We start from the raw sequence: 71107 nt of genomic DNA on the forward strand, positions 1-71107 counted from the left end.
AACCCTACCTTAAAACTCGACCCCCAAATCCTGAACATACAGTCAAACTCATATAAGCTTTGGGTGGGAGGGATAGCTCAGTGGTTTGAGCATTGGTCTGCTAAACCCAGGATTGTGAGTTCAATCCTCAAGGGTGCCATTTACAGATCTGGGGCAAAAATCTGTCTGGGAATTGGCCCTCCTTTGAGCAGGGGGGTGGACTAGATGACCTCATGAGGTCCCTTCCAACCCTCATATACTATGAAATTGCTAACCCAGAAAATCCAAACACAATCCTAAATCCCAACTTCAACACATCCAACCTCCTAATTTTCTACAGCAAGCTTCGCTGAGCTGCAGCACAAGTCTGGCAACCAGCCACAGCATGGGTGGCTCATTGGCTCAAAATGATAGACTTGTTTGTTTGCATTCCTTTTGTCTTGTAAAAGCAAAGTGTGGGAGACAGGCTCATTAATTGCTTTGTCAGTCTTCAACTTTCAGTGAGAATTTAATAAAGGGCAAAGGAATGACCTTCCTGCTTGGATAAGCAGGCCCTACTTCATAACAATGTAGGACTGAAAGAGATCTCAAGAGGTCATCTAATCCAGCCCCCAGCACTGAGGCAGGACCAAGTATCCCTAGACCATCCCTGACAGCTGTCCATCCAACCTGTTCTTAGAAACCTCCAATGGCGGGGATTCTACAACCTAACTTGGGAACTTGTTCCAGAGCTCAACTAGCCTTATAGTTGGAAAGTTTTTCCTAATGTCTAACCTGTATGTCCCATGCTACAGATTAAGCTGGTTCCTTCTTGTCCTACCTTTGGTGGCCATGGAGAACAATTGATCCCAGTCTCTTTATGGCAACCTTTTACATTTTTAAAGACTCTTGTCAGGTTGCACCCTCAGCCATCTCTTCTCAAGGCTAAACATGTCCAATTTTTAACCTTTCCTCGTAGATCAGGTTTTCTAAACCTCTTGTTGCTCTTCTCTGGACTGTCTCCAAATTGGCCACATTTTTCTTAAAGATCTGGACCCAGTACTCCAGCTGAGGCCTCATTAGTGCTGAGCAGAGTGGGACAATTATCTCCCTGGTGTTACATAAGAACATAACAATGGCCATACTGGGTGTTATCTGGACCGGTGATCTGCTAGATCACATCCTCGACTCTGCTAGCCAGCCTTACCCTGCTCTGCTGTGAGAACCCCCACTCCTTGGCTGTTCACGCACAGCCTCTGGCATGTAAGCTGCCCCTTGGATTGTGCAACCGAATGACACTAGCCAATATATCCGATCCCAGACACAACCCTAGGTATTCAGTCTTGCAGTGTCCAGTTATGCCCGCTGGGCGCTGCAAACTTATATGAGTTCGTCAATTTAACAAAGAACTTGATATATACCGGGCTTGTTATCCCAAGGGGAGTCTCTGACACACGTCAAACCAAATGCACTGCTTCAGGTAGAATAAACAAACAGCTTTATTAACTATAAAGATAGATTTTAAGTGATTATAAATCAAAACATAACAAGTCCGATTTGATCAAATGAAATAAAAGAAAAACGCATTCTAAGCTGCTCTTGACACTTTCAATGTCCTTACAAACTTAGATGCTTCTCACCACAGGCTGTCTGGTTGCTATTCAGCCAGGCTCTCCACTTTGATCAGCGCTTCAATCGCTTGGTGGTGGTGGTGTCTGTAGATGTAGGTGGAAGAGAGAGAGCATGGCAAACGTCTCTCCCTTTTGTCATATCCTTTCTTCCCTCTTGGCTTTGCCCTCCCCCCTTCAGAGTCAGGTGAGCATTACCACATTGCAGTCCCAAACTGTCCAAAGGAGGGGGGGTGACTCACTCGAGAGTCCAACAGATCCTTTTGTTGCTGCCTAGGCCAGCGTCCTTTGTTCCTCTGAGGTTGGGCTGGGTTTGTCCCATACATGCCCTGATGAGGTGTGAACTGCCCCTCTGCTCTTGGAGAATTTTTCCTTGGGCTTATTTTAAGCCATGAAGACACATTTTCAGCCTCATAACTATATACGTGAAATTACAACCTATAACATTACTATAGCATTACTGTAACAACAATTACAATAACATCACTATGACCACAATGTTCAGTGCATCATGAGCCTTCCGAAGACACCTGACATGACCAACTTTGCATTGGATACCACACAATCATTGTATAAGGATGAACATGGGGGTTCACGAAGTACAGAATGTCACACCGACCCCCTTAGTTCACTGCAAGAGGGTTAGTCACTGACTAGCTCGAAGGCAGTTTGTGTTATAATTCTCTTGGCATCCAGCCATTAAGGCCATGAGGCAGCGTGCCTCAGTTTCCCCATTCACACACAGCAAACCAGGTTTTTAATGGTTTCTCTGCTGTGATAAGCTTTAAACCTGTTTACAGGTATTAATTGAAAAGTAGCATTATCATAAGGTTTAACATCCATGTCAAAATTCTTATCCCCCAAACTTAACATTAATACCAACATTTTTATCACAGATGGGTGTTTACAAGTATCTCTATCATACCACGCCCTCTGTTCTGATAGTGTAGTTTGAGGTTAGTTTGTTCATTACCCATGGTGTCCTTTGACTCTCTCCCATGTAATCAGTCACTGGCTTTTCTTTCCCTCCAGGGTTCCTTTCTGTGGGGGCTCTTAATTTAATCATGTTTCTGGCATTTTGGTGCCTCAGGGTCTGGCAAGACAAGTGTTCAGGGGGATCCTGCACATTGGCTGGCCCTTTGGGGAGCAGTCTCCTAACCTCGGGGACTGTACATATGCAGAAAATCCAGCTCCCCTTGTGGGGTTACCCTGTGTTTCCCCCTCCCAGCACTGAGTCCTTCCCTGCCCCCTAGAGGACTGTGAGCTGTGCTCTCTGGGCTAGGTGTGTTTCCCCTTTGATCAGATGCACCTTTTCCCAGCAGCTTTCCCATAACTGCTCCCTGTCTCTCACCAGCCTGGGGGGAAACACCCCCTTCTCTGTCAGTTGGGTCATTTGTGTTCTCACAAACTACCACCTGGCAATTTCCTAGTCTGAACTCCTCTGCTGTCACAGGCTTTGGAGCTGCATGTAGATGTAAAGAGACAGTTACTTTTCAAAAACTTTTCAGAAATAGCATCCTGAAAAACTGGGACCTGGATTGGGGCATCCTCCACCACCCCTTTCTCTGTCCCTGCGAAGTCAGGTGTATGACTGCTCCCCTCCAGGAGGTCAGTTACACCGTTCCTTCTCAAAACCTGGGCCACAGGCTGAGTGCCTGGGTGCACAGATGCTGACCCAGCCATCCTCCTAGTGTCCTGGGCATCCTGCCCCAAGTGACTAGTGAGGAGACATTCCTGTACCCCCACTGTTCCTTCCCAGTTTCCTCGTCTGGGCTCCCTCCTAAGACACATTTCTCTGTGCTCCCTAGGAAGGGTTCGGTCTTTTGTTCAGCTGCAGACCTCTGCCAGCTAATAACTAGGACAGCTTCCTTAATCCCTGACAACACCTCTCCTGACCCTGTGTCTGAGGGCATGTTGCCTTGCGCTGGAAAGGAGCTAGTCTCAGCCCCTCCCATATGTGGAAACACCCTGCTTCCCTGTGTTACAGAATCACAGGAATCCTCACCCAGGGGCAGCAGGTTTGTAGAAATTTTGGGGGTGCCCAGAACGCCCAGAGCCCACCCCCCCGAACTCCGCCCCCCCACCTGCCTAAGGCTCTGCGAGAGAGTTTGGGTGGGGGGCGGAGGTCTGGGGTGCAGGCCCTGGGCTGGGGCAGGGGATTGGGATGTAGGACGTATGACAGGTTAGATCACAGAACCCCCCTGGGGAGCTGCCACCTGATGTGACAAGACTACTTCTGCCCCTGCTTTCCCTGCCAGCTCGGGGCCCCAGCACCCTGTCTTGCTGAGCCAGACACGCCAGTCTGCTCCAACACAGACCCAGGGTCTGAATTACTTGCCCCAAAGCTGCAGACTTATCTGAAAGCAGCTTACAGAAGTGTTCTTGTCTTTAGCACTCAGATGCCCAACTCCCAATGGGGTCTAAACCCAAATAAATCTGTTTTACCCTGTATAAAGCGTAGACAGGGTAAACTCATAAATTGTTCGCCCTCTATAACACTGATAGAGAGAGATGCACAGCTGTTTCCCCCCCCCCCCGGTATTAATACATACTCTTGGTTAATTAATAAGTAAAAAGTGATTTTATTAAATACAGAAAGTAGGATTTAAGTGGTTCCAAGTAGTAGCAGACAGAACAAAGTGACTTACCAAGTAAAATCAAATAAAACACCCAAGTCTATGTCTAATACAGTAAGAAACTGACTACAGATAAGATCCTCACTAGTTCCAGAATGCTTCCTTTTACAGCCTCATGTCCTTTTAGTCTGGGTCCAGCAATCACTCACACCCCTTGCAGACACTGTCCTTTGTTCCAGTTTCTTTCAGGTATTTTTGGGGGTGGAGAGGCCCTCTCTTTAGCCAGCCGAAGACAAAATGGAGGGGTCTCTCATGGGCTTAAATAGACTTTCTCTTGTGGGTGGAGACCCCCTCCTCTCTCCTATGCAAAGTCCAGCTACAAAATGGAGTTTTGGAGTCACCTGGGCAGTCACATGTCCATGCAAGACTGAGTTCCTTACCAGCCAAGCCACATTCCTGGGAAAGCCCAGATGTGGACTGGCGTCTTCGAGTTCATTGTTGGCTTAAGTGTTTCTTGATTGGGCACTTACTGAGTATCGTCTTTTCTCAGGAAGCCGACCAACTGCTTCACTACAGCCTACTTAGAATCAGACAAGTATGCAGCCAATATTCATAACTTTGAATACAAAAATGATACATGCATACAAATAGGATTAATAGATTCAATAGACCATAACCTTTACAGAGATATGTTACATGGCATATGTAGCATAAAACACTTTCTATTTATGTTATATATATACACATACAGAAGCATATTTCCATAAAGCCTTATGGGTGGCAGTGACCGTCACAGGATGGTTGATAGGTGGGGCTCTGGGATGGAGTTTGGGTACAGGCTCTGGGCTGGGGCAGAGGGTGGGGGTACCGGAGGGGGTGAGGGTTTCAGGCTTTGGGATGGAGTTTGGGTGTAGTCTCTGGGCTGGGGCAAGGAGTGGGGATGCAGGAGGAGGTGAGGGGTGCAGGCTCTGGGAGGGAGTTTAGGGTGTAGGCTCTGGGCTGGGGTAAGGAGTACGGGTGTAGGAGGGAGTTTGGGTGCAGGCTCTGGGATGGAGTTTAGGTGCAGGCTCTGGGCTGGGGGTGCAGGCTCTGGGAGGGAGTTTGGGTGCAGGGGGAGTGGGAAGGGGTGGGGGTACCGGCTCTGGGCTGGGGGTGCAGGCTCTGGGAGGGAGTTTGGGGGCCAGAGGGGGGTGGGAAAGGGGTAGGGGTGAAGGCTCTGGGAGGAGGCGGGACCGGTGTTGGCGGGGAGGGGACTGCCATCACATGTGGCTTCCTTCCTCCCCTGCTGCAGCCTGCTGCCCCTCACCATAGCCTCACTGGGGGTGGGGGATGGGGCTGCCCCTTGCCCAGCATGGGGCAGGAGTGGTGGCTTCTGGGGGGGCGTATTACAGGGTCAAACACTTACCGAAACCCCAGCAGCTGAGGTGAGTGAGGTCCACTCCAGATGTCTCCCGCCGGAAGGCTCCTTGGCGTCTCCTCCCGGTGGGTGCCGGGGGAGGGAAGGGCTGCCAAGCACGTGTGTGCCTCCTCCCCTAGTCCCCCTCCTGAGGTGCAGCAGCAGCCAGCTGCCTCAGCCTGCCGCAGGCACTGTGGGGGGTGGGGGGCGGCAGGCGGGAGCCGGGGCCCGCTCCAGGCAGGGCCGGGGAGAGACCAAGCTCCAAACATTGGTGGAGCAGGGCCCCCGGCACTGAATATTCCTGGAGCCCAGGCACCACGGGCCCATACAACTTGCCGCCCCTGTCCTCACCCACCTCAGTGGTTTCTGAGATCCCCTGCCCCGTCTCTGGGCTCTCCTCTGGGACACATTGCTCTATGCTCCCTAGAGCTGGGTTCGTCTCTGGTTCAGCTGTGACCTGCTGGCAGCTAACAACCTGGGCAGTTCTCTCCCTGGCCGGCATCACACCCCCATCCCTTCCTGAGGTGGTGTTGCCTCCAGCTGCAGTGCAGGACTTGGTCTCAACCACCCTCCCCCCTGGAAGCAGGTGGCTTCCCCCAGCTGCAGAAGAATCAAGGAGACTCTCCCATTCTCTCAGCAGTTCCTGAGACCTTCCCCTTTCCCTCGGGGGTCCCAGCAGAACACTCCCTCCTGCTGCAGGCAAATACTTTAACCCGAGCTACATGGAAAAAATCATTACCCAGGAGGAGGTCGAATAGGAGGTGTTCCATTATCCCCACAGTCAAAACACTTCCAAACCTTCCCACACCACATGGATTTTAGCTAGTAGTATGAGAAATTTGCTTTCACCCACCCCCACAATCTCTGCCATTTGGCCAGGCAACATACTGGTCTTTGGGACCACACTCTGCTTAACCAGAGAGATCTGAGCCCCTGTATCCCTCTGCCCCAAGTATTCCCTGCCATCAGTTTGGACAGCTTTAACATGCTCCATATCTAGTTCTGCAGAGGCTAACCTCACAGAACCGATATGATAGGTTTCAATTGCCTTTGGGGTTTCTGTGTTCTTAGAATCATACAATCATAGAATATCAGGGTTGGAAGGGACCTCAGGAGGTCATGTAGTCCAACCCCCTGCTCAAACCAGGACCAACCCCCAACTAAATCTTCCTAGCCAGAGCTTTGTCAAGCCAGGCCTTAAAAACCTCTAAGGATGGAGATTCCACCACCTCTCTAAGGAACCCATTCCAGTGCTTCACCACCCTCCTAGTGAAATAGTTTTTCCTAATATCCATCCTAGAGCTCCCCCACTCCTCCTAGAGCTCCGTCCTCTTTGGAACCCCCCTTTAGGTAGTTGAAGGCTGCTATCAAATCCCCCCTCACTCTTCTCTTCTGCAGACTAAATAACCCCAGTTCCCTCAGCCTCTCCTCGTAAGTCATCTGCCCCACCCCCCTAATCATTTTTGTTGCTCTCCGCTGGACTGATGAGGGGTATGGAACAGCTTCCATATAAAGAGAGAATAAAAAGACTGACACTGTTCATCTTAGAAAAGAGATGACTAAGGGGGGATATGATAGAGGTTTAGAAAATCATGACTGGGGTGGAGAAAGTGACTAAGGAAATGTTGTTTACCCCTTCACATAACACAAGAACCAGGGGGTCACCCAATGAAATTAACAGGCAGCAGGTTTAAAACCAACCTAAGGAAGTATTTCTTCACACAACGCACAGTCAACCTGGGGAACTCCTTGCCAGAGGATGTTGTGAAGGCCAAGAGTATAACAGGGCTGAGAAAAGAACTAGATAAGTTCATGGAGGATAGGTCCATCAATGGCTATTAGCCAAGATGGTCAGGGAACAGCCCCATGCTCTGGTGTCCCTAAACCTCTGACTGCCAGAAGCGGGGACTGGACGGTAGGGGATGGATCACTAGATAAATTGTCCTGTTCTGGTCTCTCTGTCTGAATCACTTGCCACCGACCACTATCAGAAGACAGGATATTAGGCTAGATAGGCCATTGGTCTGACCCAGTCTGGCCATTCTTATGTTCCTATGGAATGGCTCTTGATTGTCTTCTCCTGGGCTGGCTAATGGAACTGGTTACTTGGAACTGGTTTTGTGTAAACACCTGGCTTGGGAGGTGGCCCCCCCTCCCCCAGCCTGTTTTGCTTCCCCGCCCTCACATGAGGTGATGCTAAAGTTGCATCATGGTTACAATTGACACTTCTCTCTGTATACACATACACACATTCATAATCACAGCCTGGATGCGTAGCTCACAAGGGCCAGTCAGTTCAGAACATCACATGCTTGCATAAAAGGCCTTACTCAGGATATTTTTATGGTAAAATAACACTGTATACAAACAGTTGATTGAACTTCTTATTTGGGAGGGGGGCAGTGTTCAAACCTTCTGTTCTCCCCGGGGAGGAGCACCTGGACCCTGATTCTTACACCCCGTCCATCATTCATGCATGTCTGTCCTCAGGTTTGCACTGTGCACATCTGTCCGCATCTGGCCTTCATAAGGTCTGTCACCTGCACATCTGTCCCTCAAGAGGTTCGCCACATGCAATATCTGTCCACACGTACCATGAGGCTAGCTTGCCCCGTCCACATCTATATTTCATGAGGTTTGCCATGGGCATATCTGTCCACATCTGTCCTGGGCCTGGTTTGCCACATGTCCTCCATGAGGTTAGCCGCATCTACAGCTGTCTATTTTCAGGTTGGCCACATGCACATCTGTCCTTCATAAGGTTGGCACCCTGCACATCTGGCCACATCTGCCCCAGGGCAGGTTTGCCCCATGCACAGCTGTCCACATCTGCCCTGCCAGCACCTGACACTGCCCCTGCACCCCTGCTCCCTTCTCAGTACCCTCCCCCCATCAGTGAAGATGTAATGATGCTGGCTTTGGTGGGACCCAACTGAGAGTGCCAATTCAGGACAAATTGCTTAGAGCAGGGCAGTCACAGCCCAAGGCTGGGGTTCCTTTGCACACCAAGGCAAACCAAACCAGCCAAACTGAGAAGACTTCGGTCTCACCCCACTGGCTAACCATAGTCACACAAGCAATTCCCTTAGACACTCCAGTTTCCCAGTAACCCCACCAGTGCCACTCATTATGGGGACGAATGGTTACGAAAACCAAGACCCCAGTAAAATAAAAAGTTTCTCCCGATCCCAAAGGACCAAGCCCCAGACCCAGGTCAATATATAAATTAGATCTTACCCACAAATCACGCTGTTGCCAATCCTTTAGAATCTAAAATTTAAAAGTTTATTTATAAAAGGAAAAAGATATAGATGAGAGCTAGAAGTGGTTACATTGAATCAATTACATCCAGTAATGGCAAAGTTCTTGGTTCAGGCTTGTAGCAGTGATCGAATAAGCTGCAGGTTCAAATCAAGTCTCTGGAGTCCATCCCCACAGCTGGGACGGGTCATTCAGTCCTTTGTTCAGAGCTTCAGTTTATAGCAAAGTCCCTCCAGAGGTATGAAGCAGGAACGAAGACAAGATGGAGATGAGGCAGCTGCCTTTTATAGTCTCCTCCAGGTGTAAGGACACCTCTTTGTTCTTACTGTGGAAAATTACAGCAAAATGGAGTTTGGAGTCACATGGGCAAGTCACATGTCCATGCATGACTCAGTTTGCAGGCGGCAGCCATTGCCCACATGCTATCTTGTTAGAGAAAGCACGCGTCCTCCCTGATTCCCTGGGGGAGCAGCAGGAGGCGCTGTTTCTCACTCTGTTTGGGACCAGACATCCTCCACACACACGCGCGCGCGCCAGGGTGGGCCCGTTGCGTGGCTAACACCCTGGCGTGCCATCGGCTTTCAAACTCCCCCTTCTCCCTCCAGCCAAAACCGCGGCTGAGGACGCCCAGCACCCGCTGCTGCTGCAGCACCGGCAAGAGGAGCTGAAGGCGCGGCAGGAAGCCTATCGGTGAGCCGGGCGGGGGCAGCTGGTGAAGGAGGGTGGGATGCACCCAGGCAGGGATGGGGGATGGGGGGGTCAGGCTGGTAAAGCCATAAGCGCTGTCCGGGAGAGGACAATAATAAGCACCAGTTCTGCTTTCACTCCCTTCCCCTGCCTCCCACTTTGGGCTCTCAACTCCCCAGCTTTAACCACTAGACCCCACTCCCCTCCACAGCCGGGGAGAGATCCCAGAGGCTCGTGGGGACCCTGATTCAATCCTACACCCTCCCCTCCCAAATGTCAGGATAAGCCAGGTTGTGCAGCATCCCGTCTCTGTTCTCAGCTGCTGCAGCACCTCCTATCACTGACCTCTGGAAGGGCAGGGTCTTTTCCTTTGGTCTCCACCTGGGAGGGTGGGCAGGCTCCAGCCACTGGCAGAAGGCTGGTCAAGAGCTTATGCTGGGTGACACTCAGCTAAAACCATACCTCTGCCCCGTCTTACCCCCCCCCCAGGTAGGCCTTACTCCCCATCAGTCTCTGTGGGGAGACAATGGAAGAGTTAACCCTGTGGCATCAGCAGCTCAGGGCCTCTCTGCAAGCCCCAGTGCCTGGAGTCATGGGGTTATGCCGAGAAAAAGCTCAGCTTCCGTGTAAAAAGCCAAGTCACTCTCCGGACATTGTGTGTGGGGAGAGCAGCTCAGAAATGTGACCCCACCTACACGGCCTGAGGCCATAGAGTAAGTAAGACCCCAAAGGGTTATTTACTGAAATCTCAGGATTTGGAAGTCAATCTCGTGATTTGGGGGGGAGGGGGGCTGGTGCATGATCTATGAACTCCTGGGGTTTGCAACACTATTTAAACTAGCCTCTTAGGAAGGGAATAGAGGAATAGAGGAAGTTCTTGGAGCAATGGGCTCAGGCTCCCTGCAGACCCAGGCAGCATCACTGCATTGGCCACACTGGTGGCAGATCTCCCCCTCTCACAGCAATGGGCTCAGGCTCTCTGCAGACTCAGGCAGCGCCGCTGAGTCGGGCACACTGGCTGCCCATTTTGGATGGTTCCTCTGTAACTACAAAAGCTGCAGGCGGTCTTATTTTTGCTTGGAAGCTGAGCGGGAGAGGGATTTCTTTGCCCTTGGGAAGCCTCCAGCCATGCCTGGGTGAGGCAGAGGAGGTCTCTGATGGGGCCCGTGCCTGCGCTCTCTCAGGTGTGGGATGGTGAGCCCATGTGCTTCTCCCGGCAGCTGGAAGGAATACGCCCCCAGGTGGCCGAGGTGCCTGGACGTGGTGAGCGTGGACGAGCTGGACTCCAACAACAAGTACAGCCTGACCAAGACCACCATCTTCATGCTGCGTGCCATTAAAGCGTGAGTGTGGGGGGGACGCTACCCTGGGGCCGGCCCTGAGTGGAGCAGCCTGGGGCACTGGGGCACTTGGGATTTGGGGAGGGCTCAAAGGGGATCAACCCCCTCCCCAGGTACCCCAGCGGGGATGGGTTGATCTGAGAGTCACTCCAAAGAGGCCATCTTCTAGCTCAGATCCTGCCCACAGAGCAGGACTCACGCCTGCCTCTGTACCTGACATCCCCAGCCATTCCTCTCGGTCGCTATGTTATGCCGGGCCCTGGCGACCCACAGTGAGAGACAGCACATGCCCCAAAGTCCTCCTGGTCTAAACAGAGGGTCGGAGGGGAAACTATGTCAGAGAGGAGGGAAGACGAGTCTCTTCCCTCCTCTCTGACTTAGTTTCCCTTCCGACCCTCTGTTTAGACCTCAGGTCACCAGTTGCACAGTGGTAGGAGTGACTAACCAACTGAAAACCACTCTATCTATCTATCTATCTATCTATCTATCTATCTATCTATCTATCTATCTATCTATCTATCTATCTATCCCCATCCACCCCCTCTATCTATCTATCTATCTATCTATCTATCTATCTATCTATCCCCATCCACCCCCTCTATCTATCTATCTATCTATCTATCTATCTATCTATCTATCCCCAGACGCCCCATCTATCTATCTATCTATCTATCTATCTATCTATCTATCTATCTATCTATCTATCTATCCCCAGACGCCCCATCTATCTATCTATCTATCTATCTATCTATCTATCTATCTATCCCCAGACGCCCCATCTATCTATCTATCTATCTATCTATCTATCTATCTATCTATCTATCTATCTATCTAGCAGACTGGGGGCATGGTCAGATACCTCTAGTCTGCTGCTATTCCCTGCTCCCCAGTGCCCACAGGGGGTGGATCGGGGTCATGGCTGGCACACACTGTGGTTATGGGGCCCTGGCAATGCCCTCCCTTCAGTTGGGTATTTGGCTGCGCCCCCTTTCTCTTGACTGGCCGGGTCCATCGGTCTCTCCTCCAAGGGTCTCTCTTGTCCCCAGGGAGCTGGAGCTGAAGCTGAAGGGTTTCTCCTTATGCACGGGCTCCTGGGAGAAGCTGGAAGACATCCAGAAGATATTCTGGTGTAACAAGAACCCCACTTCAGGTACGTACCCCGCCCCATCCCACGGTGCATGGGCATGTCCTGCCCCGGGCCCCCGACACAATCTGACCCTGTGCCCACAGACATGGGGTGAGATGTCCCTGCTGGCCCTACCACACCCGCTGGGCAGGTCTAAGGGCTGAGACTCATTGTTCCAACTGGGCTGACCTGAGCACTGGGGCTGGAGGGTGAAGGACAAACGGGCTTTGTGAGCCCTCTGCAGCCTCCCCAGTTCCATCCGCATGAGAGACTGGAGGGCAGCTCTGCCTTGCATCAGGATGTGCCCCCCAGCAACTAGTGGGGGATCCCTCCACATCTCCCATAGCTAGAGGGGTCTCATGCTCCCCCATCTATTGACTCCCATGGAGAGACGCCCATTGACACCAGCTGGGATCTGGCCCCATTGACTCCAATGGAGAGACTCCCATTGACACCGGCTGGGATCTGGCCCCATTGACTCACATGTTGTTATCTGTGTCCCCAGAGTACGTCTCCGAGCACTGGCAGGAAGATTCGTTCTTCGGGTACCAGTTCCTGAACGGGGTCAACCCGGTGGTGATCCGGAAATGCACGGTGCTCCCGGAGAACTTCCCCGTGACGGAGGGGATGGTGGCTGGCTCCCTGGGGGAGGGCACCACCCTGCGGGATGAGCTCAAGGTAAAACGATCCTGCCGGCCTCCTGAAAGCCATCTGCGGGGCTGAGTTCCTTGGGTGCCCGGGAGAAAACCCAGCAGCCTGCTTCATGTGAGAGATGAACCCCTCTCTCCGCCTTGCAGAAAGGGAACATCTTCCTGACGGATTACAAGATCCTGGAAGGGATCCCCACCATCCAGCTGAATGGGGAACAACAGTACCTGGCCGCGCCTCTCTGCCTGCTGCATCTGACACCTGGCGGGCAAGTCGTGCCCTTGGCCATCCAGGTAATGAGTGTGCCCGGCCTCTGCCTGGTGCTCACAACAGCCCAGGGAGCCCTTTGGCCCTGCCAGGCTAATCCAGAACAGAGGAATTGCCCCCCTGATCCAGACCAGTGGGCCCTTCCTAGTGAGCAGGTACCTCAACATTTGGGGCGTGAAACATTTTCCCATCAGAAACTCCCCGACATGGATCCTCCCATGCAGGGTAATTTTGACAGAGCGTTTCTGTTACTGGATCCAAACAGGAAGTGTGATTGGACTGAAAAGGTTGGTGGGGGGTTCAGAAAGTGAAAAATGTTGGATTTGGAGGTGGGGAGTTGCTCCCCCAATTTCCTTTCCTCTTTATTCTCTTTTTTTCTTTTTTCCCTTCTTCTGCATTTTTCACCACTGAAACGTTAAAAAAAAGAAAGAAAAAGAAAGTCAGAAAACCTCTGAAAGTGGGGCCGGAAAAGAAGAAAATCCACTTTTCACCCTTTTAAAAAAAAATTATTTTACAACTGGGCAGGAAGGCCGGACAGATGGACATCAGGATGGATGGGCCGAGTAGATCAGAAAGACGGGAGGACAGATGGGAGGATGAATGGGCTGAGGAGACCAGAGGGACGGGAGGACGGATGGGAGGATGAATGGGCAGAGGAGACCAGAGGGACGGGAGGATGGATGGGAGGATGAATGGGCCGAGGAGACCAGAGGGACGGGAGGATGGATGGGAGGATGGATGGGCTGGGGAGACCAGAGACGGGAGGATGGATGGGAGGATGAATGGGCCGAGGAGACCAGAGGGACGGGAGGATGGATGGGAGGATGAATGGGCTGAGGAGACCAGAGGGACGGGAGGACGGATGGGAGGATGAATGGGCCGAGGAGACCAGAGGGACGGGAGGATGGATGGGCCGAGGAGACCAGAGGGACGGGAGGATGGATGGGAGGATGGATGGGCCGAGGAGACCAGAGGGACGGGAGGATGGATGGGAGGATGGATGGGCTGGGGAGACCAGAGAGACGGGAGGATGGATGGGAGGATGGATGGGCTGGGGACAGGGGTGGCTCCAGGCAGCAGCGCAGCAAGCGCGGGGTGCGGCTTGCCGGTCGCCATGAGGACAGCAGTCAGGCAGCCTTCGGCGGTGGTTCTGCGGGAGGTCTGCCGTGGCTTCCGTGCCTGTGCCCCCCGCCCCTTTCCTCACCCCTGGCCCCACTCGATTCCACCCCATTCCCGCCCTGGCCCTGCCCCCATTCCAACCCCATCCCCAAAGTCCCCGCCCTAACTCTGCCCCCTCCCTGCCCCGATTGGATCCCTTCCCCAAATCTCCGCCCCGGCCCTGCCTCTTCCCCCAGCGTGCCACGTTCCCCTTCCTCCCCCTTCCCTCCCTGCCCCGCGAATCAGCTCTTTTGCGGCGTAAGCGCTGGGAGGGAGGGGGGAGAAGCAGGACGCGGCGGCGCGCTCGCGGAGGAGGTGGAGGCGGAGGTGAGCTGGAGCAGGGGGGCAGGGCAGGGAGCTGCCAGTGGGTGCTAAGCACCACCAATTTTTTTCCGTGGGTGCTCCAGCCCCGAGCACCCACGGAGTCGGTGCTTATGGCCGGGAGACCAGAGGGACGGGAGGACGGACAGGAAGGTGGATGGGCTGAGGAGACCACAGGGACGGGAGGACGGATGGGAGGATGGACAGGCCGAGGAGACCAGAGGGATGGGAGGACGGACAGGAGGACGGACAGGAGGATGGATGGGCTGGGGAGACAAGAGGGACAGGAGGACGGACAGGAGGATGGATGGGCTGGGGAGACAAGAGGGACAGGAGGATGGATCGGCCGAGGAGACTAGAGGGACAGGAGGATGGACGGGAGGACGGACAGGAGGATGGATGGGCTGGGGAGACCAGAGGGACAGGAGGATGGATGGGCCAGGGAGACCGGATGGACGGGAGGACGGACGGGAGGATCGAGGGGCCGAGGAGACCAGAGGTTTGGGAGGATGGACGGGAGGATGGACAGGAGGATGGATGGGCCGGGGAGACAAGAGGGACAGGAGGATGGACAGAAGAGTGGATGGGTCAGGGAGACAAGAGGGACAGGAGGACGAATGGGAGGATGGACAGAAGAATGGATGGGTTGAGCAGACCAGAGGGACGGTAGGACGGAGGGCAGGGATGGACAAATGGGTGGGAGGGATGGAGGGGAGGGACAGATGGATGCACAGTCACTGACTTCTATTTTTCCCAGTGGCTGCTCCACCCCATTCTGTGCTGAGGCCCTGCCCCCACTCCGCCCCTTCTCATGAGGCCCCGCCCTTGCTCCACCTCTTCCCACCCCTGCTCCTCCCCCTCCCCCGAGACCCCCCACCTGCCTGCCACTCGCTGCTCTCCCCTCTCCCCAAGTGCCTCCCACCAGCCGCCAACAGCTGATCTGCTGCCCCGCTGTGGCTGGTGGGTGCTGAGCACCCCCTATTTTTTTCCGTGAGTACTCGAGTTCCGCAGCACCCGCAGAGTCTGCACTTATGGATGGATGGACGGATGGACCAGAAGTCTCATAGGAGGGCTGTGATTCCCCCTTTCCTGCTCCAAGTATTCATTCAGGAGTGGGGCCCTCCTGGGTGGGGCAGCCCCCCTCCAATTCCCACCCACTGGGTGTCTCAGGATGTCAGAGCTCACAAGCCTTAGCCCCACCTCCAGCTGCAGGGCTCTCTGTCCAGTCTTGCGCTGCCCCCTGCTGGCAACTCACAGCACATGGTCCATGCAGGAGGCTGTTTTCTTCTCATCTCCTCTCCCTGCCCTCACAGCTCAGCCAGCACCCGGGCCCCAACAGCCCCATCTTCCTGCCCAGTGACCCCGAGTGGGACTGGACCCTGGCCAAGATCTGGGTGCGCCTGGCCAACTTCCATGTCCATGAGGTCAACACCCACCTGCTGGAGGCGCATTTCCTCTGTGAGGTGTATTGCATGGCCACACTGCGCCAGCTGCCCATGTGCCATCCTGTCTACAAGGTGAGGGGGGCGAGGGACCGAGCGGGGGGAGGGGTTACCCCCTCATGTCCTTCCTGTGCCTTTGGCCAGCAGACAGCTGTGCGCCAGCTGTGCCCAACTGCATCTGTGCCCCAGATGTGTGCCCCAGATGTGTTCAGCAACATCTGTGCCCAACTGCGTCTGTGTCTTAGATGTGCCCAGCTGCATCCGTGCCCCAGATGTGCCCAGAGGCATCCGATAGCGCTTCAAAATGTGCCCAGCTGGCCGTGCCATGGCCCATCCGTGTCTGCACGGTCCAAGGGCACCCAGGTGTGTGCCCAGCTGCAGCCCCTGCCCCAGATGTGCCCCGCTCTGCCTGTTCCCCAGCTGGGGGCGAAGGTGCCATCTGCAGCCAAAGGTGCCCACTCCCCACCTGGATCCATGCCCCAGCTATGCCCAGCTGCTTCTGCGGGTGCCGTCTGCACCCAGCTGTGCCAAGCTGTCTCAGACCCAGATGTGCCCGGTCCCAGCTATGTCTGGCTGAGCCTGTGCCCTGCTGTGTGTGGGCATGTCTCTGTTTCACGCAGCCGCGTGGGCCCGTCACCCCTCAATGTGCCCTGTATCCCACAGGGGCTGTGTCGCTGGGGGTGGGGAGGTTGGACCAGGTCTCTCTGCTCCCCACAGCTCCTGATCCCCCACACCCGCTACACCCTGCACATCAACACCCTGGTCAGGACCAACCTCATCCAGCCGGGAGGGGTCTTTGACAAGGTGAGAGGTGACTCTGGTCCCCTGGTAAGAGCAGGGTGGGGGCTGGGAGCCAGGACTCCTGGGTTCTATCCCCAGCTCTGGGAGGGGAGTAGGGGCTAGCGGGTAGAGCAGGGGGCTGCTGGATTTCAGGATGTGTGGTATCTTTGCAGCTCTGCCACTCCCTTGTGATGTGACTGTAGTCACGCCCGTTTCCTTCTGTGTCTCTGTTCCCCCATCTATAGAACGGGTGGTATCTTGTGACTGCTCCAGGCATTCCTACAGCACAGCTGGCGGATACATTGGCCTTTCTAGGGCTAACCCAGAACAGCCGTAGGGTGATGGCAGTTAGCGCTGGGTGGGGCTTTTTCTGTTTTTTCGTGAAAATAAATGCAGATCTGGTGATGCCGAACGTTTCACGAATTAGCGTCCATTTCACTGAGTTGTTTCAGTTAAAATAAACCCACAACTTTTTGTTTCAACCCGTTTTTAAAAAGGTCGAGATCCAAATGAAACGGTTGGATTGTGTTGAAGCAAAACCATTTGGCGGAGAGGAACCATTATCCGGTTTGTCCAAACGAAAGGTTTTGTTTGACCCAGAACAAATCTAGATTTTAGTTTTACATTTTCCACTTGCCAAACATTTCAAACACCTTCATTTTCACCTCAGTCTGAAACGAATTTTTTCCCCCAATTTTTTGGAATTTTCACTGAGCTGAAAAAGAAATTAAAATGTCTTCATCGGCCCACTGCATCGGCGCTAGGTCCGGACACGGCCCTAGGGAGGTTGTGACTGGAACAGGGTGCCCCGTTGTGGTGTCTACACTAAACCAAGAGACTCTGTATCAGAGGTTTTCAGACTTTTTTTACTGGGACCCCCTTTGAAAATATTTCAGGCTGTGATGACACCCCAAAAAAGTGACGCCCCCCCCACACACACACACATGCCACTGGTGTGGTCAAAGACACCCACGCATTGATTTTAGTTTACAGACTCAAGCCTGAGGCCAGTTTATTGACATACATACCAGTGCACTGGGGTGCAGTCCGAAGACTGACACCCCTAGGTCAGCACGCAGGCTGCCTTTATTTCGTTAAACCGCAAGCACAGTACAAATTATACGTCATTTGCAAGAAATAAGAGTTGGGGGTCAGTCCCCCTTTCCCGGTACCTTCCTAATTAATTTGCGAGAATTGGGTATATTTTAGGTAAGGGGTCATTTGGTGTTTTTCCTTTAGGGGTGATACTTGGCACCAATTTAGGGGTATTTCTCATTAGAGTACATATCATCTTTCCGGGGTTTTACGGTAACGGGCATAGCGGGTTAACATAGGACGCTCAAAGAAGATACATGTTTGGCTAATTTTGCAGATAGCTGGAATCACAGGAGAAGTTGGCATTTGCAAAAGCAATTTCTTCATACAAGCGGTTATTATATTTCATAAACTGGCGGTTATTATATTGCTAAAGTGGTTATGCAGAGGCCTCTTGCATTGTTTACTCCCCCCTCCCTCCTCTGGTCATAACCCTTGACCGAATTTGGCAGAGAACCGTGCAGTTCAGTCTTGTTCAGGCCTTGGCCTGTACTGCTTTTATAGAGGCCGTCAGCATTAACAGTCCTGTGTTAAGGGGTCCGAATCTAGGCCTTTAGAGTCACTCTGGTTCTTAAAAAGAAGGCCCCCCAGTTCCCGTTCCCCACGCCACCCTTACTTCTGTGTTGCTGCTGACAGCAGCGCTGCCTTCAGAGCTGGGCGCCTTGCCAGATGGGCTCCTCTCATGGCCCCCCCTTGCAACCACTTTTAGATCAGGCCCCCCAGTTTGAGAAATGCTGCTCTATATAGCAGACGAGGGAAGGATAAAAGGAGATCTGATCACATTCTATAAGTACCTGCCTAGGGAGATTTCGGAGAGCAGAGGGCTCCTTATTCAGCAGAGCAAGATCTAGTGGCTGGGAGTTGAAGTTAGATCTCTTCAGCTTGGAAGTGAGTGGCAGCTGGGTCCCAGGCTGGAGAAGAAGCATTAGAAGCAGCTTCCCAAGGGGTGGTGGAGGGTTCATTACTGGAAACGTTAGCTCCAGATTGGAGGTTTCTTTCTAAAAGATCTGCTCTCGCTCAGGCATAATTTATTAACCCAGCTGTTGTCAATCGGCACTGAGCCAATGGAGCTACAGCCGATTAACAAACAATGGGGATCTGGCCCATTGACTCCTGACACCAGCTGGGGTCTGGCCCCATTGACTCCAATGGAGAGACTCCCATTGACACCAGCTGGGGATCTGGCCCCATTGACTCCAATGGAGAGACTCCCATTGACACCAGCTGGGATCTGGCCCCATTGACTCCAATGGAGAGACGCCCATTGACACCAGTTTGGGATCTGTCCCCTCAAAATTTCTAGATTCTTGCCTCTCTTCCAGGCCTCTTCGACAGGTCGGGATGGGATGCTGAAGCTGCTGGCCAAGGGTGTGGAGAATGTGAGTTACGAGGTGCTCTGTCTGCCGGACGACCTGGAAGCTCGTGGTGTCAGTTCGCTCCCCAATTACTACTACCGGGATGATGGCATGAGGATCTGGACAGCGGTGGAGAGGTGAATCCAGGGGTGGGGGCTAGTGATGCCGCGGAGGTGGGGGTGGAGAAACCACAGTGGAGCTGGGGCGGAGCAGTGAATCTCTAGGAGAAAACAGAGGTAGTGCTCTCTCAAGCCCCGTCCACAGACCAAGCCCCACCCACACATTCCCCTTCAATGAGGTGCTGCTCCTAGTAGAACATCACAATGGGGGTCATTTCTTTCCTCTGTAATGTGCTTTCATCCGCAGTGATGTAGTCATCAGGACATGGAAATTGTTGTCCTTATGTGTCAAAGTTAATGGCACATATGGGGAGCACCTCACCACCCTCCTCTCAAAGCAATGGGCTCAGACTCTCTGCAAACTCAGGCAGCATCGCTGCATCAGGTTACATTCAGGTCACAGTCTGGAGGTTTTCTTCATGTTCATGAGGCCTGAAGATTTGGGCTCAATCCCCAGCTGATGTGAATCTGTGAGACTTCAATACACCTGTGCTTATTCACACCCACTGAGGCTCTGGTCCTATCATTTTTATTCATAGATTCTAAGGCCACAAGGGACCATTGTGATCATCTACTCTGATCTGCTGTCTCACATAGGCCAGAAAACCTCCCTAAAATAATCCCTAGGGCTGATCTTTCAGAAAAAAAAGCAGCCAATCTTGATTTAAAAATTGCCAGTGAGCGAGAATCCTCCATGACCCTTGGTAAATTGTTCCAGTGGTTAATTACTCTCGCCTTTAAAAAATGACACCTTATTTTCTGTCGGAGTTTGTCTAGCTTCACCTTCCAGCCATTGTCTCTTCTTAGGGTATGTCTACACTACGAGGGTATTTCGATTTCACTTAAATCGAATATGTGGAATCGATATTGCAAAGTCGAACTTGTGTGTCCACACTAAGGACAGTAATTCAACTTTGTGAGTCCACACTAACGGGGAAAGCGTCGACATTGGAAGCGGTGCACTGTGGGCAGCTATCCCACAGTTCCCGCAGTCCCCGCTGCCCATTGGAATTCTGGGTCGAGCCGCCAATGCCTTCTGGGTAAAAAAAAAGAATCAAGGGTGCTTTTGGGTAATTGTCGTCATCCGTCTGTCAATACCGCCCTCCCTCCCTCCCTGAAAGCGCCGGCGGGAAATCAGTTCGCGCACTTTTCGGGTCAGTGACAGCGCGGACGCCACAGCACTGCGAGCATGGATCCCGCTGCGACCATCGCTGCAGTTGTGGCACTTGTGAACGCCTCGCAGGTTATCATCCACCTTTCCCAGAGGCAGATGCAGATGAACCAGGCGAGGAGGCTACGGCACCGCGGTGAGGGCCTGAACTCTGAGAGGGGCACAGACCTCTCACAAAGCACGGGACCCAGCTCCGAGGACATCACGGTGACAATGGGTCATCTGGATGTTGTGGAACGGCGATTCTGGGCACGGGAAACAAGCACTGACTGGTGGGACCGCATAGTGCTGCAGGTCTGGGACGAATCCCAGTGGCTGCGAAACTTTCGCATGCGGAAGGGGACTTTCATGGAACTTTGTGAGTTGCTGTCCCGTGCCCTGAAGCGCAATGACACCCGGATGCGAGCAGCCCTGACTGTCCAGAAGCGAGTGGCCATAGCCCTCTGGAAGCTTGCAACGCCGGACAGCTACCGGTCTGTCGCGAACCAGTTTGGCGTGGGCAAATCTACCGTGGGGGTTGTTGTGAAGCAAGTAGCCAACGCAATCGTCAAGGTACTGCTCTCAAAGGTAGTGACCCTGGGAAACGTGGAGGTCATCATAGATGGCTTCGCCGCGATGGGATTCCCAAACTGCGGTGGGGCTATAGATGGAACTCACATTCCTATCCTGGGACCGGACCACCAGGCCAGCCAGTACATCAATCGAAAGGGCTACTTTTCAATGGTGCTGCAAGCACTGGTGGACCACAGGGGACGTTTTACCAACATCAACGTTGGATGGCCGGGCAAGGTTCATGACGCTCGCGTCTTCAGGAACTCTGGTCTGTTTAGACGGCTGCAGGAAGGTATTTACTTCCCGGACCACAAAATAACTCTTGGGGATGTGGAGATGCCTACAGTGATCCTTGGGGACCCAGCCTACCCGCTAATGCCCTGGCTCATGAAGCCCTACACTGGCGCCCTGGACTCTGAAAAAGAACTCTTCAACTACCGGCTGAGCAAGTGCAGAATGGTGGTGGAGTGTGCTTTTGGACGTCTCAAGGGGAGATGGAGAAGCTTACTCACTCGCTGTGATCTCAGCGAAACCAATATCCCCATTGTTATAGCTGCTTGCTGTGTGCTCCACAATCTGTGTGAGAGCAAGGGGGAGACCTTTATGGCGGGGTGGGAGGTTGAGGCAAATAGCCTGGCATCTGATTACGCCCAGCCAGACAGCCGGGCGATTAGAAGAGCACAGCGGGACGCGCTGTGCATCCGGGAGGCTTTGACAGCTAGGTTCCACAGTGAGCAGGGTGACCAGTGACTTTTAAGTTTCTGTACAGAGAAGCTGAACCTGCCCCCGTTTCTTTACCCAGTTAAGGATGACTATCCTCTCCAGTTACAGACCCCCTCCACCCCCTTCCAAAAAAATAAATTCAGTTTTATTTTGTTAATGAACACCGTTGTCTTTATTACTGTTTTCGCGGGAATGTTTTAAACCTGGGACGCAGACTGTGGTGGGGAGCGGGTGTAGTGTACTGATGCAAATGATCCTTCTAAACTCCAGGAATGACAGGATTCGCAGTGGCGGACTGGTTGTTTCAACAGAGCCTGCCAGCCCTCCTGAGCGGGACTGCGTGTATGTGGGGGCTATGTGACTTTATGGCAGGGGGAGGAGGGTTACAGATCCCCTGCCGCGTGGCTCTGTGATCCAGGACAAGGACCGCTGCATAACATCTGTAACTGCCCTCCCCCGCCACAAAGTCACAGAGCAACCCCCCCCCCCCCCCCCAAGCACAGAACATGAAAACCACCTCCCAGACTGACCAGGGTAACTAGTCACTGCACTGTGTATGTGCCCTGCTGCTGGACCTGCCCCCGCCTCTGTAGCCTGCTAAAGGTGACTGTCCTGTCCAATTACCAAGCCCCTTCCCCCCCTGCAGACAGACTCTCCCTCAAAACAGCATGACTGAAACAGTAATGAACAAAAACATATTTTTTATTAACAACCACACATGAAACTGGGGGGTGAAACTTGGACGGGGGCTTGCTTGAGGCGGCCAGGAAAGGACTTTTCAAATTTTGGGGAATGACAGCCTTCTGGTGCTTGAGCAGTCTGCAGGGGTGGAGTGAGAGTTTTCACGGACTCTTCCGCCCCTCCTTCTTTGGACTTTGGGCGAGGGGGGTGTGACGTTGTGCAGTTTACATGGTTTTATAAAAACATGATAATAAGTGAATATAATGTAACTGGGATAGTTTTATAAAAAAAATTAATAATAAGTGACTATAATGCAAATGGAATATGCTTTGTGCAAAAGGTCTCTTGCAAGGTATCATTACAAAGCTCATAATCTACTGAGTGTGATCATCCTATTTGTAGAAATGTACCACTCTTGTATCTAAAACTAGAAATATAAAATGTAACTCTGAGGGCCTATTGTAATTATGTAAAGTGTGGGCCATTAATGATGGTTTGGAATCTTGATGGCTCCCATTGTCTGCAGATGGCTGTTTACCTGTGAGTCTCCCTGTATATGTGTGTGCTGGCAAGTGAGTAATGAAGTCTTGCAGTGACATGTGATCATGTCACCTGAACTGGAATCCATCTTTAACCTGGTGCTTTTCCAGTGAGGGGGGGTGGAAACCCAGAGGGACAAAGGGTTCCCGCCTTATGCAAAAGATATATAAAGGGGTGGAAGAGAAGAGAGGGAGAGAGGAGCCATCATGGAGAATCCCCTAGATAACACCTAAGCTGGAACAAAAGCTGTACCAGGGGAAAGAATTGTGCCCAGGCCTGGAAGGTGTCCAGTCTGAGAAAAACTTACTGAAGCATCTCTGAGGGTGAGATTATCTGTATTTAGTTTGATTAGGCATAGATTTGCGCATTTTATTTTATTTTGCTTGTGACTTACTTTGTTCTGTCTGTTACTACTTTGAACCACTTAAATCCTACTGTCTGTATTTAATAAAATCACTTTTTATTTAGTAATTTACTCAGAGTATGTATTAATACCTGGGGGAGCAAACAGCTGTGCATATCTCTCTATCAGTGTTATAGAGGGCGAACAATTTATGAGTTTGCCTTGCATAAGCTTTATGCAGGGTAAAACGGATTGATCTGGGTTTAGACCCCATTGGGAGTTGGGCATCTGAGTGCTAAAGACAAGCACACTCCTGTGAGCTGGTTTTCAGGTAAACTTGCAGCTTTGGGACAAGTGATTCAGACCCTGAGTCTTTGTTAGAGCAGACTGGAGTGTCTGGCTCAGCAAGACAGGGTGCTGGAATCCTGAGCTGGCAGGGAAAACAGAAGCAGGGGTAGTCTTGGCACATTGGGTGGCAGCTCCCAAGGGGGTTTCTGTGATCCAACCCGTCACAGGGGGTATGGGACTTGGTGGCGGGGGAGTGCGGTTCCTGATAGACTGCAGCGGGGCTCTGTCCTCCTGCCTCCATTCCTGCAGAACATCAACAAGGCGCCGGAGCATGTCCGTTTGCTCCCTCATAAGTCCAAGCAGCGTTTGAGTCGCCTGCTGGTCTTCCTGCCGCCACCTCTCCTCACGTTCCATGTGTGTCCGGTGCATTTGGGACAAATTCTCCCTCCACTGGTTATGCTGTGCTGCCTGGGCTCGGGAGCAGCCCATAAGTTCAGAGAACATGTCCTCTCGCGTCTTCTTCTTCCTCCGCCTAATGTGCGCTAGCCTCTGGGAGTGTGATTCCAGGCTGGCTTGGGAGACAGTTGCAGATGTGGCTGTGGGAATGAGGAAAAGGCAGTGAATTCCTCCGAAAGATAAATGTAGTTGTGAATCAAGAACCTTGATTCACAAGAACCTAGTCTTTCTCTGTGAACAAGACCATGAACCACACCTATGCGCACTGAGGACAAGGTCGAATTTTCGAACCTCGCCTTCAGTGCCTGGGCTTTTGCACTGCCGATCTGGGAACCGGGGCAGGACACGGTACTCTCTGTAGCAGGCAAAGATGGTAAGCCGTAGACTTGTTGCAGATTAAAACTTTAGGAGTACCACTGGCCACCTTTCACATTGAAAGCACTGCCAGTCTGTGCTGCCAGCAATCGGCCAAGCAAGAACTCTGGCCCTGTCCCACCCCCTCGCGGATGTGCCAGGGAAAGATCCCTGGATGCTGACCCTCTCCTGCCCCCACCGCGTGGCTGTAAACCAGCGGTCACAGTTCTGTAAAGGAACTTGTTGCAAGCAGTCCCAATACTAACAGTCCCCTACCTAATTCAAAGGAGGTTGTCATGAGCGACATTACTCTGATGAGGATCCCGGACACCGAGATCCAAAGGATGCTTCGAGAAAGCCTGCAGAGACTGGGGCCCTATGCCGCCATGATATGCAAGGCACTGATACAAGAGTACCTGCTTGTCTCCTGGCGCGGGAACGTCTCGTACTTTGGAGGACCAAGTAAAGCCGCTCTCCCCAGGAACCTGATGAACAGGCTATCCCTTTACCTGCAGGAGAGCTTTGTGGAGATGTCCGTGGAGGACTATTGCTCTATCCCCGGACATATAGACCGGCTTTTCATATAGCTGCAGTAGCAGGGACAAAAGAGTGGAGCAGCTTGGGCAGCACAATCATGCACAACCGGACACTGTTTGATTTTTTTATAAATACTTGTTACTGATTATTTAAGCGCCCAGGGGGAAGAAATCATGAATCACAGATTGTTATTAGTATTAATATTCAAGTTTTGTAAAAAATAAAGGTTTATATGTTTAAAGCACTTACCGCTTGATCCTTCCCCTGAATCTGTGTCCGGGTTACATGCTGGGGAGGGTTGGTAGGGGATCTCTGTAAGGGTGATGAAGAGCTCCTGGCTGTCGGGGAAATCAGCTTGGTAAGCGCTGTCGACTGCCTCGTCCTCCTCATCTCCTTCCTCATCTTCCACGTCCGCTAACATGTCCGAGGAACCGGCCGTGGACAATATCCCATCCTCAGAGTCCACGGTCAGTGGTGGGGTAGTGGTGGCGGCCGCACCAGGGATGGAATGCAGTGCCTCGTAGAAACGGGATCTGTGGGGCTGGGATCCGGAGCGTCCGTTTGCCTCTTTGGTCTTCTGGTAGCCTTGTCTCAGCTCCTTGATTTTCACGTGGCACTGCGTTGCATCCCGGCTGTATCCTCTCTCTGCCATGGCTTTAGAGATCTTCTCATAGATCTTTGCGTTCCGTCTTTTGGAGCGCAGCTCGGAAAGCACGGACTCATCGCCCCACACAGCGATGAGATCCAAGACTTCCCGATCAGTCCATGCTGGGGCCCTCTTTCTATTCTGGGATTGCACGGCCATCTCGGCTGGAGAGCTCTGCATCGTTGCCAGTGCTGCTGAGCTCGCCATGCTGTCCAAACAGGAAATGAGATTCAAACTGCCCAGACAGGAAAAGGAATTCAAATTTTCCCGGGGCTTTTCCTGTGTGGCTGGTCAGAGCATCCGAGCTCGGACTGCTGTCCAGAGCGTCAACAGAGTGGTGCACTGTGGGATAGCTCCCGGAGCTATTACCATCGATTTCCATCCACACCAAGCCTAATTCGATATGGCCATGTCGAATTTAGCGCTACTCCCCTCGTTGGGGAGGAGTACAGAAGTCGAATTTAAGAGCCCTCTATGTCGAACTAAATAGCCTCGTGGTGTGGACGGGTGCAGGGTTAATTCGATTTAAGGGTGCTAAATTCGACATAAACGCCTAGTGTAGACCAGGCCTTAGACATTCTCTGATTGACCGAAGAGCCCATTTTATATATTTGTTCCCCATGTAGATACTTATGGACTGCGATCAAGTGATTATAGTTTGCTGCAGTCAAGATTAGAACCCCACTGTGCCAGGCGCTGCACAGACCCTGACCGAGATCGGTACCGTCAGGGTGCTAGTGCTGCAGAGAGAGACACCCACGGACAGAAGGTTCCTGCCCCAACCTGCTCACAATCTAAATAGACAAAGGGTGGGAGAGAGAACCAATGGAAATCGTTTCCATGAAACTTTTGATTCTCTCAAAAAACAGCTGTTCGCTCAGCTTTTGGCTGAAAAATTTCATGTGGTTCAAAATTGAGCATTTTTCACAAAACACCAGAAACCCCAAAAAACTCTTTCAATAATATATTAGGTTTGGGGTAAAAATACACCAGCTGGGATCTGGCCCCGTTGATTTCAATGGAGTGATGCTGATTTGCATCTGGCCCTGTGGAGCTACATCAGTTTACACCAGCTCATGATTTGGCCCCCGTGACTCCAACAAAGCAACAGCCAGTTACCCCCACTGGGGCTCAGTCAGGCCCATTGACCCCAATAAAGAAATGCCCCTTGATAATAGCTGGGAAACTGGTCTCACTGAATCCAATGGAGTGACACCCATTTACACCAGCTGGGGATCTGACCTACTCCTCTGTCTTTCCTAGTCCCTAGTGCAGGGGTAGGTTACGGGGCAGGACAGGGGATTAGAGAAGGGTTCAGGCCTTTTCCTCAAGCTGCTGAGACACAGACACGTTCCCGCGGGCAGCTGGGAAAATGCAAACAGCCTGGGCTAAATATCACTGGGCGTGACGGAGGCTTTCCGAAGCTAGTTGATCCACCGACGCTGAACGTGGCTTTGGAAAGAGATTTTTGCCAACAGAATTGGGGGTTTGTCTCAGGGACACAGGGGAGGGAGCACAGAAAATGCTGCCCGGGTGAAATTCACCTTGGCTGAAAGCTTCTAAAAGAGTTGGGTGCTTTCTGGGACGTCGCCCTTCTGGCTGGGCAGGAGCGTGGGAACGTCCGGCAGCGATCGATATTAATCGTTGCCCCTCGCGCCGATCCTTGTCAGATCTCAAAGGGCTTTGCAAAGGCAAGCCAGTAGGGTGAACCCCCTTTGAGAGAAACTGAGGCAGGCCAGATTCGCAAGGGTGCTTTGGCATCCGCCTGACAGGGTGCGTCTCAGCCCTGACTTAGGCTCCCCAAAAACCACACGGGGAGAGTTAGGCATCAAAGAAGCTACAGGCCAGTAGGCAGAGCTTTGGGTGCCTAATTGAAGGCTAGAGGGCGGTGCCTGATTCATAGCCACAAATCTTCCCCTGGAATGAGGCCCTTAAAACAGGCCAGTCCTTTCCTCACAGGGAACCTCTCCTGCCACGCAGTTATTGCACAGGGGTTGGGGCACATCCCTGTGTTCAGATTAACAGGCTGCAGAGTGGGGCAGACCTGGGTCTACCACATTGCAGATTACTGCACTAACTACTAGGCCATCAGGGGACACAGGCCTTTCAGAGCTGGTTGCTGTTTTTAATGTGAGGCCTGATCCCGTGGGTCTTCTTATGCCCATCAGATCCCCAGCTGGCATCAATGGGCGTCTCTGCATTAGTGTCAATGGGGCCAGATCCCAGCTGGTGTCAATGGGCGTCTCTCCATTGGAGTCAATGGGCCAGATCCCAGCTGGCGTGAATGGGCGTCTCTCCATTGGTGTCAATGGGCCAGATCCCAGCTGGCGTCAATGGGCGTCTCTCCATTGGGGTCAATGGGCCAGATCCCAGCTGGCGTCAATGGGCATCTCTCCATTGGAGTCAATGGGCCAGATCCCAGCTGGTGTCAATGGGCGTCTCTCCATTGGAGTCAATGGGGCCAGATCCCAGCTGGCGTCAATGGGCGTCTCTCCATTGGAGTCAATGGGCCAGATCCCCAGCAGGTGTAAATCAGCATTGTTCTATTGGCGGCAGTGCAGGTCTGACATCTTGATCAGGAGTCCCGGAACTGTGAGATACCCTGTTACCCTTCAGCCTCAGCAAGGACTTCCCGGGTGAGATTTTGATGTCTGGGCTGGGCGGGAGGTCAGTACAGGTGACCGGAGTGGGGTTAACTTCCAGGAATCACTGAAATCACATCAGTGCTGTTAGCAGCATCCTGCCACCGAAACAAATATCTCTGTGTGGAATCAACGTGTGTGGCAAACGGCTTACAACTGAAACGCTGTTAGGAACTGTACAATATATATTCCTAGTCCTGTGGCGCCATCTAGTGACTTTCCCATAACATTTCATTCTCTGTAATTTATTATCTCATTGGGGTTTGATTCCTTTCTCACTGCCCCCTTGTGTAAATCGGGAGTAACTCCGCTGGAGTCTCTGGGGCTGGTTCCCCTCTCGCTCACCCGGTGTGACTCCAGAGTAACCCGATTGCATCCGACCTGACTCACTGGTTTCTCCTTTAACCCTCACAGCTTTGTCTCTGGCATCATTGGGCTGTACTACCAGAGCGACGCCACTGTCGAGAAGGACTCCGAGCTGCAGGCCTGGGTGGCAGAGATCTTCACTGAAGGGTTTATGGGCAGGAAGTCGTCCGGTACCGTCCTCCAACCCCTTTCTCACCCTCTCCAGTGTAGCCAGTGGGGTCTGGTTAGAACTCACTTAGGGCTGGGAGAGGCCTAAAGGGTACCAGGGTGTGGCCGCATCTCCCAGGGAAGGAACCGTGCAGGCCTTTCCTTGTGGCCTCGCTGCTCCAGGTAGAGGCCAAACCAGTGTATAAGGACGCACGTGCGGGGGGGGGGGAGTGGGGTTTAATGATGGGCTCTTTGATCTAGCAGAGAAAGATGCAGCAGCTGGAAATTGAAACCAAACCAATTCCCACTGGAATGAAGGTGTAAATTTTTACTAGTGAGGGGAATCAACCACTGGAATAACTCCCCAAGGGCTGCAGTGGGTTCTCCACCACTGGTAATTTTCAGCTCAAGAATGGATGTTTTTCTGAAGGCTCTGCGCTAGCTGAACCAGGAATTAACTCCGGGAAGTTACACAGGTCAGAGCAGACTGTCACGGTGGCTTTAGCATCTAGGAAACGTTCCATTTCAACGTTCTCCAAAAGAAACATTTTGATTTTCATACTGATCTTTCAGTTCAGGAAAAATTTCAGTTTTGGGTGGACCAGAAATGATTTTTTTCCCCTTGTATGGCCCGTGAACCAAAAACTCCATTATTTGCCCCATTCCTCGTAGCGGGGAATCATAGAATCATAGATTAGGGCTGGAAGAGACCTCAGGAGGTCATCTAGTCCAACCCCCTGCTCAAAGCAGGACCAATCCCCAACTAAATCATCCCAGCCAGGGCGTTGTCAAGCTGGGCCTTAAAAACCTCTAAGGATGGAGATTCCACCACCTCCCTAGGTAACGCATTCCAGTGCTTCACCACCCTCCTAGGGAAATAGTGTTTCCTAATATCCCACCTAGACCTCCCCCACTGCAACTTGAGACCATTGCTCCTTGTTCTGTCATCTGCCACCACTGAGAACAGCCGAGCTCCATCCTCTTTGGAACTCCCCTTCAGGTAGTTGAAGGCTGCTATCAAATCCCCCCTCATTCTTCTCTTCTGCAGACTAAACAAGCCCAATTCCCTCAGCCTCTCCTCGTAAGTCATGTGCCCCAGCCCCCTAATCATTTTTGTTGTCCTCCGCTGGACTCTCTCCAATTTGTCCACATCCCTTCTGTAGTGAGGCGCCCAAAACTGGACGCAATACTCCAGGTGTGGCCTCACCAGTGACGAATAGAGGGGAATAATCACTTCCCTCGATCTGCTGGCGATGCTCCTACTAATACAGCCCAATATGCCATTAGCCTTCTTGGCAACAAGGTCACACCGTTGACTCATATCCAGCTTCTCGTCCATGGTAATCCCCGAGTCCTTTTCTGCAGAACTGCTGCTTAGCCAGTCGGTCCCCAGCCTGTAGCAGTGCTTGGGTAGGGGGGATTGAGGTGTGTGTGTGTGTGTGTGTTGTTCCCAGGGCAGAGATGCCTGTGTCATTTTCTGCACCCATCAGGTGTCCCCTCCACATTGCAGACCAGAGCTGAGCTTATCAAGTTCCTCACCATGATCGTTTACTGCAGCTCGGCCCGGCATGCCGCTGTCAACAGCAGGCAGGTAGGAGAGAGTTGGGGGGAGCTGGGTTTGAATAGCCCTGAAATATGCTGCTTTGCAGGTGCCCACCCCTCTTTGGCTCCTGGGAAGCTCAGCTGATTTGGTGGGTGGATCTCTGCACTGGTCCAGAGGGCGTCTCCATGGCAAGGGAAATCAGTGTCACTCCATTGACACCAGCCGGGATCTGGCCCCATTGACTCCAATGGAGAGACGCCCATTGACACCAGCTGGGATCTGGCCCCATTGACTCCAATGGAGAGACGCCCATTGACACCAGCCGGGATCTGGCCCCATTGACTCCAGTGGAGAGATTCCCATTGACACCAGCTGGGATCTGTCCCCATTGACTCCAATGGAGAGACGCCCATTGACACCAGCCGGGATCTGGCCCCATTGACTCCAATGGAGAGACGCCCATTGACACCAGCCGGGATCTGGCCCCATTGACTCCAGTGGAGAGACACCCATTGACACCAGCTGGGGTCTGGCCCCATTGACTCTAAACTGGAAGTAAAGTGCCCAGTTTTAGCAGGGTGGATAATTCAGTGTTGGACCCTCCAGACCTTTAACCGGGATTGTGCATCTGGTTCTAGCCTCTCCAGAGGTTGTTGGCCTCCATTCAGGGATCACTGGGCTAGGCAGCTCAGACTAGGGGCTCATAATTGTCCCTTTTGGTCTTAAAAACCTACCAGCCCAATCTGCTTGGGGTGACCCCTCTGGGGAACAGACCTACCCAGCCCCCGGCTGAGTGATTTCCCCCGGGTCACACAGGAAGTCCCTGTGCATGGAGCCCAAGCCACCTCAGGGCTAGGTGGGTTCTCCCGCTCTGGGCCCATGAAGACATTGGTGCTGCACCACTAGTGCTAGGTTCACACTGTTGCCCCTTTTTGATCCGAGTGGCTAGTCAAGTTTCAGGCCCCTCGGTACGTTCCAGGTAGATGCAGTAATTGATGGAGTCTGGTATTCTTTCGATGCAATCTGATTTATGTACCAGGAATGGATAAACGCTGCTTCTCCGAATGCAGGAAGAACCCAGGCTTCTTTAGCGAACAGTCCCCAAACCTCTCTCTCTAGCTTTTCCCAGGGACACACTGGGTATGTTTACACTGCACATGAAGCCCCGGGTGTGACTCAGGTTTGAGCCCAAGCCCGCCTTTCATCCACACACAGACCAATCTGACTTGGGTCAGGACCCAGATCCTCGGACTTCGCTGGTGGGGTAGGTCAGAGCCTGAGTCCTGCTGTGAATCAGATCCAAGCCCTGTCATTGTGCAGTGTGGACACAGCTCAAGCCGCAGATCCGAGTCAGAAGGTCTGTGTAATGCAATATGGGCTGGAGGCTGGGTAGCCAGCTGTCATGGATGGTGTAGACACAATAAATCCTGCAGCTTGGCAGGGGGTTCGACTCTTGCGGTCCCTTGTAACCCTGTGGTTCTATGGACGCGCTGGCATGGCAGAGACCTGGGGCCAGCAATTGTCAACCCAGGTTTACAACGCAGTGCGGATGCTCAGGCCTGGGCTAGGGTACAGCAAGTCCATACACCAGGGTCCCACCGCCCCAGGTTTACACTGCACTGTAGGTGCTCAGGCCGCGTTTGGCTTGCTGGCTTCTGCCTCTGCCTCTCGCTCCGTTCTCCTCTGGTCACCATTTGCGTTCTCTGTCACACAATGGATCCCCCCACACGCGCTGCTAGTTTCTGAGCAGACTCTAACAGGCCTTGTTTTAGGGGTGGCCCCTTGATTGCCTCTGAAACGACGGGGGCGTTTCCACGGCAGTTTGACAGGCTTTCGCCCGGCTCCTAGCAATGCCATTCCTCTGAGCACGGCTCAGCCACTCAACACGCTGCCCTGGCGCTTCGGTGGCACCTCTGCCCGTGGCTCACAGCAGTTTAGCCTCCGGAGGATAGAAATGCTTTAGCCTAACAAAACACCCCAGGGGGAAGTGGTGAAATGGACGGGCCTGTGCTAGCCAGGAGGTCAGAGGAGATGATCCAATGTCCCCTTCTGGCCTTAAACTCTATGACGCGGTGAAATTTCCCCCCACCATCCCCAGGACAGTCCCGAGACAGAGACTGGGGGAGGGAAGGCGCAGCACTGGGCTGAGAGGGCTCTGCCCCTCGGTAGCTGCGGCGCATCCTCTGAATGGAGGATCTGCTCGAAAGGGGCCACTGAGGGTCAAGCAGGGGGAGAGAATGAGGGAGACGCTGTCTGCAGGGTGGGAACCAGTTTGCAGCTTCTGGGCCTGAAGTGGTGCACAGGAAAGTGTCTGGACCCAACCTGGCAGGCAGGGGCCTGCCCCTTTTCCCTCCCCCGCTCTCTGCTGAGGGAAAATAACCGGACTCAAGGACGGGGCTGGGAAAAGCTCATATGGCTGAGTGAGTGCCTGAGGCTGATTGGGAGCTCTCCGTTGAAGGGGGCTGCACCCACTCCCCAAACCAGGGAGATAGGAGACTAGTCACACACATCACTAAGAGGTGAGCAAGACATTTCACACCTCTCCCTCTTGGGCCCTGGTCCCAGACCCAGTGGAGCAGGAGGGCCCTGGTCCCCCTACCCCTCTCCACCACCCGTTTGGGAGAACTCTAGGGCTTGACCGTCTGCTACTTGCCTGCTAGGCCTGCTGGCTACCAGGCTGGCCCGTTCCCGCAATACACCAGGTATGGTCTGTTCCCTGTCCTCACATTGCGAGTCAGCTACCGCCCCTCGAGGCGTTTTGGGGTGTATGGACTGTCGAGCCATGGCCTGCTGGCCTCTGAGTGAAACCCGCTATAGATAGGGTGAGTACTCCCACAATGCACTGCATGAGCGTTCACACAGGGGCTCAGCTTGCTGTGGTGCTACAGTCCATGAGACGTGCCCCCCTGAAGCCTCAGCCTCCCCGTCGCACAGGGCAATATGGCAACTATGCCAATTCTGCAGCACAGCCTCCTGACACGAGGGAGGTGGTAAGTCCATCAATGGCTGTTAACCAAGCTGGGCAGGGTGTCCCCAGCCTCGGAGTGCCAGAAGCTGGGAGTGGACGGCAGCGTATGGCTCACTCAATGATTGCCTGTTCTGTTCATTCCCTCTGAAGCACCTGGCATTGGCCACTGTCATCAGACAGGGTACTGGGCTAGACGGACCATTGGTCTGCCCCAGTATGGCCGTTCTTATGGGGAAGTCGAGGTTGGTTGGCTTGTGTTAAATCTGTTGCTGCTAAATTGTATAGTCAATTGCTTGACCACACATTGGTTCATTATGAAATATACTCAAGAGACCAAATAGCCAGTGTCAGTCAGGTTTGTGACTATGGTACAGGAAAAAGGCTCTGTACACTACCAACCTCTGAGGAGCCAGCCCGTGCAGTGATGTTACGTTCACCTCATGCGGACGGTGCGCTCCCCAATTTACACATTTCAGCTGGTATCATTGCTATGATTTTACAAGTTATACATGTCACAAAAACCCAACCCATCAGTTCGTTCCAGTTCTCTAACTTCTTGTTCTGTTCGTATCTTTGTTCTGGAGGCTAATATTCCAGGCACTGATCCGTGAAGGTTATTCCCTGGCTTGTAGTAAGACAGAGAACAAATGTATCTTGATTTTTGACAAGTTTCCTATCTGTGACAAACATTTACTTCATCAGATGCAAGGTGTTATGGGACACTTAGCATCAGTGACCAGGATTATGGTATTCATAGATTCATAGACTTAAGATCAGAAGGGACCATTATGGTCATCTAGTCTGACCTCCTGCACAACGCAGGCCACAGAATCTCACCCACCCACTCCTGGAACAAACCCCTAACCTATGTCTGAGTTATTGAAGTCCTCAAATCGTGGTTTAAAGACCTCAAGGTGCAGAGAATCCTCCAGCAAGTGACCCGTGCCCCACGCTGCAGAGGAAGACAAAAAACCTCCAGGGCCTCTGCCAATCTTCCCTGGAGGAAAATTCCTTCCCGACCCCAAATATGGCGATCAGTTAAACCCTGAGCATGTGGGCAAGACTCACCAGCCAGCACCCAGGAAAGAATTCTCTGTAGTAACTCAGATCCCACCCCATCTAACATCCCATCACAGACCATTGAGCATATTTATCTGCTAATAATCAAAGATCAATTAATTGCCAAAATTAGGCTATCCCATCATACCATCCCCTCCATAAATTTATCAAGCTTAGTCCTGAAGCCAGATATGTCTTTTGCCTCCACTGCTCCCCTTGGAAGGCTGTTCCAGAACTTCACTCCTCTGATGGTCAGAAACCTTCATCTAATTTCAAGTCTAAACTTCCTAGTGTCCAGTTTATATCCATTTGTTCTTGTGTCCACATTGGTACTAAGCTGAAATAATTCCTCTCCCTCCCTGGTATTTATCCCTCGGATATATTTATAGGGAGCAATCATATCTCCCCTCAGCCTTCTTTTGGTTAGGCTAAACAAGCCAAGCTCTTTGAGTCTCCTTCCATAAGACAGGTTTTCCATTCCTCGGATCATCCTAGTAGCCCTTCTCTGTACCTGTTCCAGTTTGCACACAATATTCCAGATGAAGTCTCACCCGTGCTTTGTATAACGGTACTAACACCTCCTTATCTTTACTGGAAATACCTCACCTGATGCATCCCGAGACCACATTAGCTTTTTTAACGGCCATGTCACATTGGTGGCTCATAGTAATCCTGTGATCAACCAATACTCCAAGGTCTTTCTCCTCCTCTGTTACTTCCAACTGATGTGTCCCCAATTTATAACCAAAATTCTTGTTATTAATCCCTAAATGCATGACCTTGCACTTTTCACTATTAAATTTCATCCTATTACTATTACTCCAGTTTACAAGGTCATCCAGATCTTTCTGTATGATATCCCGGTCCTTCTCTGTGTTAGCAATACCTCCCAGCTTTGTGTCATCCGCAAACTTTATTAGCACATTCCCACTTTTTATTTAGGCCAGTTTGAGTTAGATCACTGTTAAAATAGTTGTGCTTAATATTATTGGTGCTTAATAGACACTAATACATACTATTAATATGAGTTATATTTATATGCTAGCCACCATATTCTAGTCAGCACTGCCATGCCTTGCTTGCAGTTTGCTGGGGTGATCGGCACTCTGTTTAGCCAGGGTGCGAGACTCAGGTTACCGGTGCTGTCCCCTCCCATTTGTGTCTCTAGGGTATATGGGGGTCTGTCCCCAAGTTCTCTGTGCTGCGCCGTGGGGTGAGTCCGTCTCAGTGAACTTGTCTCTCCCTGCCGGGCATGATGGGCTGGAAATGGTGTGAACCCAGCATTAGGGGCACGGCGCCGCTGTCTCCCGTGCGCACCAGAGTGGGAGGAAAAGGAGGCTGCGGTGATGAGGGTGCAGGGGGAGTCGTGGGAAGATGCTTGGGAGGCAGAGAACACCCGAGTGGTTTAGCCTATGTCCTCATTGCGAAAGTGTGTGTATGTGTTGGGGGAGGGGGCAGGGGGGTTACCAGCACCTGGATTCTCACCCCTGAGCCAAGCCAGTGAGCTGGGTTTAAAGCCCCACCAAGCCCAGCTGGGAGCATTTTATCTGTGGACAGGAGGGGGGTCAGGAGGATGGTGAAGCACTGGAATGGGTTCCCTCGGGAGGTGGTAGAATCTCCATCCTTAGAGGTTTTTAAGGCCTGGCTTGACAAAGCCCTGGCTGGGATGATTTACTTGATGTTGGTCCTGCTTTGAGCAGGGGGTTGGACTTGATACCTCCTGAGGTCTCTTCCAACCCTGATCTTCTATGATTCTGGAGGCAACACCCAGGTGAGAACCTGGGCTAAGTCTGCTGTGAAGATATACTACCACCTAAATGCTGTGCCTTTAAGGTCTAATCAGGATCCACAGCCTGGCTTTGTAGCCACTAGGGTCCCTTTCTCAGGACTCCTGGGTGCTCTGGGGTAGCTTTCCCTCCCGCAAGGCGAGGCTCTGACCCACCGGGTGTGTCTGTACCACAGTACGATTTCGCCGCCTGGATGCCCAACACACCAGCAACCTTGAGAGCTCCCCCACCCACCACCAAGGGCACCGCGACCTTGCGCAGCATCCTGGACACCCTGCCCGCAGTGAATGCCACCTGTGCCCTCCTCTCCCTCCTCGCCGTTGTGAGCTACGAGCCAGGAGACCTGGTGAGTGGGGCGGCCCCATGGATGCTGGCTGAGAGCTGTGGGCATGGCTGGGGGAGACAGAGGGACAGATGTGGGGGGAAGACAATGGCTGGGGAATGCTGGGAGAAAGAGGGCATTTATGGAAATAAGGCCATGCATATTCATCAGCCCTGCAAATTAGGGTGGTTGCGAGGGACCCATCCCCCAACTCAGCCTTCCTAGTGGAGCTGGGTCCCACGGAGAATTTCTGCCGTTTTGAAATTGCTTCCTTCTGTGCTTCAGAGCTGGGCGCTCAGCCAGCAGCTGCCACTCTCTGGCCGCCCAGCTCTGAAGGCGGAGTGGAGAGATAGGGAAGCGCAGAAGGAAGGGCGGCACGGTATGGCATTGCCACCCTCCCTTCTCTTTAATCCATTCATTGTATGCCATGTTCAGTTAATATTGGTCTAGCTTTTTCATCAAAATGCCGGGTGGTACCAAGTCAAATGCCTTACAGAAGTCTAAGTCTATTACATCAATACTATTACCGTTATCAGCCACGCTTGTAATCTCATCCAAAAAAGATATATCAAGTTAGTGTGACAGGATCTATTTTCCATAAACCCATGCTGAGTGGCATTTGTTATATGGGGGATAGCTCAGTGGTTTGAGCATTGGCCTGCTAAACCCAGGGTTGTGAGTTCAATCCTTGAGGGGGCCACCTAGGGATCTGGGGCAAAATCAGTACTTGGTCCTGCTAGTGAAGGCAGGGGCTGGACTGGATGACTTTTCAGGGTCCCTTCCAGCTCAATGAGATATGTATATCTCCATATATATATATATATTACACTCCTTTCATTCTTTATTAAGTCCCTTATTAGCTGCTCCATTATATTGCTCAGGATCGACGTCAGGCTGACCAGCCTGGGAAATCACATTTACTCTTTTTAAATATTGGCACAATGTTAGCTTCCTTCAAGTCCTCTGGAACTTCCCTAGTGCTCCAAGACCTATTGAAAATCGGCGTTAGCAGCCCAGTGAGCTCCTCAGCCAGCTCTTCTAAAACTCTTTGTTGAAAGTTATCTGGATCTGCTGATTTAAAAAATGTCTATCTTTAGTGGCTGAGATTTAAATTCCTCCTGAGATACTAGTGGAAAGGAAAGAGTGTTATCATCATTGGATGATATGACTGCAACGTCTGTTTTTTTCCCCCAGTTACAGAACAGAAATATATATTGAACACGTCTGCATTACATCATGTTAAATGTTAAATATAATATATATACACTATAATATTTCAAAGTTTTGTTTCTCTAATGGCATAACACTGTAATTTAGTATTAAATATACTCTATACAAATATATTAAAATATTTTGATCACATCAAAACACTACAGGATAATATAAAAGATATATAATATTAAATAGAATATTAAAAGATTATAATAGAATATACAAGTTTAAATGAAGTGATAAAGTCAAAACAAAACATTTTCACCGGATCAAAGTTCAACAAGAAAGTCTAAATGATTTCCACTTTTTTCCCAGTGGAATTGACACGCTCCTGTGAAACATTTACATTGTGACAAAACTCCATGTTCGGATGGAAAACAATTCCTTGGAAATTTCCCTAGTGACTCCCCTCCCAAGGGTAAAAACCCAAATCAGGCGAGGTTCAACGCGCACGGCAGGACAATCTCACCAGACTGCATTTGGGGTTATATGGGAAACTCAACGCCGCAGGATGGGCAGCAGGAGTAAAACAAACACAGGGAAGTCGTTCGTCACACAACGCATCCTAGGTGCTGACTCCGTCGGTGCTCTGGGGCTCAAGCACCTATGGGGAAAAAATAGGGATGCTCAGCACTCATGGACCATGGCCCTGCCCATGCTCCGCCCTAAGACCCTGCCCCTGTTCCGCCTTTTCCTCCGCGGCCCTGCCCATACTGTGCCTCTTCCCTCTCCAGCTCTGCCTCTTTCTCTGAGCACCTCCCGCAGCTCCCTCCTCTCCGCTTCCTCCCCCCGTCACGCGCCCTTAAGGCAGAAAGGAGGGAGCGGTGGGTGGGAGACACTTGGGGGGTCAGAGAAGAGCGAGCAGCGGGCAGGCAGGGGGAGCCTCGGGGGAGGAGGCGGAGAGAAGCAGGCGTCAGGTGCCTGGGGATGGATCACTTGATAATTGTCCTGTTCTGTTCATTCCCTCTACAGCACCTGGCACTGGCCACTGTTGGAAGACAGGACACTGGGCTAAATGGACCATTGGTCTGACCCAGTGTGGCCGTTCTTATGTTCTGTTGGAAGCAGATATTGGAGTTGTTCTCATGGGTGGCTAGTGAGAGATTCCCTGGTACCCAAAGGGCAAGAGAAAGCATCAGTTGTGCCTGATTGTCCATTACCCAGGAGCATCAGAAGGGATCCAAGAAGAAGTACATTCGGGCCAGCTTGGAAGGGACCCTGGTTCTTCCCCTTTGCCAAGCAGGATCTGTGAGTTCAGTGCCTCCATATTCACTTCTCTCTTCGCTCCTTTCCAGAGACCCCTGGGCTACTACCCTGAGGAGCACTTCACTGAGGCAGAGCCCAAGCGGCTTATTGCAGCCTTCCAGGCACGTCTGGCGGAGATCTCCAAGGAAATCCAGCAGAGGAACAAGTCACTGCCCATTAGCTACCCCTACCTGGACCCCGCGGAGGTTCAGAACAGCGTGTCCATATAACCCAGCAGGGCATCTCCTCCCAGCGCTCAGAGCACTTTCCACCTGACCTGAGAATGTCTCGACGGAGCCAGAGGGAGGTTTCAGGGAGATCTGGCTGGCAGTGCTCGAAATGTGACCCCTAGGGGCACCAATACCAGAAGGCAAATAAAGAAAACCTCACATATGTTAAGATTAATCTAATTATTTTTAAGACATTCTTGTGATTTTGGAGGGCCTGGCTCATGAGATTTGAACACGTGGTGTTGGCAAGACTTGCATTTAAAGTGTGCTCACTGGGCAGCTGAATTAGATGACAGAACAAGGAGCAATGGTCTCAAGTTGCAGTGGGGGAGGTCTAGGTTGGATATTAGGAAACACTATTTCACTAGGAGGGTGGTGAAGCACTGGAATGGGCAGGGGGGTTACCAGCACCTGGATTCTCACCCCTGAGCCAGGCCAGTCAGCTGGGTTTAAAGCCCCACCAAGCCCAGCTGGGAGCATTTTATCTGTGGACAAGAGGGGGGTCAGGAGGGTGGTGAAGCACTGGAATGGGTTCCCTCGGGAGGTGGTGGAATCTCCATCCTTAGAGGTTTTTAAGGTCTAGCTTGACAAAGCCCTGGCTGGGATGATTTAGTTGATGTTGGTCCTGCTTTGAGCAGGGGGTTGGACTCGATACCTCCTGAGGTCTCTTCCAACCCTAATCTTCTATGATTAGCACCCACTGCTGTGAATCTGGGAAGTAGCCCATCCTCAGGGTAATGGACTCAGGCTCTCGGCAGATTCAGGCAGCATTGCTGTGTCAGTTACACTGGGGACAGCTCCCCCCTCTCAGAGCGATCAGCTCAGGCTCTCTGCTGACTCAGGCAGGCATCTCTGCATCCACTACACTTGGGGCAGTTCCCCTTCTCAGAACAATTAGCACAGGCTTCCTGCAGACTCAAGCAGATGTTGCTGCATTGGTTACACTTGGGGGAGTTCCCCCCCGCCTTCAGATTGATTGGTTCAGGCTCTCTGCAGACTCAAGCAGACATCACTGTGTCAGTTCCATTCAGGGCAGTTTCCCCTTCTCAGAGAGATCATCTCAGGCTGGCTGAAGACTCAGGTAAGCACCTCTGCATCGCTTACTCTGCTTGGGAAGTTTCTCCCCAACTATATCAATTTAATTCTCATGGTTATCAAGCCAATCTTATGATTTTTGCAGAGCCGGGCTCATTACTTTTGAACACTGGTTGCTGGCAAACTCGGAAACCCTCAAACCATATCGTGTCCCAATGCCAACACTCCCTCCCTGGCAAAGGACCCCCAGAGATTATCAGTGTTACACAAGACCAAAAATACCCTTTGCCAAGTAAGTGTTTAAGAAACTTTACGATTATGGAATCAGTGGAGTTACCAGTCCTGGGCATCATGAGTCAGGTGCGAAATTATCACAAAATTGGCTTCCCAGTCATAAGAATTTAATAATTTACACATAATTATGGGTTCTTTATAGTGGGCTTGTGGTTCGTAAGCCTGGAGGAGTAACATTTTCACGCTGTGGTCCCCAACTGGGCAGTCAAGAAATTTATTTTTTATTTTTAAATGAAAGATGAGATTCTCCAGCAAAAATCACATGACTCCAGGAACTGGGGCATTAAGGAAAAGAGCAGATATTACGTGGATCATGACAGAATCAGGAGAATTAAAATTGAAGTGTTGTTAACTATTTCATTGCCTTCCAACCTCACTAGGCAGGTCCTCCCTCAGAACTCACGATACTGGATTGAAAATCATGAGATTAAAAAAATAAATAAAAATTCTGTGATCTTTTAACCTGTCGTCTGCCTTTTGGAGATTTTAGGGGTCATATTTTCCACCTAGAGCTAGAAAGTTGAGCTGGATGAAATTCAGAATTTCCATCCCACAAGAAATTCTGAGAGTTCGAAATTTGGTTTCATACCAAATCAGGAGAATATGTCAAACTCTCAGCCTTTGTCCCAAAATGAAATATTCAGAAACTAGTTTCGCCCTTACTGAAATATTGTGTTACGCAATCCAGACGTCCAAATGAGAACGTCAAAACAAAACATTCTGTCCTTATGCAAATGGAACGTTTTGATCATTGCCGATTAAAATTCCAGTAGGAAGAAGAGAAGAAGGCTACTACCCCTCTAGGACTTTGGAGCTACCGGTTCAGTTCTCCGCTCCGTCACAGATGTCCTTTGTACATGTTTTTGTACCTGAACACCCAGTTAAGTGAAACTCCACAGGCATTACACGGTCCAGTCACCGATGAAAAGGTGACAGAAAATACACAACCACTGCAATGAATTTGTGAGGCCTGGTCGACACTGGAATTAGCTCAACCCAGCGCTTTCATTCAGGGGTGTGAAAAATACACACCCACGAGTGACATAGTTACGCTCACATGTGCCGATTCTGAGGGTGCTCTGGGGCTGGAGCACACATGGGGAAAAAATGGAGGGTGCTGAGCACCCACCCGCAGGCCCCCTGTAAGCATCTCCCCCTCCCCGCCTCCTGCCCACCAGTGGGCCCCACTGATCAGCGCCTCCGCCTCCCTCCCCGCGCCTCCCACCCGTCACGATCAGCTGTTTCACAGGGTGCAAGAGGCTCTGGGGGGGAAGGGGGAGGAGTGAGGACTGGACGCGCTTGGGGGAGGCGACGGAACGGGGCAGAAAGAGGCAGGGTGGGGTTAGAGCGAGGGGGTGGGAAGAGGTGGGGCGGGGGCGGGGGATGGGGTCTTGGGGGAAGGAGTGGAGGGGGCGGGCCTGGGGCAGAGCTGGGGGTTGAGCACGCCCCGGCACATTGGAAAGTCGGCACCTGTGGTTACACTAACCTAATTCTGCAGCCACTCGGATCAAAAATGTGCAACAGTGTGAACCTAGCACTAGTGGTGCAGCACCAATGTCTGACATGGGCCCAGAGCGGGGAGAACCCACCTAGCCCTGAGGTGGCTTGGGCTCGATGCACAGGGACTTCCTGTGTGACCCGGGGGAAATCACTCAGCCGGGGGCTGGGTAGGTCTGTTCCCCGGAGGGTAGGTCTGTTCCCCGGAGGGGTCACCCCACGCAGATTGGGCTGGTAGGTTTTTAAGACCAAAAGGGACAATTATGAGCCCCTAGTCTGACCTGCCTAACCCAGTGATCCCTGAATGGAGGCCAACAACCTCTGGAGGGGCTAGAACAGGGGTCGGCAACCTTTCAGAAGTGGTGGGCCGAGTCATCATTTATTCACGCTAATGTAAGGTTTCGCGTGCCAGTCATACATTTTAACGTTTTTAGAAGGTCTCTTTCTAGAAGTCTATAATATAGAACTAAACTATTGTTGTATGTACAGTAAATACGGTTTTTAAAATGTTTAAGAAGCTTCATTTAAAATTAAATTAAAATGCAGAGCCCCCGGGACCGGTGGCCAGGACCCGGGCAGTGTGAGTGCCACTGAAAATCAGCTCGCGTGCCGCCTTTGGCATGCGTGCCATAGGTTGCCTACCCCTGGGCTAGAACCAGATGCACAATCCTGGGTAAAGGTCTTCAGGGTCCATTAGTGAATTATCCACCCTGCTAAACCTGGGCACTTTATTTCCAGTTTAGAGTCAATGGGGCCAGATCCCGACTGGTGTCAATGGGCGTCTCTCCATTGGAGTCAATGGGGCCAGACCCCCAGCTGGTGTCAATGGGCATCGCTCCATTGGAGTCAATGGGGCCAGATTCCAGCTGGTGTCAATGGGCGTCTCTCCACTGGAGTCAATGGGGCCAGATCCCCAGCTGGGGTGTCAATGGAGTGACACTGATTTCCCTTGCCATGGAGACACCCTCTGGACCAGTGCAGAGATCCACCCCCCAAATCAGCTGAGCTTCCCAGGAGCCAAAGAGGGGTGGGCACCTGCAAAGCAGCATATTTCAGGGCTATTCAAACCCAGCTCCCCCCAACTCTCTCCTACCTGCCCGCTGTTGACAGCGGCATGCCGGGCCGAGCTGCAGTAAACGATCATGGTGAGGAACTTGATAAGCTCAGCTCTGGTCTGCAATGTGGAGGGGACACCTGATGGGTGCAGAAAATGACACAGGCAGTGAGTTAACACCAAGAGTCACCTCTGCCCTGGGGAACCACACCCACACCCACACCCACCCACACAAAATATCCCTCCCAGGAGGAGTGAGGCAAATAATGGAGTTTTTGGTTCTTTGACAATACTGCCAGGGCGGGGGAGGGGGGGATTTATTTCAGGTCTACCCAAAACTGACATTTGTCATGAATTGAACTGTCAAAAAAATGTGTTTAGATTTCAAACTTGTTTTTTCAGTTTTATTAACTTATCTAAAATGAAGGGAAATTGCTAAACAAAAAGTTGTTTCAGACGGAAAAATCCAAACATTTAATTTTAAAAATGTCAAAGCAATTTGGGATTTATTTTTTCTAGTGAAATAATTCGGTGAAATTTACACAGATCCGTGAAATATTTTGGTGTCACCAGATCTGCATTTTTTTGGCACACAGCTCCATGCCCACAACTCAGCAGAGAGCAGTGGGGTCGCTAGGACAGTAAAACTGGGTGGCCCCAGCTTTCGGGGGGGTGGGCAATGAGGTGGGTAGGGGGTGAGGGGCAGGAGGGAGGGGGATGGGGGCTCTGGGGAGGGGGGCCAAGAAGGATCGGGGGTGCAGAAGGGAGCCAGTGCTCTGAGGAGGGGCAGGAGGGATGGGGGCTCTGGGGAGGGGGGCAGGAAGGCTCGGGGGGTGCAGAAGGGATCCGGTGGCCTGAGGAGGGGGGCAGGAGGGAGGGGGTCTCTGGGGAGGGCGGCAGGAAGGATCGGAAGTGCAGAAGGGAGCCGGTGCCCTGAGGAGGGGGGCAGGAAGGATGGGGACTCTGAGGAGGGGGGCAGGAAGGCTCGAGGGTGCAGGAGGGATCCGGTGCCCTGAGGAGGGGGACAGAAGGGATAGGGGGCCCGACACCTCCCACCCCCTCCATCTGGCCCTTTCTGCTCAGCAGGCACCTGAAGATGAGGCTGCCCGGGGCACCCATGGGGCTGCGGGGGACCCTGCTGGGGATCAAGCTCCACCCGTCCGGACCCCGGCCTGGGTGTCTGTCCGACCGGCCACGTGGCGTGTCCCTCTCCTGCCGGCCCAGTGCACTGCTCCCCCCCCAGTCTCCGGCCCCAGTGCTAGCCCCACCCAGGCCCACTCCCATGGGGCACAGCCCCTGGGGGGCTAGCGCTGGGGCCAGAGACCGGGGCAGCAGCATGCGGCGTCAGGAGAGGGACATGCGTGTGGCTGGGCTGACAGGCACTGAGCCGGGGTCGGGAGTTCCAGCCTGTGGATTTGGGAGTCTCCGTTCCCAATTTGGCTGGGCCTGGATGCTAAGTGGTTGGGCCGCAGCCCACCCATGGCTACGCCTCTGGGAGAGAGTCCGAGTCCTGATCTGCATGCAGAGTGGCTTCGGCGTAACGAAAGGTGAGACTTTTACACTGATTTTAGTTCAGAGATTCATAGAGTTCAAGGCCAGAAGGGACCACTCTGACCTTCTAGGCCGATGTGCTGTGACACACAGGCCAAGAACTCCCCCAGAATAACTCCTACCGGAACTAGGGGACATCTAGCACTTCCTCCAGCGAGGCCTCCAGCCTGGATGTGAAGCCATCAGGAGATGGACAATCCACATTAGGGTTGCCAGGTGTCCGGTTTTCGACCGGAACGCCCAGTCACAAAGGGACCCTGGCAGCTTCGATCAGCACCGCTGACCGGGCTGCTAAAAGTCTGGTTGGCCATAGCAGGGCCAAGGCAGCTCTCTGCCCGGCTCCGTGCGGCTCCTGGGAAGCAGCGGCATGTCCCTCAGGCTCCTAGGTGGAGGGGTGGCCAGGGGGGCTCCGTGCACTGCCCCCGCCTGCAGGCGCCGCCCTGAGCATCAGCTCTGCAGCTCCCATTGGCCGGGAATCCGCGGTGGGTGCAAATCGAGGGTGCCCCGGCCAATGGGAGCTGCAGAGCCGGCACTCAGGGCAGCGCCTGTGGGTGGGGACAGTGCGCGGAGCCCCCCTGACCACCCCTCTGCCTAGGAGCCAGACATGCCGCCGCTTCCCAGGAGCCGCGCCGACTTCCTCTGTCCCTGGGAAATGCCAGCACAGTGCTGGTGCAGCTGCTATTTAAGAGGCCTCCGGAGGTCAGCGCCTCCTGGAGCCCCCATGAACCGCACTAGCCAGAGCCACCCAGTGCCCACACCCCGAACCCCCTCCCATGCCCCAACCCCCTGCCCCAGCTTGAAACCCCCTCCTGCACCCAAACTCCCTCCTGAAGTCTGCACCCCGCACCCCCTCCCACATCCCAACCCCCTGCCCCAGCTCTGAACCCCCTCCCACACTCTGAATTCCTCGGCCCCAGCCCAGAGCCCCCTCCTGCACCCCCAACCCCCTGATCCCCAGCCCCACCCCAGAGCCCGCACCCCCTCTCACACCCCAACCCTCTGCCCCAGCCCGCAGCCCCCTCCTGCACTCTGAACCCCTCATTTCTGGCCCCATGCCAGAGCCTGCACCCCCGAGCCTGCACCCAGCCTGTACCCCCTCCCACACCCCAACCCTCTGCCCCAGCCTGGAGCCTCCTCCCACACTCTGAACCCCTCGATCCCACTCCCCAGCGCAGAGCCTCCGCCTGGACCCCAATCCCCGGCCCCACCCCAGAGCCCACACCCCCAGCTGGAGCCCTCAACCCCTCCCACACCCCAGTCCCCTACACCCCAACCTGTACTTTGCTCCCGCAGCCCTTACTCCCTCCCATACCCCCAGCCCCAGGGACCCTCCTGCTGTTCCTAGCAGCTGCCCCAGCTAGATGGCTCTGCACCCCACAAGTGGCTGCTTGGGGAGGAGGGGGGTCAGGTGGAGATGCTCCCAATTTGCGGCTCCCTTCCCCAGTAGCCCCTACCTGGGAGCCCCCATGTCAGCCCCGCTGAGCTCTCGGGGGTACGTCCACACTGCAGTTAAACACCCTGCTGGCCTGGCTCAGCGGCCTGGGGCTGTAACATTGCTGTGGATACATTTGGGGTCTCTGAGTCCCTGCCCCCTCGGGGCTCTCAGAACTTGGGGTTCAGCTGGCCCAGACATAGGGTTACCATATTTCCTCATTAAAAAAAGAGGACACTCCACGGGGCCCTGGCCCCGCCCCATTCCCCGTGCCCGGCCCCGCCCCAACTCCGCCCCTTCCCCACCCCAACTCCGCCCCTTCCCCAAAGTCCCCACCCCAACTCCGCCACCTCCCCTGAGAGCTCCGCATTCCCCCTCCTCCCTCCCAGCCGCGAAACAGCTGCCCGAGCGCTACCGGCTTCATGGTTTGCCGGGCAGCCCCCAGACCTCCAGACTCTGTGCCCCCGGCCGGGCGCTTCCCCTCCTGGGCTCCGGCTGCGCTAGGGAAGCGCCCGGCCGAGGGCGCAGGGTCTGGAGGTCTGGGGGCTGCCTGGCAAACCGTGAAGCCGGTAGCGCTCGGGCAGCTCGGCTCTTCAGCTACACAGAGCTGAGGTGTCTGGGGGGAGCAGCAGCAGCCGCCGCACGGGAATCCGCCTGCAGCTCACAGCCTGCGGGAGCCGCACGGTAAGCAGGGGACTGGGGCAGGGATGCCGGCAAAGCTATTTTCCCGGACATGTTCGGCTTTTTGGCAAATCCCCCCGGACGGGGATTTGAGGAACAAAAAGCCGGACATGTTCGGGAAAAACCGGACATATGGTAACCCTACCTAACTGCCCCCCAGGACTCCACCCCCTACCTAAGCCTCCCTGCTCCTTGTCCCCTGACTGCCCTCTCCTGAGACCTTCCCCCCCATCCTAACTGGCCCCCTAGGACCCTACCCCCTACCTGTCCCCCTGACTGCCCCAACCTTTATCCACCCCCCCCCACCCCCAGACAGACACCAGGGACTCCCACGCCCCATCCAACCACTCCCCACCCCTGACAGCCCCCCCCCCAGAACTCCCGACCCATCTAAACCCCTCTGCTCCCTGTCCCCCTGACTGCCCCCTCCTGGGACCCCTGCTCCTAACTGCCTTCCAGAACCCCACCCCCTACCTAAGCCTCCCTGTTCCTTGTCCCCTAACTGCCCCCTCCTGAGACCCCCCCACCCTAACTGCCCCCCTAGGACTCTACCCCCTACCTGTACCCTGACTGCCCAAAACCTTACACCCCCAACCCCCAGACAGCCCCCCCCCGAACTCCCAACCCATCCAACCCTGCTCCCTGTCTCTTGACTGCCCCTCCAGAACAGGGCCGGCTTTAGCAAGAGCGGGGCCCGATTCCTGGGGGCGGGGCTTGCTGCAAGCCCCGCCCCCAGGAATCGAGCCGCGCTCCGGCCGGGGTTGCCGGGCTTGGGTCCGGCCCAGAGCCGCGCCGCGGGGGCCAGGCCGGGCCGGAGCCACGCCACACCGCGGGGGCCGCGCTGGGCCGGAGCCGGGCCGGACCCGAGCCGCGCCGCGGGACCCGAGCCAGGCTGGACCCGAGCCGCGGGGGACGCGCCGCGCCGCAGGGGCCGGGCTGTAGCCAAGCCGGGCCAGAGCCGCTGGGGCCTCAGCCGGAACCGGGGCCGGACTGGGCCATGCCTCCCCGGAGCCCTTCTCGCGCCCCTCGCCACCCCAGCTTACCTGGTGCTGCCTGCCCGCCCCTGCTTCTTTTCAGACTTCCCGGGAACCTCTGATTCGCGGGAAGCAGGGGAGGGGGAGGAGCAGGGGCGGAGCGTTCAGGGGAGGGGAAGAGGGGGAAGTGAGCTGAGGGCGGGGTGGAGAGCTGCGGCGCGGGGCCCTCTTAGCGCGGGGCCCAATTCAGCCGAATCAGCTGAATCGGCCTAAAGCCGGCCCTGCTCCAGAACCTCCCTGCCCCTTCTCCGACCCCCTGGCCCTCTTACCGTGCCGCTCAGAACAGCGTGTCGGGCTGCTGCACTCCCCCACGGAGTGCATAGCCCAGTTCCCGCCCTCGCAGAGTGCTGCGGAGCGGTGCGCTGGGCAGGGGGAGGAGCTCCAGACTGCTGGAGGCCCGAACGTCCGGCGACCTGCGAATGCAGGGAGGGAGGGAGGGAGGGAGGGAGTGATCTCAGCTGCAGTGGAGAGGAGGGGGAAGCGGAGGAGGGGCTCTCTCTGGCTGCCGGAGCCCAGTGCAAGTGGCACCATCCGGCTGGCTGCCCTGTCAGCCGCGCACACTCTGCATGGGGGGGAAGTCCGGACATTTACAAATTCCCCCCGGACGCTATTTTTAACTCAGAAAAGCCGGACATGTCCGGGGGAATCCGGACGAATGGTAACCCTACCCAGACACAGCCCCACAGCGAGCCTGTCAGCAGACAGGGGCAGCCAGCTTTAATCGCTGTGTAGACACACACACCCACTCCCCCTCCCAGCATGTGGGACACAGCAGCTGCTAACCTAGGTGGGGGTGTGGGCTCTGGGGTGGGGCCAGAAATGAGTTCAGGGTGCAGTAGAGGGCTCCAGGCTGGAGCAGGGGGTTGGGGTGCGGATGTGGGGGGTGAGGGGTCCAGCTTGCGGTGTGGGCTCTGGGGTGCAGGCAGGTGGGACCAAGGGGTTCAGAGGTCTGTAGTTTGCCCACCCCAATCTAGGCTGACCTGCTGTATAACACGGGCCGTAGTACCACAGTAATAGCGACGTCGAACCCAGAACGTCGGCTTAGGCTATGCGATCACTTTTAGAAGATATCCAGGCTGCACTTATTAAGGCGGCGAGGGGTGGGGAATACAGCCGCCCTGCAGAACGGCCCAAAGTGAAAAGTTAGGACCTGACCAATTATTTCTCATGTTAGAAAAAAGCCAGAGGTTGTCACAGAAAGCAGCAGGGAAACGTCAAAGAAAGACAGAGCTGCGTGAGCCTCCGGCGCACGGCTTCACGGGAGGGCCAGTAACAAAGGCAGGGGCAGCGATTGGTTGGATAATTCATCCAGCTGGCTCCACCCAGGCTAAACCTGGGTTCAGAGGAGCCTCTGGCGGAAAGTCCCCCACAGACTGCAAGCAGCACGGCCTGGTTCTCCCGGCTCCAGGTGGGGAACAAGCCAGACCCTCCTGCGCACTGGGTCCGCTGGAATTCACTGGGGGGGGGGGGGGGGGGTGAACAGATTTTAATCCTCCCCAGTGAGGGCAGCTCCTGCAGCTTCAGCAGATGTGAATGAGCATGTGTGTGAGCCTGACCCTGCTCCGGCTGGAGTCCCTGGGCCCGATCCTGCTGGGAAGGGGCTGGAGTCAGTGGGCCCGATCCTGCGGGGAAGGGGCTGGAGTCACTGGGCCCGATCCTGCGCCGCCCCATTGTTCCGACTCGGCTGTGGATACAAATTTTGTATCTGGAGCCCGGCAAATCTGCAGTTCCGACCCGATTGCCTGGCTCCGCTCGCCTCGCCCCAGTCACAGGCCGGGGCTGGAGCAGCTACGGGGGCGGGGCCGGGAGGCAGGAGCCGGGAGAACAAAGCCCAGAGCCCGGGGGCGGGGCAGCTCCTGGGGGCGGGGCTCTGGCACAGACCGGGGGCGGGGCAGCTCCTGGGGGCGGGGCTCTGGCACAGACCGGGGGCAGGGCAGCTCCTGGGGGCGGGGCTCTGGCACGGGCCGTGGGCGGGGCAGCTCCTAGGGGCGGGGCTCTGGCACGCACCAGACGCTGCTGCTGCCTCCATGTGATCCGTGGGCCCGGGCGGAGCAGCTGCTGCTCCCCCGGGTCTGTGCGGGGGGAGCCCGGCATTAACCCCTCCGTGCCCGGCCGGAGGGGGGCTTTCTCCAGCTGGGACCCGTCCCCTGGGCAGCCCCGGGCTCTGCCCGCACCAGCCCCCGGACCAGAGCCCCCTGGTAAGTGAGAGACCCCCGGGGGCGCTGGGGCCGGGCAGGAAAGTGACTCTCTGCCCCGGGGAACCTGGGAGAAGCCTCGGAGCTGCCTCAGCCCCAGTGGAACTGCAGCAGGATCTGCCCCCGGCACCGCTGGGTTTGGGGGGGCAGAGACTGGGGCCTGGCGGGGGGTCCCCTGTGTCATATCCTTGGGGGCAGCAGGTTTAGGAAGAAATCACTTGAGACCAGAGAGCAGCAAGCTTACAAAGCAACCATTTATTTACAGACACTCACTGACCCGCCCCCTAATAATCTAACTCAGTTGCCATAGGAACAAAAACTACGACAACCAAATACACAACATATTCCTCCCCCCTTAAATAAGAACATCCCCTAAATAAAACAAACACTAGACTAGAGAAGGAGGGTAGACTGCCTCCATTCCCGGCTAAACCCAGGGAATTATTTTGCCCCATAACCGTGGGTTCGCCCTAGCTAAAGATCCAGCCATTGAGGAGGTCTTCTGTCTCAAGGTGGATTACGGCGAACTTCTGGTGGTGTTGCACCCGAAAGTACCATGGGCGCAGGCCCTGACAATGGGCTCAGGGTTCGTAGCGTGAACGGATGAGGAGGTGGTATCAGCTTGACAAGGGGGTATCTCAGCTGCTGGCAGTAATGGAGGAGAACAGTCAGGAACAGGTGATTCTTGATTCGGGCTCTCGCCAGAAGAGGTGAAGTCAGACAACTCAACTGAAGATGTGTCCTGAGGGCTGGCATGACCTGGCAAGGACTGATCTACATGTCGCCGCCAGGTGAGATTCTCTGCAGTCCAGACTGTGTAGGAAACAGGTCCTGTTTGAGCGATGATCGTGGCAGGGACCCCTTTAGCTTCAGAAGTATAATTCCGAGCCAAAACCGGCTGTCCCAGACTAAAAGGTTCAGTCTTTTGCTCTGGGTGCCCGTCTGATGACTTGATATTGCTGCTGACGTTGCACAATTTGTCAGGGTTCAGAAGGTTTCAGCAGATCAAAGCAAGTGCGCAGCTGTCGTCCCATCATTAGAAAGGCCGGGGATGCCTTTGTCGTAGCATGAGGTGTGTTTCTGTAGGAAAGTAAGAAGGTATCCAGACGCTTTGGAATGGAGTGTTGTCCCTGTGCCGATTTCAAAGCTTGTTTAATTGTCTGCACAAATCTTTCAGCTAATCCATTGGTGGATGGATGATATGGTGCTGAAGTGATGTGGTGTATTCCATTTGCCTTCATAAAATTTTGAAACTCCTGAGAGACGAACTGCGGTCCGTTGTTGCTCACAAGTTGTTCTGGCAGACCGAAACGACACAAAAGAGTCCCCGTAGTTTTTGGATAGTACTCTCTGCAGTAGTGGACTGCATTATAGAGACTTCTGGCCATTTAGAATGGGCATCTACCACCACCAAGAACATGCTTCCTTCAAGGGGCCCAGCGAAGTCAACGTGAATACGTTGCCACGGGTTTTCAGGCCAGTCCCATGGGTGTAGGGGTGCCCACTGGGGTGCATTCCTCACACCCTGACATGACATACAAGCTTTTGCCTTCTCTTCAATAGCACTGTCCAATCCAGGCCACCAAAAATAGCTTAGTGCAATTTCCTTCATGCCCACTATTCCACAGTGACCGGAATGTAGCTGTTCTAACATCTGTGATCTCAGTGGTGGTGGGATAATGACACGTCTCCCCCCACAACAAACAACCAGATTGGATCGATAACTCCGTCCTCCTGGACATGTAGGTAACAAGGTCAGGTGAGACCGGAGAGGTGTGTCGAGATTTTCCATGCATCACCAGGTCCATAACTTGGGACAATACTGGGTCAACGCGAGTTGCCTTCTTTATCTGAGTAGCAGTGATGGGTGTATTCTCTACCTGTTCAAAGTAGAAGATTTCCTTTTGGGCACTATCTTGATGTTTGACTGGCAAAGGCAACCTTGAGAGACCATCTGCATTGCCGTGCAGAGTGGATTTCCGATATTTAATTTCATAGGTGTGCGCTGAAAGTAACAATGCCCAACGTTGCATACGACTAGCAGCTAATGGGGGAATGCCTGTGTAGAGTCCAAAAATTGACGTCAGAGGTCGATAGTCTGTGAGAAGAGTAAACTTCCGTCCGAACAGGTACTGATGAAACTTCCGAATTCCAAAAATGATTCCCACTGCCTCACGTTCGATTTGGGCATAGTTAGTTTCTGCTTTGCTTAGAGTGCGTGAAGCAAAAGCAATAGGTCTCTCTTCTCCTGAAGGCATAATGTGTGACACGACTCCTCCCACTCCATAAGGGGATGCATCGCAGGCCAATTGTTGGGGTAAGGATGGATCAAAGTGCGTCAGAACTTCAGAATTTAGCAATGCATCCTTAGCTTTGTTAAAGGCAACATCACAGTCTTCAGTCCACTTCCAGGCCTTGTTCTGCCCAAGGAGTTCGTGAAGTGGTTTTAGCAGTGTGGCTAACTGTGAGATGAACTTTCCATAATAGTTCAATAGTCCTAGAAACGAGCGCAGCTGGCTAACATTTCGAGGTGGAGGAGCCTCCACAATAGCCTTAACTTTGGCAGGGGCCTTATGAAGACCCGCAGCATCAATGATGTGTCCCAAATATTCAACAGAGGGCTGGAAGAATTCACACTTGTCTTTGTAAACTCGCAGTCCATACTCTTCCAGTCTTTGTAGGGTAGCCTCTAAATTCTTTAAATGATCCTCTTCATTCCTTCCAGTGACCAGGATGTCATCCAGATAGCACTGAACTCCTAGCAAGCCACACAAGATCTGGTCCATAGCCCTCTAGAACAGGGCGGGAGCAGACGTTATTCCGAAGGGTAGGCGACAGTATCGATAAAGCCCCTTATGAGTCACAATCGTCAACAGCTCTTGAGACTTTTCATCGACTTGCATCTGTAAATACGCTTGACTCAGATCAATCTTACTGAACTTTTGTCCCCCAGCCAGGCCCGCGAAGAGGTCATCGATGCGGGGAAGCGGGTATTGCTCTGCACACAACACTGGGTTGATGGTGACTTTAAAATCACCGCAAATCCGGAGGGAGCCATCTTTCTTCACTATTGGAATGATAGGAGTGGCCCATGGGCTATGGGTAACTGGTATTAGAACTCCATTGGTGACCAGGCGCTCCAGGTCCGCTTCAACTTTTGGCCTGATGGCATATGGCACAGTTCTGGCTTTCAGATATTTTGGTGGACTATCAGGTTTAATGTTCAATGTCACAGTGATTCCCTTCATACTTCCCAGATCCTCTCCAAAAACAGTAGCATGTTTCCTTAGTATAGTGGTCAGACCGGTTTCTTCTTTAGTCATTCGGTGCACTTCTGCCCAATTCAGCTGAATCTTCCCAAGCCAAGATCTACCGATTAAGGCTGGGTAATTACCTCTCACCACAAACAGTGGCAATTTAACAGCCTGTCCACTGAGCTCCACCTTAACATCAATAGTGCCCAACATGGGCACAGCTTCTCCCGTATACGTCTTCAGAACAGTTTTTGTTGCCTTAAGCGGAAGATGCTGTAGCTTTTCTTTATACACAGTCTCAGAGACCAGCGAGATGGCTGCACCGGTGTCCAGCTCCATGTGTATAGGCTTGCCATCCAACAACAGGATTACCCAGTATTCATGTGAGCCCACTGCCAAAGACAAAACATGCAGTGGCACTTCTTCTTGCAATGAGGTGTCACCTTGGTCATCCTGGGTCTGCTCAAGGGTATGCAGGGTTCCCCTTTTGGTCGGCCAGACCACAGACCTCTTTTTCTTTTGTTTACAGGCACACGCAATGTGTCCCTTTTTGCCACAGTGTCGACACACCAGGTCCTTACACCAGCATCCTGATGCCTGGTGACCCGGCTTACCACAGCGGTAACATTCCTGTCTCCCCACAGTTTTGTGGGTAGGTTCTTGTGACACTTTATGCACCCTAGGGGGATGCACCGATGTATTGCGCCTCCTTTGTAGCCAGTTCCATGGAGACAGCAATATCAACGGCCTTCTGTAAGGTAAGCTGAGCCTTTGTCAATAGGCGCTTCCGTACAACTTCACTGTACAGGCCACACACTAACCTGTCACGCAGGGCATCATTTAACATCTCCTTAAATTCACAGTGTTCTGCAAGCTTTCTCAAAGTTGCTACAAATTGTACCACTGTTTCATCTTCTTTCTGGTCTCTTTTGTGGAACCTATATCTTTCAGCAATTACCAGTGGTTTTGGGGAAAAATGGGACCCCAGGATTTCCACAATGTCACTGTAGGATTTGGTCTCAGGCTTAACAGGGTGTAGTAAGCTGTGTAGCAGGGAGTAGATTTTAGTCCCTACAACACTTAAGAATACTGGCACCTTCTTCGCTTCTGTAATGTCATTTGCAATAACAAAAAGCTCAAAACGCTCAGTATACACATGCCACTGCCCTATATTCTCATCAAAAGGTTCCAGTGTCCCTGTAAGGGCTGGTCTACACTAGGGGGGGATCGATCCAAGATACGCAACTTCAGCTATACGAATAGCATAGCTGAAGTCGAAGTATCTTGGATCGAATTACCTGGGGTCCACATGGCGTGGGATCGACGGCCGCGGCTCCCCCGTCGACTGCGCTACCGCCGCTCGCTCTGGTGGAGTTCCGGAGTCGACGGTGAGCGCGTTCGGGGATCGATATATCGCGTCTTAACGAGACGCGATATATCGATCCCGGATAAATCGATTGCTACCCGCTGATACGGCGGGTAGTGAAGACGTACCCTAAGTGTAGCCATGGTTTTAGTTTCTGTTTCACAGTCAGTGCAAACAAGCAACAGCTAAAAGAGTTTGGTAGGGTTTTTTTTTTTTCTTTTTCTTTACCTTGACTTCTACTTCCTTCTGTTGCTGGGGCAGCACAGGCATCCCACCTTCGTCACCACTTTGTCATATCCTTGGGGGCAGCAGGTTTAGGAAGAAATCACTTGAGACCAGAAAGCAGCAAGATTACAAAGCAACCATTTATTTACAGACACTCACTGACCTGGCCAGCCAGTTGGAACTGGCTGGCTATCCCCTAATAATCTAACTCAGTTGCCATAGGAACAAAAACCACGACAACCAAATACACAACACCCTGTGGTGTGGGGGGAGATGGGGGTGTCGGGCAGGGAGGGGAGAAGCCGGAGTTGCGGGGGGTGGGTGGGGAGGGGGTTTGAACTGTCTCTGTGCAGCCAGGAAATCCCCGGGGGAGAAGTGGCGGGCGGGGGAAGGGGAGTTAATTGGATCCTTTCCCTGTTTGTGTCTCTCGCCTCTCACACTCTGGTACAAATTCTCTCTAGTTCTGCCCCTTTTCTCTCTCAGCGTCTCACACGTGGCTGTAAAATCCGGGGAGATTCCCCCCTTTCCCCTCAAATGATCAGCTCTCTCATCTCCCCCGATTTCCCCCTGTTCTCTCCATACTTCTCAAATGTCCATTGAAAATCTCCTCCCAGTTCGGGGGGGTTTCCCCACCCATTTTATCTGCACTAATTTGTGTTTGTTTAGTGGGAAATTGTTGCCCTGAGTCAGGGATCGGGGGCTGTTCGGGGAGCCCTGAGACACGGCTGACTCTGGGGTGGGGATGGGGTGTCCGTTCTCTGCCAGCAACAGGGTGGGGGAAGGGAGGAGCCAGTGTCCCCCCTGGAGCCTGCCCACCCCCTTTGCTTCTGCTCTTTTTCTAGCATTTTGTTCAGAGAATTTGTTACTGGGGAGGCTGAAAAATCTCCCTGTGGGCTTAGCCTGGCAGGACGGGTCAGGTCTACACTGGAATAAAGAGATCAGCATGTTCCCAGCATGGCAGAATCGAGGGTGTCTGTCTGCAGGGAAAGGGCCTGGGGGAATCGTGCTGTGAAATTACCTAAAGCCTGTTCTGAAACCTCCACAACTACCCTTCTCGCCCTGTCAGGCTGCAGAATGACGTCCATGTTTCGCTCTAGCTCATCCCATCCTCCCATGGGACAGGGGAGAGAAATGGCTGCAGAGGAGCCCGTTCAGGTAGGGATTATTGGGAGGTTGCTGGTGGGTTCCTGCAGGAGGGAGAGGGACAGCAAATACACCAGAGATGGGAAGGTTTGCACAGTCTGGTCTGGAGGTTGGAGCAGGGCAGATTTTTTAGACAAAGGAAATGCAGTGGATCTAATGTACCTCGATTTCAGTAAGGCATTTGATACGGTTCCACATGGGGAATTATTAGTTAAATTGGAAAAGATGGGGATCAATATGAAAATTAAAAGGTGGATAAGGAACTGGTTAAAGGGGTCATACTGAAAGGTGAACTGTCAGGCTGGAGGGAGGTTACTAGTGGAGTTCCTCAGGAATCGGTTTTGGGACCAATCTTATTTAATCTTTTTATTACTGACCTTGGCACAAAAAGTGTGCTAATAAAGTTTGCGGATGACACGAAGCTGGGAGGTATTGCCAATACAGAGAGGGACCGGGATATCATACAGGAAGATCTGGATGATCTTGTAAGCTGGAGTAATAGTAATAGGATGAAATTTAATAGTGAAAAGTGCATTTAGGGATTAATAACAAGAATTTTTGTTATGAGCTGGGGATGCATCAGTTGGAAGTAACAGAGGAGGAGAAGGACCTCGGAGTATTGGTTGATCACAGGATGAGTATGAACCGCCAATGTGATATGGCCGCGAAAAAAGCTAATGCGGTCTTGGGATGCATCAGGCGAGGTATTTCCATTAGAGATAAGGTGTTAGTACCGTTATACAAGGCACTGGTGAGACCTCATCTGGAATACTGTGTGCAGTTCTGGTCTCCCATTTTTAGGAAGGATGAATTCAAACTGGAACAGGTACAGAGAAGGGCTACTAGGATGATCCGAGGAATGGAAAACCTGTCTTATGAAAGGAGACTCAGGGAGATCGGCTTGTTTAGCCTAGCCAAGAGAAGGCTGAGGGGAGATATGATTGTTCTCTATAAATATATCAGAGGGATAAATACCAGGGTGGGAGAGGAATTATTTAAGATCAGTACCAACGTGGACACAAGAACAAATGGATATAAACTGGCCATCAGGAAGTTTAGATTTGAAATTAGATGAAGGTTTCTGACCATCAGAGGAGTGAAGTTCTGAAACAGCCTTCCAAGGGGAGCAGTGGGGGCAAAAGACATATCTGGCTTCAAGACAAAGCTTGATAAGTTTATGGAGCGGATGGTATGATGGGATAGCCTAATTTTGGCATTTAATTGATCTTTGACTATTAGCAGTAAATATGCCCAGTGGCCTGTGATGGGGTGTTAGATGGGGTGGGATCTGAGTTACTACAGAGAATTCTTTCCTGGGTGTCTGGGATTGCCATATTTGGGGTCGGGAAGGAATTTTCCTCCAGGGCAGATTGGCAGAGGCCCTGGGGGGGGTTCACCTTCCTCTGCAGCGTGGGGCACGGGTCACTTGCTGGTGGATTCTCTGCACCTTGAAGTCTTTAAACTATGATTTGAGGACTTCAATAGCTCAGACATAGGTTAGGGGTTTGTTGCGGGAGTGGGTGAGATTCTGTGGCCTGCGTTGTGCAGGAGGTCAGACCAGACGATCATATTAGTCCCTTCTGACCTTAAAGTCTATGACTCTAAGATTGGACGATTGCGATGATAAAGGAGCACTCAAGGACAATAAAGCCATTGCGGAGAAACTAAATGAATTCTTTGCATTGGTCTTCAAGGCTGAGGATGTGAGGGAGATTCCCAAACCAGAGCCATTCTTTTTAGGTGACAAATCTGAGGAACTGTCCCAGATTGAGGTGTTATTAGGGGAGGTTTTGGAACAAATTGATAAACTAAACAGTAATAAATCTCCAGGACAAGATGAGTTTTCACCCAAGAATTCTGAAGGAACTCAAATATGAAATTGCAGAACTACTAATTGTAGTCTGTGACCTATCACTTAAATCAGCTTCTGTACCAGATAACTGGAGGATAGCTAATGTGACGCCAATTTTTAAAAAGGGCTCCAGAGGTGATCCCGGCAATTACAGGCTGATAAGCCTGACTTCATGCAAACTGGTTGAAACTCTAGTAAAGAACAAAATTGTCAGACACATAGATGAACATAATTTGTTGGGGAAGAGTCAACATGGTTTTTGTAAAGGGAAATCATGCCTCACCAATCTGCTAGAATTCTTTGAGGGGGTCAACAAGCATGTGGACAAGGAGCATCCTCAGCAAGTTTGCAGCTGACACTAAACTGGGAGGAGTGGTAGATACATTGGAGGGTAGGGATAGGATACAGAGGGATCTAGACAAATTAGAGGATTGGGCCAAAAGAAATCTGATGAGGTTCAACAAGGACAAATGCAGAGTCCTGCACTTAGGACAGAAGAATCCCTGCTACAGACTAGGGACCGGATGGCTAGGCAGCAGTTCTGCAGAAAAGGACCTAGGTGTTACAGTGGACGAGAACCTGGATATGAGTCAACAGTGTGCCCTTGTTGCCAAGAAGGCTAACGGCATTTTGGGCCATATAAGTAGGGGCATTGCCTGCCAGCAGATCGAGGGACGTGATCATTCCCCTCTATTCGGCATTGGTGAGGCCTCATCTGGAGTACTGTGTCCAGTTTTGGGCTCCACACTACAAGAAGAATGTGGAAAAATTGGAGAGAGTCCAGTGGAGGACAACAAAAATAATTAGGGGACTGGAGCACATGACTTATGAGGAGAGGCTGAGGGAACTGGGATTGTTTAGTCTGCAGAAAAGAATGGGGGGGATTTGATAGGTGCTTTCTACTACCTGAAAGGGGGTTCCAAAGAGGATGGATCTAGACTGTTCTCAGTGGTAGCAGATGACAGAACAAGGAGCAATGGTCTCAAGTTGCAGTGGGGGAGGTTTAGGTTAGATATTAGGAAAAACTTTTTCCCTAGGAGGGTGGTGAAGCACTGCAATGGGTTCTCTAGGGAGGTGGTGGAATCTCCTTCCTTAGAGGTTTTTAAGGCCCGGCTTGACAAAGCCCTGGCTGGGATGATTTAGTTGGGAATTGGTCCTGCTTTGAGCAGGGAGTTGGACTAGATGACCTCCTGAGGTCCCTTCCAACCCTGATATTCTATGATTCTAAGGAGGATCCAGTGGATATAGTGTACTGAGATTTTCAGAAAGCCGTTGACAAGGTCCCTCAGCAAAGGCTCTTAAGCAAAGTAAGCTGTCATGGGATAAGAGGATAGGTCCTCTCATTAATTGGTAACTGGTTAAAATATAGGAAAAGGGTAGGAATAAATGGTCAGTTTTCAGAATGGAGAGAGGTAAATAGTGGTGTCCCTCAGGTCTGTACTGGGACCTGTCCTATTCAACATATTCATAAATGATCTGGAAAAAGGGGTAAACAGTGAGGTGGCAAAATTTGCAGATGATACAAAACTACTCAAGATAGTTAAGACCAAGGCAGACTGCGAAGAGCTACAAACGGATCTCTCAAAACTGGGTGACTGGGCAACAAAATGGCAGATTAAATTCAGTGTTGATAAATGCAAAGTAATGCATATTGGAAAACATAATCCCAACTGTACATATAAAATGATGGGGTCTAAATTGGCTGTTACCACTCAAGAAAGATTTTGGAGTCATTGTGGATAGTTCTCTGAAAACATCCACTCAATGTGCAGCGGCGTCAAAAAAGCAAACAGAATGTTGGGAATAATTAAGAAAGGGATAATAAGGCAGAAAATATCATGTTGCTTCTATATAAATCCATGGTACGCCCACATCTTGAATACTGTGTGTAGATGTGGTCGCCCCATCTCAAAAAAGATATATTGAAAATGGAAAAGGTTCAGAAAAGGGCAACAAAAACGATTAGGGGCATGGAACGGCTTCCGTATGAGGAGAGATTAATAAGACTGTTACTTTTCAGCTTGGAAAAGAGACGACTAAAGGGGGATATGATAGAGGTCTATAAAATCATGATTGGTGGGCAGAAAGTAAATAAGAAAGTGTTATTTAATCCTTCTCATAACACAAGAACTAGGAGTCACCAAATGAAATCAATAGGCAGCAGGTTTAAAACAAACAAAAGGAAGTATTTCTTCACACAATGCACAGTCAACCTGTGGAACTCCTTGCCAGAAGATGTTGTGAAGGCCAAGACTATAACAAGGATCAAAAAAAAAAACTAGAGAAGTTCATGGAGGATAGATCCATCAATGGCTATTAGCAAGGATGGGCAGGAATGGTGTCCCTAGTCTCTGTTTGCCAGAAGCTGGGAATGAGCAACAGGGGATGGATCACTTGATGTTTAACTGTTCTGTTCATTCCCTCTGGGGCACCTGGCACTGGCCACTGTCGGAAGACAGGATACTGGGCTAGATGGACCTTTGGTCTGACCCAGTATGACCTTTCTTATGTTCCTCTCCCCCACGAATAGTGGGGCTGTGAGTGGGGCAGCAGGTATTGAGTGTTGGGCCCTTGCTCTTTCAGGGGCCGGTGACCTTCGAGGAGGTGGCTGTGTATTTCACCAGGGAACAGTGGGCTCTGCTGGACCCCACTCAGAGAGCTCTCTACAGAGACGTCATGCAGGACAACTATGAGAATGTGACCTCGCTGGGTAAGGATTCCTGTCCCTTCAGTTATTAGAAGGGGAAAGGAAGAGTTAATATTCACAACACCCCACAATGCCACCTCTGCTCTGCCCTGTTTCAGCATCACCCCAACATGCCAGTGGCACACACACTACCAGAGACCCTCCCCTGCTGCAGAACACTCTGGGAACAGAGCACAGGCGCAGTATAGCACAAAGTCTAACACAGTCCCTTTGCTAAGGCCAAATTTGGATATAGGTCCAGCGTAACAAACAGAAGCTTCCGACCCCTGGCCAGCACTCAAACACTGAGCCTACTGCACACGCACCAGCTCAGCCTTGCAAAGCAATACCACTCTGCAAGCCTGCGTGGCCGTCTCTCTGGGTCTAGCCCTGGGGGAGGCCATGCTTCCTCACTGTCCAGCCCTTAGCACTGCAATCAGTTAGTGGGGAATTAGCAGTCTTTAGACTGCTCAGTCCACTTGATCCTGGCTGAGCAATAGTGAGTCTATGAACCCCTGCCCTCAGGCAGGACAGGGCAGCAAGTAGTCAGGGGCTCTGGCAAGGCCTTCTGGCCTAATGTGGGGAGGCTGCCACCCCAGGGGTTGGGGGGATAGGGGGACCTGGACCCACCCTGTTCCACCGGGTCCCAGCCCAGTGCCCTAACAGTGGTGGAGTGTTCCACCACTGGGTCAGCGGGGATCCACCTGCAACACGCCAACCTATCAGGCCAAAGCCCAACCAGACCGTCATCTAGTTTCCCTGGGCTACTTCCTACCGCCCCCGAGCTTGGTACCTCCATGCTGTAGGTGTCCTGTGTCTCCCTGGGATGGGTGGTCAGCGGTAGCCCCAGGCGTTTGTCAACACCGAGCTCTGGCCAGGCATCCTGCGGCAGTCCTGGGAGCTCCTCCTCTATGTCCTGCCCCGGCAACAGGGGGGAAGCGTCCAGTTCCCTCGGTAGCTCCAGCGCAAATAAGGGCCAGCCTTTTGTACTTCTGCTTCTGTCCGGTGGGATGGGCATGGTTCTGAAGCCAAGGGGTGGGTTACGGCCCTCCGGGTCTAGCTCTGAGGGAGGCCATGCCTCCTCACTACCCACTCCCCTCTCCTCCCCGTGAGGTTTCCTTCGGAGTCGTTGTCTTCACTTTGCCATTGATCGACCTTGGAGTCCGCTAGCACGTATGCCCCCAGGCTGCTGGCAATCTCCATGACAAGAACACGCCCTTGTGCACCTTCGCTGACACAACCTGCAACACACAGCACGGAAATGAGGCAGGCTGGGTCCCTCAGGGTTCACATGTACCTCTCTTCATCCCACAGTCTCCGCTCTGCCAAGCTGCTCCAGCTAATTCATCCTCCTTTCAATTACAGCTGACACACTGCACACAGCTGGAGGGCATGTGGATAAATGCCAATGTTCCGATCTGTGGAACACAACACAAACAATGGCATGTTCTCTTAGTCCTTCCTTGTGTCTATTGAAGATTCATAGATTTTATGGCCAGAAAGGACTATTCGTTCATCTAATTTGGCCTGCTGTATAACACAGGCTACAGAATTTCATCCAGATACTGCCTTGTGTTTGACTAAATCATATTCTGGAAAGGCATCCAGTCTTGACCTGAAGACTTCCTGAGATGGAGAAGATGCCACTGACCTTCATAGTTTGTAAACCTTTGCACCAGCCTTCCTGAACTGTTTCCAGTGGCTAGTGCCAACTCAAGGATTAGATGACAGGTTTCAGAGTAGCAGCCGTGTTAGTCTGTATCCGCAAAAATAACAGGAGTACTTGTGGCACCTTAGAGACTAACAAATTTATTAGAGCATAAGCTTTCGTGGGCTACAACCCACTTCTTCGGATGCATATAGAGTGAACTATATGCATCCGAAGAAGTGGGTTGTAGCCCACGAAAGCTTATGCTCTAATAAATTTGTTAGTCTCTAAGGTGCCACAAGTACTCCTGTTATTTTTTCAAGGATTAGAGAAGGGCAGAGTTAAGGTTGTGTTGCAGGTATGGCATCATTTTCTAGTTTTCAGAGGTTTAGGTTTAGCTCCCATCCACATGCTGGGACGCACTGGGCAACCTTAACTCTGCATTAATGTACTTTATGGGTATTTTACCCTGATTTTTTTTTTAATGGATTTTTTGCCACTATAACTGTGTCTACCTTACAGCTTTTCCCGGCACAGCTGTGATGGTTAGCAGTGTGATTTTTACACCTCTAACTGCCAGTGCTATGCTGGCAAAACTTGTAAGTACAGACCGGGCAAGACTCTGCATGTGGACTTTAGAGCACTTTAAAAAAGGTCTCTGAACCCACATATTTTGTAATCAGAGGGGAAAACTTCCAAGAGGAACTTCTGCAGAATGCAAGAAAAAGGCACAACACACGTTGCCTGAAACTATCAGCAGTTGGGCTCCATCTCAAATTCATGGGTGTGGTTTAGGTTCAATGGCCGCAGCATAGACCCTCTTGAGCCAACCCAAAGAGGCAGTGGGGGCTACATACTACCTGAGAGAAATGCCAAGTGACGGAGATCAATCTGGGGACAATGAGAACTGGAATTTCAGCCCCAGCTGTGTGTAAGAAAATATGACAAGAGGAAGATGATTTTGTAAAAAGCTGCCAAAGGGGGGGGGAGGGGGCTGTATCTTAGGAACCTCTTTAACAAATCTCCCCATATTTGACCCACTAACCCTTCCCTGAATGCCCATGAAAAATGTGCCCTGCTAATTTCAAGAGAATCCAAATAAACATGTGGAATTTAGGGGAGTTAGAATAGGTGGTTTTTAAACAGAAAATAATGCTTACTTTGAGCTAGCTACTGCCTCCCGCGGAGGTGGATGACCTACGCTGATGGGAGAACCTTTCTCGTTGCTGTAGTGAGTGTCTACACTGACGCACTACAGCAGGACAGTCACAGTGTCTCCAAGTGTAGACGAGCCCTGAGATACGACATTCAGTGACGCCCCCGTCCCTCCTTTTCCTTACTGCATTGAATCCCACCAGCCCGTGCTCACCAGTCCCGGCTTTCCTACACCTCTCCCATTGTCTCAGTGTTTCTCTCTGATTAAGAAGCAGATCCAGGGTGACTTCCCCTCTGGCTGGAGTCTTTACTTCCTGGAACACGGAGTTACTGACTGTGTTTTAGGAGTCGCATTGCCAAGATGGCCAACGGCATATTGGGCTGCATTAGTAGGAGCATTGCCAGCAGATAGAGGGAAGTGATTATTCCCCTCTATTCAGCACTGGTGAGGCCACATCTGGAGTATTGTGTCCAGTTTTGGTCCCCCCACTACAGAAGGGATGTGGACAAATTGGAGAGAGTCCAGCGGAGGGCAACAAAAATGATCAGGGGACTGGGGCACATGACTTACGAGGAGAGGCTGAGGGAACTTGGGTTATTTAGTCTACAGAAGAGAAGAGTGAAGGGGGATTTGATAGCAGCCTTCAGCTACCTGAAGGGGGGTTCCAAAGAGGATGGAGCTCAGCTGTTCTCAGTGGTGGCAGATGACAGAACAAGGAGCAATGGTCTCAAGTTGCAGTAGGGGAGGTCTAGGTTGGATATCAGGAATAACTATTTCACTAGGAGGGTGGTGAAGCACTGGAATGGGTTCCCTAGGGAGGTGGTGGAATCTCCATCCTTAGAGGTTTTTAAGGCCTGGCTTGACAAAGCCCTGGCTGGGATGATTTAGTTGGGGATTGGTCCTGCTTTGAGCAGGGGGTTGGACTAGATACCTCCTGAGGTCTCTTCCAAACCTCATATTCTATGATTCTATGAGCAGTGTCTGGCTGTGTGTGTTCCCAGCAGAGATGGGGATAGTTAAATCCCTCATACACAGAGTGTTCTGCACCTTTGAGCACCTGAGGAGCTGCCCCCGGGATTTGACGGCTTTAAAATGGGCTGGGGTTAAACCAATAGACTCTTCGTTGTGAGAAATGTCCCATGAACTCCCCTGATCTCCCTTGTTTTCTATCCCCTCAACAGGGTTTCCCGTTTCCAAACCTGATGTGATCTCCCAGCTGGAACGAGGAGAGGAGCCGTGGGTCCTGGATCTCCAGGGCTTTGAGGAAGGCGAGATCCTGAGAGCTGCCTGTGCAGGTGAGGGATCATTAAACCGATTCCAAAACTCTCCGTGCCTGAAGGAAAGAGCTGGGACTCCTTAAAAAGGCCTTGTGAGCTCTCGGAGTTCAGGAGTATCCCCAGGAGGCCTTGTACCCTATGGGCAGCTATCGCTCCCGGCTTCCTAGCCATCCTCACTGACACCTGGCAGCAGCTCCCTACTTGATGGGATGTGGAGGAAGAATTATTCCCCTCCTTTCTCCCCTAAGGAGAAGAGTTTAGGAGAATTCAGCTACTAGGTTTTTTCTGTCTCTCCAGATCAAATTTTGGGTTGTTTTCCTCTTTTCCACCCTTAACCTACTCCCTTCTCCAGTGAGTGTGTGTCTTTCCTGCCAGGAGTTTCCATCAGCCCCAGGTGGGGGAAATAGGGGTGACCTCAAGTAGCTAAACTGAGCTAAAATTGACCTGGGCTTTGTCTCCTCCAGGATTTTCCAGCCTGCTGGAGGTAGCTATCCTAATGTAAACACCCTGCTACATGTGCAGTGCTGACATAGCCCAGGCACAGGGGTTAGCTAGCACCTTCCCCTTTGACCTGTCCTAATCAACACCAATTTTCCTGGTCTGGACAAGCCCTGAGCATCACATTTATACTGTCACCACACTAGCAGAGCAATTGTTACAGTCACCAAGTTCCCCCTTTGGCAACAGATTGTCTCAAGATCATAGAATATCAAGGTTGGAAGGGACCTCAGGAGGTCATCTAGTCCAACCCCCTGCTCAAAGCAGGACCAATCCCCAGACAGATTTTTGCCCCAGATCCCTAAATGGCCCCCTTAAGGATTGAACTCACAACCCTGGGTTTAGCAGGCCAATGCTCAAACCACTGAGCTATCCCTCCCCCCTAGTTCTCTCATACCCAGTTGTTCTCACACTGGTCCAGGTTGTGCTGGGCAGCATGTATTTTTCTTTTTACCACTTTCCTTATTGAAAATCTATTTCAATATTGTGACGGGTTGGGTCACAGAAACCCCCTTGGGAACTGCAAACTGATGTGCCAAGACTGCTTCTGCCCCTGCTTTCCCTGCCACCTTGGGACTCCAGCACCCTGTCTTGTTGAGCCAGACACGCCAGTCTGCTCCAACACAGACCCAGGGTCTGAATCACATGCCCCAAAGCTGCAGACTTAACTGAACGCAACTTAAGAAGTGTTTCTGTCTTTAACACTCAGATGCCCAACTCCCAATGGGGTCTAAACCCCAAATAAATCTGTTTTACCCTGTATAAAGCTTATACAGGGTAAACTCATGAATTGTTTGCCCTCTATAACACTGTTAGAGAGAGATGTACAGCTGTTTGCCCCCCCCTCCCAGGTATTAATACATACTCTGGGTTAATAAGTAAAAAGTGATTTTATTAAATACAGAAAGTAGGATTTAAGTGGTTCCAAGTAATAGCAGACAGAACAAAGTGAATTACCAAATAAAATAAAATAGAACACGCAAGTCTGAGTACAGATAAAAACTTCACCCTTAGAGGAGTTCCAGTAAGCTTCCTTTTACAGACTAGTCTCCTTCTAGTCTGGGTCCAGCAATCACTCACACCCCCTGTAGTTACAGTCCTTTCTTCCAGTTTCTTTCAGGTCCCCTTGTGGGTGGGGAGGTTCTCTCTTTAGCCATCTGAAGACAAAATGGAGGGGTCTCCCAGGGGTTTAAGTAGACTTTCTCTTGTGGGTGGAGACCTCCTCCTCTCGCCTATGCAAAGACCAGCTCCAAGATGGAGTTTTGGAGTCACATGGGCAAGTCACATATCCATGCATGACTGAGTTTCTTACCAGCCAAACCACATTCCTGTGAAAAGCTCTGATGTGGATTGGCGTCTTCGAGTTCATTGTTGGCTTAAGTGGTTCTTGTCTGGGCACTTAATTTGCACATTCCTTTCTCAAGAAGCTGACCAAATGCTTTACTAAGGCTACTTAGAAATCAAGCAAGCATACAGCCAATATTCCTAACTTCAAGTACAAAAATGATACATGCATACAAATAGGAGGAATGTATTCAGTAGATCATAACCTTTACAGAGATATGTTACATGGTATATGTAGCATAAAACATATTTCAGTTATATCATATATACATTCATAAGCATATTCCCATGAAGCCTTATGGGGTAGACCGTCACACCCTCCTCCTGAACTTAGAGCCAGAGACTTGGACACTGTCCACAGCGGAGGCAGTGCATGTAAAATCCCTGTTTGTCTTTGGTCACACTCCCTTTCAGTACCTTTAAACCATATGCTGTCATTCATAAGTGTTCTAGCAAGTTTTGTGGTTCGAGGTCCCCGGGTGCCTGAAAACAGGTTGGGGTGTAGTATTGCTAACAGAATGCAGTTCTGAGGAATAGTTTTTGCCGCCCTCAATAAGGTTAATGCACCGGTGCTGAGGGGTGTTTATTGCCTCAAATAAGAAGCGAATCAGCAGAGCCCCCTCCAACCAAGACATCGTCACCTTCCTGAGCGGCTCCCTGGATGGGGAATTCGGACGGGACGGGCGCGACATCGCTTCACTGTGGTCCCGCACTCGCAACGCCACACGTCGCCTGGGGAAGCGCATCAAGCTGCTGCTGGGAGTGGTACGAGGAGCACCAGGAGCTGGGAGTCCGGGTGCCGCAGATCAGGTCCGATGACAACACCATCGTCACCCCAAGCACCAGGGACTTGTTGGAGAGGACTCTGAAGGCCGCCATCCGCTCGCTGTACGTGGAAACCCTGAAGCGTAAACTGGACCAGGGTAAAGCCTTTGAGTTGACCAGCAAGTGGGACGCCAGCAACCACTTCCTCGCCGGGGGCAGCTTCACCCGTTTCGCCGACTGGCGATTCATCCACCGTGCCCGGCTCAACTGCGTCCCGCTCAACGGAGCCGTCCGCCACGGGAACCGAGACAAGCGTTGCAGGAAGTGCGGCTACTCCAACACGACCCTGGCCCATGTCCTGTGCAGCTGCAAACCCCACTCCAGAGCCTGGCAGCTGCGCCACAACGCCATCCAGAACCGCCTGGTGAAAGCCATCGTGCCACGCCTAGGGGAGATCTCCGTGAACTGCGCCATCCCCGGTACTGACAGCCAGCTACGACCTGACGTGGTCGTCACCAACGAGGCCCAGAAAAAGATCATCCTCGTCGACGTCACAGTCTCCTTTGAGAACAGGACCCCAGCATTTCGCGAAGCCCGAGCTCGTAAGCTGGAAAAGTACGCCCCCCTGGCTGACACCCTGAGAGCGAAGGGCTACGAGGTGCAGATGGACGCCCTGATTGTCGGAGCCCTGGGCACTTGGGACCCCTGCAACGAGCGTGTGCTGCGGACCTGAGGGATCGGTCGATGCTACGCACAGCTCATGCGGCACCTCATGGTCTCAGACACCATCCGATGGTCCAGGGACATCTACATCGAGCACATCACCGGCCACCGACAGTACCAGGAGGCGTGAGCCAGAGTGACATCATTCTCCCACTACGAGAAAGGGACCAAGTGATCTTCTCCGTTGGATCATATGAACTGGAACCATAAACTCCCTGAAAATTAAATCTCACCAAATGAGGGTCAATCCATCCTCATCATCATATCCACTCATTATACTCCACACCCGAACATAGCCACTTTATGAACTTCATACCCTCATATCTCAATGTGTGTACTTTGACCCATCAACCCTTTACCCCCAATTGGGGATATTACAGATTATGTATTCCTTATGCCACCGGACCTTAAACCAAATCTTGCACCCTCGATAATCTGTACGTTATTCCCTGATAACCAGAAACTTCTATGCTCAAACTCTGTTCACCTTTTTTTTAAACATCATCTTAATAAAATTTTTAAATCTGTTGCTAACAGAATGCAGTTCTGAGGAATATTTTTTGCCGCCCTCAATAAGGCTAATGCACCAGTGCAGAGGGGTGTTTACTGCCTCAAATAAGGGAAAGGTTGTATTGAGTCTGGACATAATGAATTAAGGTTATTGTTAAATGAGATGCATCTAGATATGGGGAATGAATGTGTGTGTGTGAATGAATGAATGAAGGGGGGCTATGAGCCACTGACCAGGTCTAAGACTAAGCTGACTCCAGCTGCCCCAGGGCTACCCCATGTGGGAGTTCTGAAAGCAAGGGGGGTCAGCTGAACCTTGTGATCCAGCGGAGAAGTTTCCCTTACTTATGAGCTGCTGACCAGGTCCAGACATAAGCCGCTATTCGGTGGAACCCGTGGCCCAGTGGACCCTTTCCCTGGGATGTGAGAGAGTGAGAATTTTCTCTAGCTTATGAGCCACTGATCTAGTGGACAGGGCACTCCCCCCTGTGTGATTGAAATATGGGAGGAGGGAAAGGAACAGGTTAATTTGAAAATTCATCTTGGCCTAGAGATAAAGAGAAAGCTGCTCTGCATACAAGGTCAAGAATCAACACAGTCTGCCTTGCTCTGCATGCCAAGCACCAAAAAACCCAGCTGGCTGTGAAAAATATAGACAGAGGCAAAACAAAGGCAACACAAGTTACAGGACTGAGATTACATTTGCAAAGGTTGGCCACCCAGTGAGACCCAACAGTCTGCCTTTGCGACCCTGGAGCCAGTGTGGTTTGGGGACTGTGACGGGGTTGGAACTCACCACTGCGATGCCTCCCGCTGGTCGCTCCGGGAATTAGCTCAGTCCATGGGGAGCGCCCTTTGCTGGCAGTGTCCCGTCCATCTCTTGTCCTCCATTGGTGTCTGGACCCACGTTGCTCCCCGCTTGACGATGTCCTTCTTTAGTCCATCCTCACCCCCTTCCAAGGGGGCGGGGGGTGTTCAGCAGTCCTTGCACTGGCCTCAGTGGCCAACCACAACCTCCAAAGTCTAGCCCCTTGTCTCAAGGGCCGGTTGCAGTTTGTCTCAGCCACACTACTGCATGGCCAGGTGCAGTACAAGGGGGAAGGGGAGGATCCAGGCCCGCCCACTACTCTGCGTCCTGACCCAGGCAGCCTCCCTGCCCTCCTCTCCCCTTGTCCAACTGTCCCTGGGCCACTTCCCCTCTGGTCCCTCGCACTCTCTAGGCCCTTTCTCTCAGGGCCCGCAGTCTGGCAGGTATTTGGCCGGAGCCCTCCTATGCCCCCCCCGAGCCTGCCCAGCACTGCTCTGTCCGAGGTGCTGGTCTCCTGCTCTGGGACAGACTGCCTGCTGCTCTTCTGGGCAGCCTTTATATAGGGCCTAGCCTAGCCCTGATTGGCTGGCTCTAATGTCGGCCCTGATTGGCTCTCAGTAAGCCCTTGCCTGATTGGCTGCCAGCCTGCGCAGTCGCTCTGGCCTACTCTAGCCCCGTCTCACATGGGGGTGGGGCACTCGCCCCACCACAGGATGCTGAAGAAGCCACAGGCAGTCGGCCTGGACTGGAATACTGAGCAAAGGTCTCTGAAAGGGACGCCCCAAGAGACCCCAGGGCGGAAAAAACCCAAGAGCAGAAGGAAGTTGGAGATTTTTTTGCAGTGTTCCTCTGTACAACCTGTGCACAGGATAACCTCCCATCCACCTCTCTCTCTCTCTCTCTCTGTCTCTCCTACCCCCAGGCCTGGCCAGCCCGGGCAGCGTGTTTGTGAGTATGAAGAGGAAAAAAAAAAAAAAAAGGTTGCAGGTGGGTCTACCCCCGGTCGTAGCAGGACCGGGCAATAAGAGGAGTTGGAAGGGAAGAGATGTGTACCTAACAGCTAGAGAAAATTGAACTGTTAAAAAAATGGAAAACCAGTTGGAAACGTTAAGGGGCGTGGTGGCAGGACTAAGGGAAAGCAGTAAATATAGGCATGGGGAATTTAATCCCCTGGAACAATAATTTGAATGATAAAATCTGAGTTGATTGGGGTGTCCTTTTGGGAAAATAAACAAGTGACTTAAGGAAAAAATAAGTTAACTCTGTAGTTGCTGGAGGGAATTATCAGTTGGATTTTGAAAAAACGCTAAAAAGAAAAAGAATTCTTGGTTTCTTTGCAACCATTCTGAAGGAAAAATAGGCCCTTTTCCAAAGAAATGTCTGTAAATAAATCCAGGCAAAGAGACTATTTAATTAAAATCATTTGGCTATGAACATTTTAGTCGGATTAGAAAAAAACATACGGGGTGTCTATTGGAATTTAACCACCCAAAATGTATGAAGGAATGTCAAGGAAAAGAACATGTGTAGTGTATATTGTAAAAGGGGCAAGGAAAATAAAAATATGCAGTGCTACTTAATTAAAATCCTATTAGGCTCCAAGGGGCTACAATAGGTGGTGTTTTCCTTTTTGGATCACTGTGTGTTTTTGAAAACAGGAGTTAAAGGTAACAGGCAATCAGAACTCTGGTTAAAAGTTAATTGTGTCCCTTTTAAGTAAAAGTTTTTAACCTGTGAATGGCTTGATACCGGCTGCCATCTAGACATTGAGCCGTTGATCACTATCCGTTGAGCCCGATGATCTAGCCAGCTTTCGATCCACCTTATAGTCCATTCATCCAATCCATACTTCTTTAACTTGCTGGCAAGAACACTGTGGGAGACCATATCAAAAGCTTTGCTAAAGTCAAGGTATATCACGTCCACCTCTTTCCCCATATCCACAGAGCCAGTTATCTCATCATAGAAGGCAATCAGGTTGGTCAGGCATGACCTGCCCTTGGTGAATCCATGTTGACTGTTCCTGATCACCTTCCTCTCCTCCAAGTGCTTCAAAATGGATTCCTTGAGGACCTGCTGCATGGTTTTTCCAGGGATTGAGGTGAGGCTG

General features: G+C 52.2%; 1 protein-coding gene across 1 annotated transcript; it reads left to right on the plus strand.

Moving 5' to 3' along the window:
- The first annotated feature begins 9081 nt into the window (after positions 1-9081).
- LOC135889508 (hydroperoxide isomerase ALOXE3-like) lies at positions 9082-38969 on the plus strand. Its single transcript, XM_065417375.1, has 13 exons — positions 9082-9121; positions 9425-9509; positions 10727-10849; positions 11893-11996; positions 12478-12650; positions 12770-12913; positions 15680-15883; positions 16526-16612; positions 19006-19175; positions 28505-28626; positions 30094-30194; positions 36136-36306; positions 38790-38969. Exons 1-13 carry the CDS (start codon positions 9082-9084, stop codon positions 38967-38969), a joined length of 1704 nt encoding a protein of 567 aa, XP_065273447.1.
- Positions 38970-71107: the final 32138 nt, after the last annotated feature.

Source organism: Emys orbicularis, chromosome 15, assembly GCF_028017835.1.
Source record: "Emys orbicularis isolate rEmyOrb1 chromosome 15, rEmyOrb1.hap1, whole genome shotgun sequence".
In the NCBI taxonomy this organism is placed as follows: Eukaryota; Metazoa; Chordata; order Testudines; family Emydidae; genus Emys; species Emys orbicularis.

Bases quoted from the DNA above. Each gene is read 5' to 3' on its own strand.
- LOC135889508 (XM_065417375.1), top strand. From the start codon at position 9,082: ATGGAGATGAGGCAGCTGCCTTTTATAGTCTCCTCCAGGT. The intron at 11,997-12,477 runs GTACGTACCCCG...CTGTGTCCCCAG, and splicing joins TAACAAGAACCCCACTTCAG to AGTACGTCTCCGAGCACTGG. The intron at 28,627-30,093 runs GTACCGTCCTCC...TGCACCCATCAG, and splicing joins TATGGGCAGGAAGTCGTCCG to GTGTCCCCTCCACATTGCAG.